A 72,089-nucleotide genomic window follows, 5' to 3' on the forward strand; every position below is an offset into this window, starting at 1 on the left:
CCAGCAAACGAGAAGCCCCTGTCGGGTTATCACTCCGAGTGTCTTGACTCCAAGTTCACGCTTCCTGATAAGATGACTGTCGCTGAACGCAAGAGGCTGCTTCCATCCATCAGAAGGATCAACGCTCTGTTGGGGAAAGGGTTAACCAGAGTTGATCTGACCCGCTGTTGGATCTCATGGCGGGTCATCCCTTTGAGCCGCCGGTCGAAGTTGATGTATGAGTATGGTGGAGGCCCTGATGACTCCCTTCGTCACAGCCCCGTTCAATTGACAGAAGAAGATATTGTCTGAATGTCAACTCTTCTGGTGAACGGGAAGTATGAAGATTGCAGTGTCGTCGGGTTAAACCCCTTTTGCCAGCTTAACCCGGTTCCAGAAGTAAGGATGTCATTATTTGTCCCCTTAGTATTTTTCCAGCCGTATTGTTTTAATACTTGTCTGACTTTTACCTTGTTTTTACCTGTTTGCAGGCCAATTCTGACTTCTGGAAAGTTAAGTACGACCACGAGGCGGCCAAGAAAGCAAAAGCCGCCGCCATGAATGCCAATAAAACGACCCGGAAGTCCAAAAAGAAGAAAAAGAGCACGGCTGAAGATCTAATGAAGCTTGATGATACATCTGACTCGAAGGTAGCCCTTGATTCCCTTGGCCAATTTTTTAACAATCTTATTGACACTAATCATTACCAGGATGACACTAGGGCTAGTCAGGCCAGAGAAGCAGAGGTAACTATCATTTCCTCTGACTCAGAGCCCTTACCAAGACACAAAGTTCGACTAGTGATCCGTAAAGTAAGGTTTTCTAACCCTTTAGCTCACTTGGATCCCAACTTTTGTTTGAAAAGGCTGCAACATGAAAGCCGCCGTCAAGCTGGGATTGAAGATGAACCGGCTGTCGTTCTTCAACAAACTCCTCGGAAATGTCCGAATGAGGTTTACTTATTTCTGTCTTTAACTGTGTTTAATGGATCCTTCTCCTTGTATTTCTTTTAACTCTATTTTATCCTTTCAGGAGGTGTCTCGCTCTTCTGGCGACTCATCGCAGACACAATTCCCGGCTTTCAAGACTGCTCCCGGGTAATCAGAAATCCTCTTTTCCTGCAGGTTGCTCAATTGTATCCTTATACTGACAATCCTGCAACATTTTTCCTTAGTGGCCAAGCTAAATCCAAGAAAGCGAAGGCAGCTAAGCCAGCGGAAGACCCGCCGGTGCTGGCATCTGACCCGGCCAGGCCATCTTCTCCATTAACAGACGCTCCAGAAGAGTTGACACCGAAGCAAATCCTCCTGAGTCGTCATTTGATGAGACCACTGTGAACCCTTCCACAATCGGACCGTCAAGCTCAGCCAACCCGCCATCTCCGTCTGCACAAGATGTTCAGATTACTGGGAGTCGCTTTATTGAACCGGGGAACCCAACTATGCTGGCTCGATGTACAGCAAAACAAGAGGCTTTGGAGAAGCAGAAAGTTCGCTTTGATGTTGCAAGCTATGACCATCTAAATGCCAATGACATTTTATCCGGCTATCTCAGTCATGTACACTCCAGTCGCGATTCTGAGATTGAGATGGTCAAGCAGCTGCAGTTAAAATATGAGGTATGTTTTTCTGGCTTATCTGTATTCCTTCAGCCCCCAAGTCTTCAGATTATGAGAGAACCGGAATAACCTGTAGACTTTAAAATATAGGCCGAGACCTTTACCTTTGAATATTTTCTTGACTTTAATAGAACAAAGCTTCACCTGTAGTCCCCAAGGATCGGCTCATTTTGATCATAAATGAACCGGTACTTTAAATTGTTTTGAGACCGTATTCAAAATACTTAAGACTCCGGCTTAACCTTGATAATCTTGCTAAACTGCATACATTAGCCCCCAAGTGCCAAGTATTGTTACTTTGTAAGGTACTTGGGACTTAAATATGCCTATAGAGTCGTAGAAATTTGATTTGGCATACATTAGCCCCCAAGTGTCAAGTAGTTTTTGTAAAGTACTTGAGACTTGAATCTTGATTTTTGAACTTGAAACCAAATCTTGACTCATCTGAATGTTTTGCAGAATGCCTTATCTGAACTGAACTCTCAACTGATTGACTCGAAGACCCGGCTAGCGAGTCAGGAGACAGAAATCAAATCCGCTAACTCCAAACTGCAAATAAGTCTTTCTGCAACGGAAAATTTAAAGACCAGCTTCGCTGCCAAGAAGAAAACTTGGGAAGAGGGAAAAACGCTTCTGACCCAACGTGCTGAGACGGACGAGACAGCTCTGAAAGAGATTTCAACAGAGTTGAACGGGTTAAAGGGCCGGGTATCTCAAATGGTAGCTGCCATCTTTGGTAAGCCGTCTGATTTTAACTTTTGTTTGCTTTTTGCCGATCCGGAGTATAATCCGCCAACTGACTTTGCGTATAAAATTTATGCAGGCCCTCGAAGCAAAAATATGAGCCAAGACCCGTTGATTAAACTGAAGGCAGTATATACTTTGGTTGAACAATTGTATATTGGCGCACAGCGGGCTCTGGCCGCCATCTCTCCTGCTAATCAAGGACCCAACTGGCTTAGCAACGTCCTGAAGAAATTGTCCATCCTTCCTGCCAGGTTTCAAGAAGTAAAACGCTCCTGCGCGTGAGCCGGAGCTTTGACTGCCCTAAGCCGCTCCAAGGCTTGGGTGCCAGACCTAGACCCGGCAGACGTGGCAAGAGGCTACCCCACCGTGAAGGAAGACGGGTCTCCCTTTGATCAGGATGACTTCATGGCTTGCGTGCGCGGAGTCCGGCCTCAGGCAACTAGCCTTGGAGATGACACCAATGTTGATAAATACCAGCCGAGTTTTGATAGTGAGAATAAGAAGATGGCCACTCCCTCATACAAAGTAACAGATTTGATCCCACTAGTGAGAGAAAACACATTTGCTCCAGAAGTTGACCTGGTCGGCCTGATCGATGACGAAGCCGAATTTGTCGCCGTGAATGGTTTTGATTGGTCAAAACCCAACTTACAGCCAACAGAAGGTGGTGAACCGGCGAGGGAGGAACAATGATCATCTCCATGGGCTTATAAAGCCTTGTAATAACTTAGTTGTGAGAATACTGCATGCTTTGCTTATGCCATCGCGCATAAAAGACTTTTATGTGAGTCTGTGTTTCCTGATGCCAATGTATGCATCGTATTTAATGTTTGTTTCTGAAATGTTTGAATTCTGTTCCTGTAAATACAAAGAAAAGACTGGCTTGGCGGCTTAGAACCAAACGGGTTAAAACACCCGATTTATAGCCAATATGTTTACCACAGTAAGAACCAGAGACAGATATAAATGAAGGACAAGGGCTGAAATTAACTCTTTAGTTAATGCAGCAGGTAAGTGCGTATAAGTAATAACCATACCTTGTCCCTTTTGATCCTTAGACCGCCGGTTTAAATAACCCGGGTGATGAATTTGATAATTCAATCTTTATGAGAAGCCAATGTTTTTTTAATACTCAATGATTACTATACCTTGGTAGGTTGCACCTTTTGATCTGTAAGTCGCCGTGTGAATGACCCGGGCGGCTGTGTTGTCAAATAGTCGAGCCGGTGAAGAAGACCAGGCTAATTGTTTGTAATATTGAAACAACAAAAAACTAAAAGGCAAGCAATAGATAATAAGCATAATTTAATCCTGTATTCAAAAGGTGGAGGTTTCTGATTCGAATACGATCAGTAAACCGGACCAAAGGGGTTAAGCTAAGGTTCGAATACGACCATATAGCCCCCAGTGGCTTTGGCGTTGCGCCGATCAAGAGGGTACCGACAGCTATGTTCTCTTTGGTTTGAATACAACCTATGTTTGAACAGGAAGCCCCCAAATGACCTTGAGAGGTTTTTAACGGCCCTAATTTGAATACGATCCAAGTCGGACTCAAAAGGGGTTAAGCTATGATTCGGATACGATCAAGAAGCCCCCAAGTGAGTTTGGCCTTGAGACGATCAAGAGGGTTACAACAGCTATGTTCTCCTTGGTTTGAATACGACCTATGTTTGAACAGGAAGCCCCCAAGTGACCATGAGATGTGCAGCTAGATTCGGATACGATCATAAGCTGGACCAAGAAGGTTAAACTTGATTCAAATATGATCAGCTCCTTAATAGTCATTTGAAAATAAGAAATAACAAAGATGCATAGTCTTTGAAAAGAAAAGAGACCGATGGTCTTACTTTATTGCTTATCGTGGTATACACAATGTTAACGTACGTACATAATGAGAGCCGGTGGCTCAGGTGTAGTATGGCCGAAGTTGAGCAATGTTCCACGGCCGGCGGGTCTCCTCCTCCGACTTACGTGAGTCTTTGTGCTCTCGAACGTCAATGGGGTAATATGACCCGTTGTTTAAGTTCTTACTGACCACAAAGGGTCCTTCCCAAGGTGGGGATAACTTGTGTGCATCTGACAGATCCTGTATGAGCCGGAGCACCAAGTCGCCTTCCTGAAAAGTCCTGGACTTAACCCGGCGGCTGTGATAACGGCGCAGGTCCTGTTGATAAATTGCTGACCAGGCCGCTGCTAAGTCTCTTTCTTCATCCAACAAGTCAAGCGCATCCTATCTGGCTTGTTCATTATTAGCTTCAACATAAGCCACCACACGGGGCGAGTCATTACGGATGTCACTAGGCAACACCGCTTCTGCTCCATAAACCATGAAGAAAGGTGTGTAACCTATAGACCTGTTGGGTGTGGTGTTGATACTACACAACACCGAAGGTAATTCCTCTACCCAACAACCTGGCGTTCGCTATAACTGAACCATGAGCCGGGGTTTGAGCCCTTTCAAAATTTCCTGATTGGCTCTCTCAACTTGACCATTGGATTGAGGATGAGCTACAGAAGAAACATCAAGCCGGATGTGCTCTCGTTGACAAAACTCCTCCATAGCCCCTTGGGACAGATTAGTGCCATTGTTGGTGATAATACTGTGTGGAAAACCAAAACGGAAGATCACCTTTTTCATGAACTGAACCGCTGTGGCTGCGTCACACTTACTCACAGGCTCCGCCTCAACCCACTTGGTGAATTTATCAACTGCCACAAAGAGATGTGTCTTTTTATCCTTAGACCTTTTGAAAGGTCCCACCATGTCAAGCCCCCAGACCGCAAATGGCCAAGTGATTGGAATCATCCGGAGCTCTTGAGCCGGCACATGCGCTCATCGTGCAAACTTTTGACATCCATCACATCTACTGACCAGATCTTCTGCATCAGCGTGAGCCGTCAACCAGTAAAAACCCTGACGAAACGCCTTGGCCACCAAAGATTTTAACCCAGCGTGATGACCACAATCGCCTTCATGGATCTCACGAAGGATTTCTTGACCTTCTTCGGGGGAAACACACCACTGAAACGCTCCGAAAACACTGCGATGATATAACTCTCCATCCGAAATCGTCATTGACTTAGACCACTGGGTTATCTGTCGAGCCAGGGTCTCATCCGCTGGCAACTCTCCCTGGGTCATGTAAGCCAAGAACGGTACTGTCCAATCTGGGATGACATGAAGAGCCGCCACCAACTGCGCCTCCGGGTCAGGAACAGCTAAATCTTCTTCTGTGGGCAACTTGACAGAGGGGTTATGCAAAACATCCAAAAAGGTGTTAGGTGGTACCGGCTTACGCTGAGACCCCAACCGGCTTAAGGCAGCAGCTGCTTCATTCTTTCGACGGTCAATGTGCTCCACCTAATAACCTTTAAAATGCCCTACAACGGCATCAACCTCCCGACGATAAGCTGCCATGAGAGGGTCCTTGGAATCCCACTTGCCAGATACCTGTTGAGCCACTAGATCTGAGTCGCCAAGACATCTGACCCGGCTCAAACTCATCTCTTTCGCCATTCGAAGACCATGGAGCAAGGCTTCATACTCTGCTGCGTTGTTAGTGCAAGGGAACATCAACCGTAACACATAACAAAATTTGTCACCTCCTGGAGAAGTTAACACAACTCCAGCCCCTGAGCCTTCCAACTGTCTGGACCCATCAAAGTGAATAGTCAAATACGTGTTGTCTGGTTTCTCTTCCGGCATCTGCATCTCTGTCCAGTCATTAATGAAGTCAACCAGTGCTTGAGATTTGATTGCAGTACGTGGCACATACTTCAACCCATGAGACCCAAGCTCAATTGCCCACTTAGCGACTCGCCCAGTGGCTTCTCTGTTTTGAATGATGTCTCCCAAAGGAGCAGAGCTAACCACAGTGATTGGATGTCCCTGAAAATAATGCTTAAGCTTCCGGCTTGCCATGAACACCCCATATACAAGCTTCTGCCAATGTGGATATCGTTGCTTAGATTCAATTAGCACTTCACTGACGTAATAAACCGGCTGTTGAACCGGATGCTCTTTGCCAGCCTCCTTGCGCTCTACCACAATAGCCACACTAACAGCTCGTGAGTTGGCAGCCACATATAACAATAGCGGCTCTTTCTCAATTGGAGCAGCCAGGACCGGCGGCTCAGCAAGTTGTGTCTTCAAATCCTCAAATGCAGCGTTCGCAGCATCGCTCCAAACAAAAGCATATGTTTTCTTCATCATCTGATACAGAGGCATTGCCTTTTCCCCTAACCGGCTTATGAACCGGCTCAAAGCAGCAACACGACCCGCCAGCCGCTGAATGTCATTGATGCATGTTGGTTTGGCTAGGGATGTAATTGCCTTGATTTTCTCCGGGTTAGCTTCAATACCTCGGTTGGACACCAAAAAACCCAAGAGCTTGCCGGCTGGGACTCCAAAAACACACTTGGCCAGGTTAAGCATCATTTTGTAGACCCGGAGATTATCAAAAGTCTCTTTCAGATATGCGACCAAGGTTTCCTCTTTCCTGGATTTTACTACTATATCATCCACATAAGCATGAACATTACGCCCAATTTGATCGTGAAGACAATTCTGCACACACCGCTAGTAAGTCGCCTGGGCACTCTTAAGCCCAAAAGGCATAGACACATAGCAGAAAGCTCCAAAAGGAGTAATAAAAGCTATCTTCTCCTGATCCTTGACCGCCATCTTAATCTGATGATAACCGGAATAAGCATCCAAGAAACTCAAACATGCGCAACCCGCCGTAGCATCAATGATCTGATCAATACGGGGGAGAGCAAAAGGATCAGCCGGACAAGCCTTGTTCAGATTGGTGTAATCCACACACATACGCCAGGTGCCATTCTTTTTTAGTACAAGCACCGGGTTAGCTAACCATTCAGGGTGAAAGACCTCCACAATGAACCTGGCTGCCAAGAGCTGGGCCACCTCTTCTCCAATGGCCTTGCGCCTTTCTTCATTGAACCGTCGGAGAAACTGTCTGACAGGTTTGAACTTTGGATCAATATTAAGAGTGTGCTCAGCGAGTTCCCTCGGGACACCCGGCATGTCTGAAGGTTTCCATGCAAAGATGTCCCGGTTCTCACGGATGAACTCGATGAGCGCGCTTTCCTATTTAGGATCCAAGTTTGCGCTGATGATGAACTGTTTGGATGAGTCGCCGGGCACAAAGTCAGCCATCTTAGTGTCATCAGCTGATTTGAATTTCAACTCCGGCTCATGCTCTATTGTTTGTTTCTTTAATGACGTCATGTCTGCCGGGTCAACATGATCCTTGTAAAAATTTAACTCCTCTGTTGCACAAACAGATTTAGCATAGGCAGCATCACCTTCTTCACACTCCAAGGCTATCTTCCGGCTCCCATGTACTGTAATGGTGCCCTTATGACCCGGCATCTTGAGCTGCAAATACACGTAACACGGCCGAGCCATGAACTTGGCATAAGCCGGCCGCCCAAACAGAGCATGATATGGGCTCTTGATCTTAACCACCTCAAAGGTTAATTTTTCCGCTCTGGAGTCATACTCATCCCCAAAGGCTACTTCTAGCTCAATCTTACCAACTGGGTATGCCGACTTACCAGGTACCACACCGTGAAAAACAGTGTTGGATTGTTTAAGATTTTTATCAGTCAATCCCATCCGGCGGAACGTCTCATAGTAGAGGATGTTGATGCTGCTGCCTCCATCCATGAGTACCTTAGTAAACTTGTATCCAGCAACTTGAGGTGCCACTAACAAAGCCAAGTGACCCGGAATATCAACCCGGGGCGGGTGATCCTCTATGCTCCACACAATAGGCTGCTCTGACCAACGTAGATAACGTGGAATCGCCGGCTCAACGGCATTGACGGCCCTCTTGTGAAGTTTCTGGTCCCTCTTACATAAACTGGTGGTAAATACATGATATTGCCCACTACTCAGCTGCTTCGGGTTGCTCTGATAACCGGATTGCTGCTGCTGATTACCTTGGCCGGTTTGCTAATTATATCCTCCTTGGTGACCAGGATAACCCTGACCGTGAAAACCTCCTCCACCTGAACCGGCGCCCGGGCCGTGGAAACCGCCTCCACCTGAACCGCCACCTGGGCCGTGACCTCCATCAAACGCATTTGAGTTTTTAAACACCTTCATGATCGTACAATCTTTCCATAGGTGGGTGGTTGGCTTCTCCCGGGTGTCATGCTTTGGACAAGGTTCATTTAACAACTGCTCAAGGGTGGGACCTGACCCGCCCGACCAAGGGGGCTGTATGCCCTTGCGCCATTGATTACCACCCTGTGCATTAATGTTAGCAACAAACTCATCAGCCTTACGTTTATTACCTTCCTGATTTGCCGGGTTATGCTGGTGACCCTTGCCATTGCCGTTCTTCTTCCCCTTCGTTGCCTTTTCTTTGTTAGACACTGGGTCCTTGGTAGTATCAGAATCAGCATACTTGACGAGAGCCACCATCAACGTTCCCATGTCATTACAGTCACGCTTGAGCCGCCCCAGCTTCTGCTTCAGAGGTTGAAAACAGCAATTTTTCTCCAACATTAAAACTGCTGAGCCGGCATCCATCTTATCAGATGAATGTATTATCTCTTTGACCCGGCGCACCCAATGGGTTGTGGATTCACCATCCTCTTGCTTGCAATTGGTCAGGTCCACAATCGACATAGGCTGCTTACATGTGTCCCTAAAGTTCTGGATGAACCGGGCTTTCAACTCCGCCCATGAGCCAATAGAATTGGGTGGCAATCCCTTCAACCAAGTACGAGCTGTTCCATCTAACACCATGGTGAAATACTTGGCCATTGCAGCATCGCTGACCTCCAATAATTCCATAGCCATCTCGTAACTCTTAATCCAAGCCCCCGACTGTAGGTCAGTCATGTAATTAGGCACTTTATGAGGCCCCTTGAAGTCCTTTGGCAAATGATCATTGCGTATGGCCGGCACCAAGCAAGGCACGCCTCCGGTTCTTGTGGCCACTCCTGCCTCAACCGAGGTCGCTGGATAAGCCGGAAAGGTTTGATGAGCCGCCTGATCTGCTGCCATTTGAGCTGCCCGTTCCGCCTCTTGACGAATCCTCTCTTGATCTGCCAAGTTAAGGGCTCCAGCCCGCACCGGCTCATGCCTGTATGGCCGGTTGTGGCGTTGAGCATTGCTTGACATATCTGCGGACTCCATATTCCTACTGTAACTCGGGCTCCGGCTTGGGCGAGGAGTTGAATGGATCCTGTCCCGACTGTAGGAGTACGCATCCTATTGCGCCAGAGCCGTTTGAAGAAGTTCTCTTACCCTCCGTGTTTCAATTGTTGCTGGCGAGTCACCTTCCACTGGGAGAGCCGCCAAATGAGTCAACGCTGCTATGAGGTTTTCCAAGGGATTGGAGAAGTGAACCGGCGGTGTTGGCACGTAATGAGGTGGAGCGGTGAGTATACGAGGTGGCTCCATGGCACGTGGATGAACCGGTGCGCCGGGCGTCGTGATCCGGTTTGCCTCCGGCAGGTTGCTCCCCCCAGCCCCGGGTGTATGGAACAGGTTCCTCGGATCAAGCGTTAGAGGTAGACGAGATTGAGTTTTCTGATGCCTCCTCCTCATGACCTCATTTGATGCGTTAAGGTCCACCGAGAGCCGGAAAGTCTCTGCTTGAAGTTGTTGAGCACGAGCATCCAAAGCCGCTCGCTCTGCTGCCATCCGGGTTTCCTCTGCGGCTAGATTTTCCTTAGCTTGCACCATCTCCTCACGTACGCGTGCCACCTTTGCGTCGTGTTGGGCTTTATCCGCCGGCTCTACCATGGCGGTTAACAGAGTTGTCAGTTTATCCATGAGGTCCATTAGAATATGAGCCGGGGGCGCGCGGGGTCTCCTGACCCGGCTGCAGCCAACCCGGTAGCTGCTGCTACCGCTGCGGTAGAGTTCTGCCCGGGCTGTGTCCCTGCCATGAAGACTCCGGCCCAATTCGGCGGCACAAGGAGGTCCGGAATACTGCTGCCATCGGAACAGCCCCCGAGCATGCCGTCTTGTAGCTGGTACAAAGAGTCTGTCTCGCCCATTGATGATGCAGTGTCAGAACAGACGGCCGTCTCACCGCCCTCCACCGATCCTTCGGAGTATTCACCGCCGTGGATGCAGCCTACGAAAGCATGCTTCATGACAGATTGAACATGGGGTGGTCCTTGCGCGCTGAGCCGTTTTGATGAGGTTGTTGTGGACGTCCGGCTCAGGGCCCGACTCGCCGATCTGGCCGATGAAGACGTGAATTCCGCCAAAGAGGACCCGGTACCCATACTTGATTGAGCCGGCCTCGGGGCCCCAGCCTTCGTCGTCGATGTAGAGCTTGTCGCGACGGCTCTTGGTCATCCGGCCCACAGCGTATCCCTTGAGCCCTTCAAAGTTGCCCTTCAAGAACTCAAATCCACCGTGCGCTGGCCCCACGGTGGGCGCCAACTGTCATGGAATTGTCACGGCGGATGTCCTAGAGCAAGGACTTAGTCATAGGGCCATCGCACTAGGAAGCTTAAAGGGGTTAATCGGGACAAAGGACACGAGAGAGTTTTATACTAGTTCGGCCCCTTACGATGAAGGTAAAATCCTACGTCTAGTTGGGATTGGTATTGTTGGGGTTACGATCTCCAAGAGGCTCAACTCGCCGGCTTGGTTATCGATTTGTTGTTTCTTGCCCTAAGCCGCCACCAGGTCGTCCCCTTATATACATGGGTTGACGCCTGGTGGCCTACAAAGTCCTGGCCGGCTCATAATCGTGTCCGGCTCGGTGACTTTCTTTACATGCCTTTCTTTACAAGTCTTTCTTTGCATATGGCAGTTCATAATATCAGGCTTAAACCGCCTTCAGGCCCTTGGGCCTTCTATAATACTTAATAAACTACAATCTTGGATGTTTACTGGCTTCTTGCGTAATCCGCCATTGGGGTTGTCCTGGCCCCTCCTGGGCGGGTCTCAACTGATAGTAATATCCCCAATACAAGGACTCAGCAATCTCACACCCGCGAGCTCAAGACTATTTAAGCTTAAGGGTAGGAAAGGGTAGTGAGGTGGAGCTACAGCAAGCACTAGCTTATATGGTGGCTAACATACGCAAAAGAGAGCGAGAAGAGAAGCAACGCACGGTCGAGAAGCTATAAGTGATCAAGAAGTGATCCTGAAGCTACTTACGTTCAAGCATAACACAAGACCGTGTTCTCTTCCCGGACTCCGCCGAAAAGAGACCATCATGGCTACACACGTGGTTAATTCATTTTAATTAAGTTAAGTGTCAAGTTCTCTACAACTGGATATTAACAAATTCCCATCTACCCATAACCGCGGGAACGGATTTCGAAAGTTCAAACCCTGCAGGGGTGTCCCAACTTAGCCCATCACAAGCTCTCACGGTCAACGAAGGATATTCCTGTCGAATTTCGGGTTCCGGCAGACCCTTGAGGTTCGAACACTAGGGTGCGCGCGGAGATCTCTCCCCTACCGGTCTACGTCCAATCTCCTCGCGTGATCTAAGCTAGAAACAATGAAAAACACAGGGGACACGAGATTTATACTGGTTTGGGCCACCGTTGTGGTGTAATACCCTACTCCAGTGTGTGGCGTGGTGGATTGCCTCAGGGGCTGATGATGAACAGTAGAAAGGGAGAACAGCCTCGCGAGAGGTGTTCTTGAGCTGGTGCGATGAACTGCTAGGGTGAGTTCAGTCGCCTCTCTCTCTCTCTGCTAGGGTTCTATCAGATTTCTAGCTGTCCCTCTACTTTGTGGTGGCTAGCTCTATTTATAGAGGCCCTGGGCCTCTCCCCAAATAATGAGCGGGAAGGGCGCCAACAATTGGACATTTTGAAGGGGAACATTTGGTACAAGTTATCCTGACCAAAGGTGGTCTTCGGCTGCCAAAAGTACTGGCGATGACGCCGTCTTGGGCTCCAAGGTGACCTCCGTCCTGCCGCTCTGCTGGTCTTGGTCTCGTTGCACTGGAATGGCAACCTTTGCTTGATGCCTTTGCCTGTGCTTGCCCCCTTTGCACCAAAGAGGAAACAAGGACACTGCGCAGGCCGGCGCCCGCCTGGCACCTGCCTGGCCTCGATCGTCATGGCTTGCGTCACGGGTTCCTCACGAGGTATCCCCGCCTTGATCTCTCCGCCTCCTCGCGAGCCTTCCTGAAGAGGTTGTCTTTGAGAAAGCTTTTGGTCATCCGCCCCGCGAGGCTTGGCCCCACGCGAGTGTAACACCCTCGATGCGGCTATAGCTCCTACGTGTCGAAGCACGACTTAGAGGCATAACCGCATTGAAAGCAATGTCGGAAGTAAGGCAATCTTCACAACATCCCATGTAATATAGATAATAAAAGGGGAAGGTACATAGTTGGCTTACACTCGCCACGTCAAACAAAGTACATAAATAGCATTACATCATTCAAACACTCATGGCCCGACTACGGCGCCAAAATAAAAGATCAACCCAACATGCGACACGGTCCCGATCGCCCCAACTGGGCACCACTACTGATCATCAGGGAAAGACACATAGTAACGGCGTGAGTCCTCGTCGAACTCCCACTTGAGCTCAAGCGCGTCATCTGGAACGGAGTCATCAGGCCCTGCATCTGGTTTGGAAGTAAACTGTGAGCCACAGGGACTCAGCAATCTCGCACCCTCGCGATCAAGACTATTTAAGCTTATAGGTAAGGCAAGGTAATATGCGGAGCTGCACCAAGCGACTAGCATATATGGTGGCTAACCTGTTCGCAAAAGAGAGCGAGAAGAGAAGGCAAAGCGCGATCGAATAACTAGAGAACAACCTGCGGCAAGCATTACTCCAACACCGTGTTCACGTCCCGGACTCCGCCGAGAAGAGACCATCACGGTAACTCACACAGTTGATTCATTTTAATTAGGTTAAAGTTCAAGTTATCTACAACCGGACATTAACAAATTCCCATCTGCCCATAACCACGGGCACGGCTTTCGAAAGTTCAAATCCTTGCAGGGGAGTCCCAACTTAGCCCATGACAAGCTCTCACGGTCAACGAAGGAATAGACCTTCTCCCGAGACATTCCAATCAGACTCGGCATCCCGGTTCTACAAGACAACTCCGACAATGGTAAAACAAGTCCAGCAACACCACCCGCTGTGCCGACAAATCCTGATAGGAGCTGCACATATCTCGTTCTCAGGGCACACTGGATAAGCTAAGCGTACGGGAGCCAACGTAACCCAAGTTGCCAAGGGACGGCCCCGCACGGTGCTCTAGGTTGGACCAACGCTTAGAGAAGCACTGGCCCGGGGGTTTAAAATAAGATGACCCTTGAGTCCGCAAAACCCAAGGGAAAATACTAGGTGGCAAAAGGTAAAACCAAGGTTGGGCGTTGCTGGAGGAGTTTTATTCAAGGCGGACTGTCAAGGGGTTCCCATTATCACCCAACCGCGTAAGGAACGCAAAATCCAGGAACATAACACCGATATGACGGAAAACTAGGCGGCAAGAGTGGAACAAAACACTAGGCGAGAGGCCAAGCCTTCCACCCTTTACCAAGTATATAAATGCATTAAGATAACAAGATAATATAATGATATCCCAACAAGTAAACAATGTTCCAACAAGGAACGATCTCCAATCTTCACCTGCAACTAGCAACGCTATAAGAGGGGCTGAGCAAAGCGGTAACATAGCCATTCAACGGTTTGCTAGGACATGATGGGTTAGAGGTTTGACATGGCAATTTGGGAGGCATGATAAGCAAGTGGTAGGCATCGTAGCATAGGCATAGCAAAAGAGCGAGCATCTAGCAAAGCAAAGATAGTAGTGATTTCGAGGGTATGATCATCTTGCCTGCAAAGTTGTCAGAGTTGACTGGATCCTCGAAAGCAAACTCAACGGGCTCCTCGTTAGCGAAATCGTCTCGTGGCTCTACCCAAACAAGACAAACAAGAAAACGGAACACAAATCAACCACGTGCAAAGCTCAAACAACATGATGCAAACATGGTATGCTATGCGGGATGCGATATGTGATGCATATGTAAGATTTGACAAGGAATGAATGAACCTGGCCTCAACCTGGAAATCCAAGTGTACCACTGGAAAGGTGGGATGATTTTTCTTGAAAACGATATAAAGATCATCGGAATCGGAGTCACGGTTTGGAAATGGCAAGCAATTCAAATATGGCACCGGTCTGCGATATACAGCAAGTAGCCATCTAAATGCAACAAGTTAAACATGCTATAGCACTCAATCATGGCACAAAATACATGGCAGGGATCCATTCATGATTCTTAACAAAAGGTGAACACTGAGCTACGGCCAATTCATCCATTAACAGGTTCAAACAAGCATGGCAAAAATGCATTTGGCAAACAGATTTCAGACTTTGTGAAATTAACACTTGTCTGGAATTTCAGATCAGGTAGCACACTTCGGAGCATGAAAACTATATGCTGCAGGTACTGAACATGGCAAAGTAAAGCATGGCATGGAGCTACTCAAAGAGCTTAACAAAAGTTCCTTAGTGACCTTGAGCCAAAAGGGATCAGAAATTACAATTGCAAGCATGTGAACATGGCAAAAACATAATCAGTTCACAGACTTAGTGAAAACTGGAGCATGCAAAATCAGATTTCAAGTAGGCATGTTTACGAGCTCGACGCACTCACTACAGAGCAAGTCATGACAATCTAAGCTTACACCCATCAATAATACACATTATACAAGCTAGAAATGGCAAGAACAATAACATAGCATGCACGGATCAACTACAAGATCCTCGGCAAAATCGCTAACAAGTAGACAATCTGCCCAGATTCACAAAATAGCAAAAGTAGAGCTCGATTGACTCAAGCTAGGCTGCTCCATAATTGCAAGCAAAGACATGGGTGGATAGAGCACTACAAGAATAACAAAACATCCTTACTGATCATCCTCAAAAGAGGCACGGATCACTAGGAAACAACATGAACATATGGCATATTGATATAAACAGATCAAGGACTTAGTGGAATTGCTAAGTCCCTGAAATCAGCATTAACGAATGCTCCACTTTGCAAGCTTGTGCTAGTCCCCACACACATCACAAAAATACATGGGTTGCACCTCTGGAAACATGGCAAAGCATATAACAAAACTCATGAAGAGCTAAGGGGCATATCATGCACACATTAATAATGGCAAAAATGACAAATAGCTATTTGGAGCAGCAGATCTGACAATTATCTCAAATAGCACTCTTCCAACAGCATTTCGGGCATCAAGATTAACTCAAATGAAAATGATGCAATGAGATGAAATGATGTACTCTCTGAGGCGAACACTTTGATATGTTATACGCCCAAAATGGAGCTACGGATGCCGAGATACAACGTGATGAAAAACGCAAAATAGTTAGGGTTTCAGGAGGAAAGTCAACCGAGATATTTTCAGATCTGAGATTTGCACGCAATCCGAGGTTCGACGGGGTTCCTGTTCGCCGGAGTGGACGAAGCTCGCCGGAGAGAGGGGGTCGGAGCAAGGGGGTCGTCGCCGGACTTGGGCGGCGGCGCGGACGACGAGGGGGCGGCGGACGGCGGCGGTGGGCGGCGCCGGAGCGAGGCGGTCGGCCGCCGGAGCGGTGAGGCGCGGCGGGGTCGCCGGCGAGGTGGCGGTGACCGGTGCGGGCTCCGGGCCCCGGCGTCGAAGGAGAAAGGCGGCGGGGCGACCCGGGTGGGCGGCGGCGGCACGCGGGCCTCGGGGGCCCTCCCCGGGCCGAGCGGGCCGGCGGCGGGAGCGGCGATGTGGGGCGCGCGGGTGCCACGTGGTGGCCTGCGGTTCATCGCGGGCGGCGGCGGACGTGTCCGGCCGCGCGGAGAGAGGTGGATCTAGGGTTTCGGACGAGGGGAACCGCGAATTTCGAGAGGGTGGTGTATTTATAGGCATAGAGGGAGCTAGGAGTGTCCAAATAAGGTGCGGTTTTCGGCCACGCGATCGTGATCGAACGCTCTAGATGATGGAGAGGGTTTTGGGCCAAATTGGAAGGGTGTTGGGCTGCAACACACACGAGGCCTTTTTGGTCCCTCGGTTAACCGTTGGAGCATCAAACGAAGTCCAAATGGTACGAAACTTGATAGGCGGTCTACCGGTAGTAACCCAAGGCCGCATGACAAGTCTCGGTCCAATCTGGAAATGTTTAATCCCCACACACGAAAGAAAGGTAGAAATGACCACCGGAGGAGAACGGAGCGCCGGAATGCAAAACGGACAACGGGGAAAATGCTCAGATGCATGAGACGAACACGTATGCAAATGCAATGCACATGATGACATGATATGAGATGCATGACAACGACAACAACACATGGAGACAAAAACCCGAACCCGAGAAAATAAAATAACTTAACGCCGGAAACGGCAAGAGTTGGAGTACATATTAGGTAAATCATATCTGGGGTGTTACAGCAAGGGTCTTGAGCTTGAGTTGATGAAGATGGGTCGCGCTGGGCCCCCACTTGAGCCACACCGCAGGCCGCAGGTAGGCAAGTCTGGGGACCCTCGTTCCCAAAACGCCGACAGTAGCCCCCGGGCCCAAGGCGCGCGCGGGCTTGGTTTAGCAGGGAAGCGAAGGGGCAAGCGCGAAGCGCCATGGGCCCCAACAGCCTGCGGCCTTTGCTGGTGGTGCACCTTGTACTTCAAGTTTGATGGCGACGCCACCCTCTATGTGAGGGTGTTCGGGGAAGATGGTCGTCGTGCCGGGTGCTGCCCCGAAGACGATGAACGCGGCAGCCTGCCCAGCCCCGGCACTGACCAGGACGAGGATGGTGACTGGCGTGCAGGTGGCGGTGCTCAAGGTTCGCCGAGCTTCGACGACCCCCTCTCAGGCAGCAGCTCCTCCAGCGGCGGCCGCGACCAGCCCCCATGCCGCCGCGCCCGCCTGGGTGAAGGTAGTGGGTCAGCCCGCCGTCGCGCCCCGGTGAAGCGAGAGAAGGGATCCGTCTGAGCCTCAGGAGCTGCTCGAGCCTCCGCCATAGGTCGGCGTAGGATGGATCGCGCCCGTTTTGTTTTCTTTCTTTTCCTGCGCAGAAGTAGAAAGTAATGTAGGGCCCCGCGGGGGCGTGTTAAAACTACTGTTGTTTAACCATTGTGTTATTTCCGTTATTTATGAGTTGTGTTTCCGCGCCGTGCACCCATGTGCGGGGACTATTTTAGCTCGGTGGGGCTTGGCGCGGTCCTCACCTCCTAAGGTCATGGCCTCGTCGTGCGCTTCGTGCCCTGCAAGGATTAGTAGGAGGGGTAACTTACGGTCTCGGTTGTGGGGGCGATCGGCCCAGGTCTTGCGCTCGTGTCGCGATGCCCGTGGGGCACGGACCGGGAGGGGTGCTCCCCTAGAGGAATCGGGCAGGAAAGTTCCAAACGATCGGGGCAGAAAACACTCGCGAGGGCGCCTGTGAACCTCCCTCACGAGACTTGCGTGAGAGAAAAAAAAGGCAAGCGAGCGAGAAAGACAAAGAGTCACAAGCCTGGAACGTCAGCAACTCCAACAAAACTTTAAACGAGAATAAACAAGCCAACTGCAGAAAGCAAATGGGAAAGCCGTGTCCGGCACCTATTCTAGTCTTCGACGTCTTCTCACCAGCGTGGAGCTAAGTGCTGCCACTGGGCGTGGGCGGGAGCCCCCGAGGCCCGAGGGCGGCACTCTGGAGACTCCGGGGCGTGTATAGCCCCACTCATTATTACGTGAGAGTATCACGGGCGGCGAGCTTCACAGGCATTGGCCTTCTTCACAGGCACCGGGCCTTTTCCAAAACGCGGCAGCTTCACAGGCATTCGCCTTCTTCACATGCACCGGGCCTTTTCCAAAACACGACAGCTTCACAGGCATTCGCCTTCTTCACAGGCACCGGGCCTTTTCCAAAACGCAGCAGCTTCATAGGCATTCGCCTTCTTCACAGGCATCGGGCCTTTTCCAAAACGTAGCAGCTTCACAGGCATTCGCCTTCTTCACAGGCACCGGGCCTTTTCCAGGCGCTAGGCCTCGCTCAGGGATAGAACCTCCGGAGATGCTGAATGTTCCACACATTCTGGATGGGTACCCCTTCCGCGGTCTCCAAGCGTGCGGAGCCAGGCCTAGAGACATGAACAACCTTGAGCGGGCCCTCCCACATGGGAGAGAGCTTGTGCAGCCCCTCCCTGGAGAGAACCCGTCTGAGTACGAGATCCCCTACCTCAAGAGTTCTGGGGCGGATGTTGCGGCAGTGGTATCGTCGCAGCGCATGTTGATACCTTGCCGCTCACAGCGCGGCTTCTCGACGGTGTTCCTCCCCCAACATGAGATCCATCTCCCGCAGGGCGTCCTGCTGCGTCTCGCCGAATGCCATAACCCACGCAGAGCGACGCCTGACCTCGTGAGGGAGGACAGCCTCCGCTCCGTAGACGAGGAAGAACGGGGTCTCGCCAGTTGGCTTGGTCGCAGTTGTGCGGATTGACCACAGCACAGACTGGAGCTCGTCGTACCATCCCCTGCCGCAGGCTTCCAGCTTCTTCTTGAAGGTCCTGGCTTTGAGGCCCCTCAGGACCTCCGTGTTGGCCCGCTCGGCCTGGCCGTTGCTCCGGGGGTGTGCTACCGAAGCGTAGCATATCTGCGTTCCAAGGTTAGCACAGTACATTTTGAAGAGATTACTGGTGAATTGCAAACCGTTGTCGGTGATGATGCGGTTGGGCACCCCAAATCGACTCACGAGGCCCTTGATGAATTTGACCGTTGAGCCTGCCGGGATTGTGCGGACGGCTTCCACTTCAGCCCACTTGGTGAATTTGTCCATGGCGACGTAGAGGTAGCGATAGCCCCCTGGCGCCCGAGGAAACGGGCCTAGAATGTCCAGCCCCCAAACTGCGAACGGCCATGAGAGGGGTATGGTCTATAGACCCCCCGCAGGCTGATGGATCTGCTTAGCGTGGAACTGACAGGCCTCGCAAGCCTTCACAAGCTCAACGGCGTCGTTGAGCGCTGTGGGCCAATAGAACCCACTACGGAATGCCTTGCCGACGAGGGTCCGTGACGACGAATGGTGCCCGCAGTCTCCGCCGTGTATGTCCACCAGCAGCTCCTTCCCTTGCTCTCGGGAAATGCAACGTAGGGACACGTCATTTGGTCGCTTCCTGTAGAGCTCTCCATCCTTGATGCAATAAGCTGCGGCCTGTCCGCGCCACACGCTCCGCTTCCTCCTCAATCTCCGGCAGAGTCCCTTGCATCAGGTAGTTCTTGAGCTCCGGGATCCAACACCCTTCCTGGGGCTCTAACGCCAGGAGCAAGCGTGCCCCTGAGGCCGGGCCGCAGACCGGGGCTCCTGAGGCAGGCGGCTGAGGGAGCTCCTCCCTTGGTTGCTCCGTGCTCGACAGTGACAGCACCGCTGAGGGTTTGAAGAGCCGCTCCTCGAAGACGCCAGGCTCCTGAGGCAGCCGCCTAGATGCCCTCTTGGCAATGTCATCAGCCTCCTGATTGGTGCCACGAGGCACATGCTGCAACTCCAGCCCCCAGAACTGTTTCTCCATCTTGCGAACCTCAGCGAGGTAGGCTTCCATGTGCTCGTCCTTTGGCTCGTATATCTTGTTGGAGAAGTTGACGAGGAGCTGCGAATCGCCCTTGATGATGAGACGCTTCACCCCTAAGGCAATGGCGGCCTTCAAGCCTGCTATTAGGCCTTCATACTCCACTATGTTGTTGGAGACCTTCTCTCCGTGCTGGAAGCAAAGTTGTATGGTGTAGTAGAGTTTGTCCTGGGTAGGGGATACGAGCACTGCGCCAGCTCCCGCACCATGTCGGGAGAACACCCCATCAAAGTACATGACCCAGCCCTCCGGTGCTTCACTTCCTGGGGAAAGTGATCGGTCTTTGGCTGCCTCGAGACCCGGCGCTTCTGTCCATTCTGCCACGAAATCCACAAGTGCGGCTCCTTTGATGACTCTGGTTGTACTGAATTCTAGCTGAAATGCCTGTAGCTCAATGTTCCATTCAGCAACCCTTCCAGCTGAGTTGGGGCTCCTGAGCACTCTTTCCAAGGGGTATGCTGAGACAACTTTGATGGGATGCCCTTGGAAGTAGTGGCGCAGCTTGCGTGAGGCCACTAGTAGCGCGAGAAGGAGTTTTTGGGGCATGGGATACCATGCCCTTGCGTCCCGTAGCACCGTGCTTACGACGTACACGGGATGCTCGACGAGGTTAAGGGTGCTGGCGCATCTCGCGTCCTCCAGAGGTCGGGGCGTCTCTTGAGACGATGGAGCCCCAGTGCTTGGACGCCTGGAGAGGCTCTCCTGCTCCGGGTGCATTCTCCTGCTGCGGCTGTTCCTTTCCGGCTGCGGTCGCGGCCTTCGTGAGGCCCTCCTGGCTCTGCTTTGCCTCAGTTCGGACGGCCGATGCGGCCTTGGCACAGCGCTCCTCCCTGACCGCCACCAGGGCTACGCTAGCGGAGTAGGGGGTGGCCGCAAGGTAGAGCACCAGGGGCTCCCGAGGACGCGGAGCTACCATCACTAGTGGACTGGTAAGGTACCTCTTGAGGTCTTGGAATGCCTTGTCGGCCTCTCCAGTCCATTCGAAGGGGCCCTTTTTCTTCATCAGCTTGAAGAAGGGCAACGCTCGTTCCCCCAGCTTGGAGATGAAGCGCCCGAGCGCAGTTACACGCCCGGTGAGCTTCTGCATTTCTCTAAGGGTCCTCGGCGGGCTCATGTCTTCGACTGCCTTGACCTTCTCCGGGTTGGCCTCGATGCCCCTGTGGGATACGAGGAAGCCTAGGAGCTTGCCCGAGGGGACCCCAAACACGCACTTCTCTGGGTTGAGCCATAGGTCCACTTCGTTGAGGCTTGCAATGGTTTCTTCCAGGTCCTGTATCAGGGTTCTTGCCTCACGAGACTTCACCAAAATGTCATCGATGTAAGCTTCAGCATTCCTCCTGAGCTGCTGGCCTAAGGCGATGTGCATCAGCCGCTGAAAGGTCGCGCCCGCGTTGCACAACCCAAACGGCATGCACGTATAGCAGTACACTCCACACGGGGTCAAGAAGGCCATCTTCTCCACGTCTTCTACCGCCATCTTGATCTGATGATAGCCCGAAAAGGCGTCTAGGAAGCACAATAGGTCACACTCCGCGGTGGAGTCGACTATCTGGTCAATGCGGGGGAGCAGAAATGGATCCTACGGGCAGGCCTTGTTGAGGTTAGTGAAGTCGACACACATGCAGTCCTTTCCTCCCTTTTTTGGCACAACGACCAGGTTAGCCAGCCAATCAGGGTAACGGACCTCGTGGATAACTCATGCCGCTTCTAGTTTCCATGTCACTTGAACGATGAAAGCATGTTTCTCTGTAGACTGCCGTCTTGCCTTCTGCTTCACGGGGCGCGCATTGGGGCACACGTTGAGGTGATGCTCAATCACTTCCCTTGGGACCCCTGCTAACTGATCATGTTCCCACGCGAACACCTCCTTGTTCGCATGCAGGAACCTGATCAGGGCCTTCTCCTGCTCGGGCTCAAGGTTGGCCCCTATGGTGAAGGTGGCTCTAGCGGACCCATCCTCGACGACTGGTACATGCTTGGTTTCCGCCTTGTCTTGGGTGAACAGCTGCTTCTTTTTAGCCGGCGCGGCCCCCTTGGGCTCAGGGGCGTCGGTGCTAGTGGGCTGCGCCACCGCGGCCGCCCTGAAAACAAGCCGGAGCACCTGCAGTGCATCCCTTGTGTCTCCCGACACGGTGAGGACGCTGCTGCTCCCAGGCATCTTCATGAGGTTGTAAGTCAGGTGAGTTGCTGCCATGAACCGAGCCAAGGCCAGATAGCCGAGGATGGCGTTGTAGGGAAGGCCAATGGGGGCGACGTCGAAGTCGATCATCTCCATGCGGAAATTGTCGTAGGTGCCGAAGGTCACTGGGAGGCGGATCTGTCCCAAGGAGGTGGTGGAACCGGCTCCGACGCCCGAGAAAGGCCTGCTGGGTTGGAGCCGCTCCAGCGGCACGTGGAGGAGGCTGAAGGCCTCCACCGAGAGCATGTTGAGGCTGGCACCACCGTCGATGAGGGTCCTGGTGACGGCCACTTGGCAGATGGTGGGGGTGCACAGCATCGGGAGCGTGCCCGAGCCGACGGGATTGAAGGGGTGATCCTCCGAGTCGAAGGTCAGATCGGCTTCGGGTGCCACCCAGCCCGAGGGGCTTCTCGGCGCTTGGAGGCGGTGCTGATCCGGCGGGCGAATGGCTTGACGTGATGGCTTGAGGGTGGTGCCTGGGAGCCACCCAGGAGAGCTGCGACGACGGGCGGCGCTGGTGCGGCGAAACGGGCGAGGAAGAGGTCGCGCAGCTCCTCGCGGGAGGTGACGAAGGTCGTCGGCAGGTGGAGGAGCCATGCACGCGGGACGCCGGTGAGGGCCATGGGTAGCCAGTTGGCCATCACCCGGTCGTCGCCCCCGACTCTGAGGACGGCCTCCTCATACGCCAGCAGGAAAATCGTCGGGTCCATCATGTCGTCGTAGCGCGGCGGTGTCTCGGGTCTGAACTTGAGTGGCCATTACACCCGTCGCAAGGCGGGGCCCAAGGCCCGGAGCCCCCTGGCCCCAGCGTCGGCAACCGTTGTTGGAGCGGGCGGCGCGTTGTCCGCCATGAGGGCGGGCTGCGACGTCGGGGGAGAGCGGGCCGTCAGGAGGGAGGACTCCGGCGCACCCCTACCTGGCGCGCCAAATGTCGGATTTCGGGTTCCGGCAGACCCTTGAGGTTCGAACACTGGGGTGCGCGCGGAGATCTCTCCCCTACCGATCTACGTCCAATCTCCTCGCGTGATCTAAGCTAGAAACAATGAACAACATAGAGGACACGAGATTTATACTGGTTCGGGCCACCATTGTGGTGTAATACCCTACTCCAGTGTGTGGCGTGGTGGATTACCTCAGGGGCTGATGATGAATAGTACAAAGGGAGAATAGCCTCGCGAGAGGTGTTCTTGAGCTGGTGCGATGAACTGCTAGGGTGAGTTCAGTCGCCTCTCTCTCTGCTAGGGTTCTATCAGATTTCTATTTGTCCCTCTACTTTGTGGTGGCTAGCTCTATTTATAGAGGCCCTGGGCCTCTCCCCAAATAATGAGCGGGAAGGGCGCCAAAAATTGGCCATTTTGAAGGGGAACATCTGGTACAAGTTATCCTGACCAAAGGTGGTCTTCGGCTGCCAAAAGTACTGGCGATGACGCCGTCTTGGGCTCCACGGTGACCTCCGTCCTGCCGCTCTGCTGGTCTTGGTCTCGTTGCACCGGAATGGCAACCTTTGCTTGATGCCTTTGCATGTGCTTGCCCCCTTTGCACCAAAGAGGAAACAAGGACACTGCGCAGGCCGGCACCCGCCTGGCCTCGATCGTCATGGCTTGCGTCACGGGTTCCTCGCGAGGTATCCCCGCCTTGATCTCTCCGCCTCCTCGCGAGCCTTCCTGAAGAGGTTGTCTTTGAGGAAGCTTCCGGTCGTCCGCCCCGCGAGGCTTGGCCCCTCGCGAGGTTCTTGAGCTTGAGTTGATGAAGATGGGTCGCACTGGGCCCCCACTTGAGCCACGCCGCAGGCCGCAGGCAGGCAAGTCTGGGGACCCCCGTTCCCAGAACGCCGACAATTCCTTCTCCTAGGAAGACCCGGTTAGACTCGGAATCCCGGTTACAAGACATTTCGACAATGGTAAAACAAGACCAGCAAAGCGTCCCGATGTGCCGACAAATCCCTATAGGAGTCGCACGTATTTTGTTCTCAGGGCACACCGGATGGGCCAGACGTCGGGTTGGCACAGACCCTGGTTGCCCAGGGGGCGCCAGACATCGCCCAAATTGGACCAACACTCAGAGAGCACTGGGTCGGGGGTTTAAAATAAAGATGACCCTTGAGTCCGCAGAACCCAAGGGAAAAGGCTTAGCTGGAAAATGGTAAAAACCAAGGTTGGGACTTGCTGGAGGAGTTTTATTCAAAGTGAACTATCAAGGGGTTCCCATAACACCCAACCGCGTAAGGAATGCAAAATCAAGGAACATAACACCGGTATGACGGAAACTAGGGCAGCAAGAGTCGAACAAAACACCAGGCATAAGGCCGAGCCTTCCACCCTTTACCAAGTATATAGATGCATTAAAGTAAATAAGAGATAAAAATGATATCCCAACAATATCCATGTTCCAACATGGAACAAACTTCATCTTCACCTGCAACTAGCAACGCTATAAGAGGGGCTAAGCAAAAGCGGTAAGATAGCCAAACAACGGTTTGCTAGGAAAGGTGGGTTAGAGGCTTGACATGGCAATGTGGGAGGCATGATATGGCAAGTGGTAGGTAGCACGGCATAGCAATAGAGCGAACAACTTGCAAGCAAAGATAGAAGTGATTTCGAGGGTATGGTCATCTTGCCTGCAAATTTCTCAGAGTTGTCGAAAGCTTGATCCTCGTAAGCGTTCTCAACAGGTTCCTCGGTCACGTACTCGTCTCCCGGCTCTACCCAAAGCAAGAACACAAGCAAAGGAACAACAATCAACCACGGTGCAATGCACAAACAACATGATGCAAAACATGGCATGATATGCGAGATGTGATATGCAATGCATATGCGTGCTCCGGAAGGAAAAGGATGATCAAGGCGTCAACTTGGCAAACCAAGTGTGCCGCTGGAAAGATGAGATGATTTCGGTTGAAATCGATATAAGGATCACCGGAAACGGATGCACGGTTTGCAAATGGCAAGTAAAACAAGAATGGCACAATTCTGCGATTAACAGCACGATGCCACATAGAATCAGGCCCGGCCCTGAGGGGGGGCGAACGGGGCGACCGCCCCGGGCCCCCAGCGTCAAAGGGGACCCCTCTTGGGCCCCGATTAGCGCACAACTAGGCATTGATCTAGGGTTCACTAAAAAAGGTTTGCCCAGGCTACGCGTATGTCGTTCGGCGGCGTTCGCCATGCGAGATCCCCTCCTGGTTTGACGCTTGAAATTGATCTCAAGGATATCCTATGATGTTCATGGCGCCACCATCTCCTGCCAAGATTTCCCCATCGTTGCCCCGCATGGCGCTCCTCAAGCCCTCCACCTTCTCTTGCTACTTTAACCAATCGCCATTCAATTGAGCTCCGTGCAACACGTATATAACACCCACGATGCGGCTATATCTCCCACGTGTCGGAGCACGACTTAGAGGCATAACCGCATTGTAGGCAATGTCGCAAGAGGGGTAATCTTTACACATCCCATGTACTGAATAAGAGAAGAGGTACATAGTTGGCTTACAATCGCCACGTCACACAATAACATAAATATAGCATTACAAACATCCAGATACAATCAAGGTTCGACTACAGAACCAAAATAAAGACAACCCCAAATGCATAAGATCCCCGATCGCCCCAACTGGGCTCCACTACTGATCGTTTGGAAAGGAAACGTAGTATCATCCTGAATCCTCATCGAACTCCCACTTGAGTTCAATAGCATCTCTTGGAATGGTATCATCAGCACTTGCATCTAGTTTATGAAGTAATCTGTGAGTCACGGGGACTCAGCAATCTCACACCCTCGCGATCAAGACTATTTAAGCTTATAGGTAGGGAAAAGGTATGAGGTGGAGCTGCAGCAAGCACTAGCATATATGGTGGCTACCTTACGCAAAAGAGAGCGAGAAGAGAAAGGCAAAGCACGTTCGAGAATCTATGATCAAGAAGTGATCCTGGAAATACTTACGTTCAAGCATAACCCGAGATCGTGTTCTCTTCCCGGACTCCGCAGAGAAGAGACCATCACGGCTACACATGCTGTTGATCCATTTTAATTAAGTTAAGTTTCAGATTTTCTACAACTGGACATTAACAAATTCCCATATGCCCATAACCGCGGGCACGGCTTTCGAAAGTTCAAATCCCTGCAGGGGTGTCCCAACTTAGCCCATCACAAGCTCTCACGGTCAACGAAGGATATCCCAGGCCGACCCGGTCAGACTCGAAATCCCGGTTACAAGACATCTCAACAATGGTAAAACAAGACCAGCAAGACCACCCACTGTGCCGACAAATCCCGATAGGAGCTGCACATATCTCGTTCTCAGGGCACACCGGATAAGCTAAGCGTACGGGAGCCAACGTAACCCAAGTTGCCAAGGGACGGCCTCGCACGGTGGTCTAGGTTGGACCAACACTTAGAGAAGCACTGGCCCGGGGGTTTAAAATAAAGATGACCCTTGAGTCCACGAAACCCAAGGGAAAAGGCTAGGTGGCAAAAGGTAAAACCAAGGTTGGGCCTCGCTGGAGGAGTTTTATTCAAGGCGAACTGTCAAGGGGTTCCCATTATAACCCAACCGTGTAAGGAACGCAAAATCAAGGAACATAACACCGGTATGACGGAAACTAGGGCGGCAAGAGTGGAACAAAACACCAGGCATAAGGCCGAGCCTTCCACCCTTTACCAAGTGTATAGATGCATTAAAGTAGACAAGATATAATAGTGATATCCCAAAATAAACATGTTCCAACAAGGAACAAACTCCAATCTTCACCTGCAACTAGCAACGCTATAAGAGGGGCTGAGCAAAGCGGTAACATAGCCAAACAACGGTTTGCTAGGACAAGGTGGGTTAGAGGTTTGACATGGCAATATGGGAGGCATGATAAAGCATGTGGTAGGTATCATAGCATAGTCATAGCAATAGAGCGAGCATATAGCAAGCAAAGATAGAAGTGATTTCTAGGGTATGGTCATCTTGCCTGCAAAGTTCTCCGAGTTGACATAAACTTGATCCTCGTAAGCATACTCAATGGGTTCCTCGATCACGTACTCGTCTCCCGGCTCTACCCAAGGCAAGAACACAAGCAATGGGAACCACGATCAACCACAGTGCAATGCGCAAGCAACATGATGCAAAACATGGCATGATATGCGGGATGTGATATGCAATGCATATGCATGCTCCGGAAGGAAAAGATTGAATCAGGCCTCAACTTGGAAAACCAAGAGTGCCGCTGGAAAGATGAGTTGATTTCAGTTGAAATCTATATAAAGATCACCGGAATCGGATGCACGGTTTGCAAAAGGCAAGCAAAACAATAATGGCACAAAGCTGCGATTAACAGCACGATGCCATCTAAATGCATTAAGAAAAATAAGCTACTGCACTCTAACATATCAACAAAGCAAATGGATCCACTCAAGATGCTTGACAAACGATGAGCACTGAGCTATGGCTAATTCACTCAATAGCAGGTTCAAACAAGCATGGCAAAAGTGCAAAAGATATCAGGTTCACAGACTTGGTGAAAATAACATGTCAGGATTTAACATCAGGAAGCAATGTTTAGAGCAAGATAACAACATGCTACAGGAACATATCATGGCAAATCAATGCATGGCATGAAACTACACAAATCATATAACAAAAGTCCCTTACTGACCATAAGCCAAAACGGATCAGAAAATACAATGGCAACCATGTGAACATAGCAAGTTTCGTTAACAGATTCAGACTTAGCAGAAAACTGGATCATGGCAAAACGGAGTTGCATAGGCATGTTTGCGAGCTCGATGCACTCACCACAAGGAATTGCATGACAAACTAAGCATACACCCAGCAAGAAGACATGATAAATAAGCTAACCATGGCAAGAACAAACTCATAGCATGCATGGATCAACTACAACAACCTCGGCAAAATTGCTTAACATGTAAACAATCTGCCAGGAACATTTTATAGCAAACATAGAGCAAGATTGAGTCATGCTAGGGTGCTCCATAATTGCAAACAAAGACATGGATGGATAAAGCATAACAATATCTCAAAATCATCCTTACTGAACATGCTCAAAAGAGGCATGGATCACTCTGTAGCAACATGAATACATGGCATAAAAATATCATCAGGGAAATGACTTAGAAGAATTCTAAGTCCCTGAAATCAGCAACATCACGAGAGCTACTTTGCATGCTTGTGCTAGTCACCACAATGATCACAAAAATACATGGCATACCCCTGTAAAGATGGCATGGCATAGCCCAAAACACATGTAGGGCTCAAGTTCATAGGAGGCACACATTAAACATGGCAAAAATGACAAATGTCCATAATCTGTTAAGAAACAGACACTAACATTACATAGCACTCTTGCAACAGCATTTAGGGCATCAAGATGAACTCAAATGAACATGGTGCAATGGAATGAAATGAAGTGCACATCCAGACGAACAATTTGATATGCTACACGCCCAAAACGGAGCTATGGGAGCAGAGTTATGATGTGATGAACAATGCTAAAAAATATTGCAAACTTAGGGCAAAACAAGGTCAACCCTAATTTCGGATCTGGATCTGGGGCGCGCTTCCCGAGCTTCGACGCCGTCCTCGCCGGAGTTGAGCGTGGAGGAGGAAGGAGAAGGCCGGAGTGGAGATCCGGCGTCGCGGAGCTCGCATGTGGGGGGGCGGCGCCGGTGAGGGCGGCGGAGGAGGTCTCCGGGCGGCGGGGCGGCGAGGCACTCGACGGGCGGCGGCCGGAGTGCTGGGCGGCACTGGCGCAGGTCGCCGGAGATGGTGGAGAGCGGCGCGGCCGGTGAGGTAGCGGATCGGCGGCGGGGCGAAGAAGCGAGGCGGCGGAGCGGATGGACTTCGCACGGGCCGGAAGGGCCTCCCGCGGGCTCGGGCGGGCCGGCGGCAATGTGGGTGCGGCTTGCCCACGTGGCAGCTCCTGGTTGGTCGGGCGGCGGAGCGGACTCGTCCGGCCGTCTCGGACGTGTCCGGCGGCGGCGGGGGAAAGAGGAGCTAGGGTTAGGGGTGGATTGATCCGAGATTTTTGGGGGAGATGCCTATTTATACATAGAAGGAGCCAGGAGGCTCCAAATTGAGCACGGTTTTCGGCCACGCGATCGTGATCGAACGACCGAGATGATGGAGGGGGTTTAGCTGGGTGTTGGGCCACTTTGGAGAGGTGTTGGGCTGCAACACACACGAGGCCTTTTCGGCTCCTCGGTTAACCGTTGGAGTATCAAACGAAGTCCAAATGGTACGAAACTTGACAGGCTGTCTACCGGTGGTATACCAAGGCCGCTTGGCAAGTCTTGGTCCAGTCCGAGAACGTTTAACACCTGCACATGAAAAGAGGCAAAAGGGGACACCGGAGGACATAGGAGTGCCGGATGCAAAACGCACAACGGGGAAAATGCTCGGATGCATGAGACGAACACGTATGCAATGCGATGCACATGATGACATGATATGAGATGCATGACAAAGGCAAAAACAAAACAAAGACGAAACCGAACAACGAGGAATCTCATAACTTAGTGCCGAAAATGGCAAGAGTTGGAATACAAATATGGCAAATTACATATGGGGTGTTACAACGTACCTACTTAACAGCTTGAGGATTCAGACTATAGCCCAACCCCAACGTACTCAGTCCAGAAAGATATGGTATTGGGATTTAAAATTTCTGAGTCCACCATGATGAACTCATGATAGGTAAGATCTGATTGAATTGATGATTTAATACCTTTGTAACTTCATGTTAGTTTTCAGATACTGAATTTCTTCTTATTTAAATTTTAGCATTGCATGCCATCTAAATTGGATGTGCCCGACTTTGGTGCGTAGTACGAGCACTTGAAGAAATACAGGTGTGACATTTGTTTAGGGGACAACTAGGCTCTGCTTGGCATCTGTGTATCTTTATATGCTCGTATTTATTTTACAGGTGTATATCATTGGGCACCCAACAGAAGGAGGTGTAAAATCACACGGGTATAGCGTTGTGAAACGACAATCCAATGAGGGCCCTAGTGTTAATCCAGAAGACAAGGGCAATCAAAAGATGATAACAATGTAAGTGATTATGAGCAAATAATTAATTCATCTTCTATTGAATATCTATTATCCAAAAAATTGGGATGTGTTAATAATAGACAAAGAAATGGAAATAATAATGAAGAGGGGGGAGGCTATAGAAGATATTATGTAGAAATTGTTCCTGTGTTTATTAGTAACTATATCATGGGGCCCCATATTATAGTTTCGCCCAGGGCCCCCAAAATCTCAGGACCGGCCCTGCATAGAATGCAACAAGAAACTAAGCTACTGCACTCCAACATAGCAACAAAGCACATGGCAGTGATGTACACAAGATGCTTGACAAAACATGAACATTGAGCTACGACTAAATCACACAAGAGCTGGTTCAAACAAGCATGGCAAAAGTGCAAAAGATATCAGCTTCACAGACTTAGTGAAAATACTAACATGTCAGGAATAACATCATGAAGCCATGTTTAGAGCAAGCAAACAACATCCTACAGGAATATATCATAGCAATACAAGGCATGGCACGATTCTACTAAATGCATAGATCAAAAGTCTCTTACTAAACATGAGCCAAAAAGGCACAGAAGATATGATGGCACCCATGTAAACATAGCAAGTTTTATTAACAGTTTCAGACTTGGCAGAAAAACAGAGCATGGCATAAACAGAATTATGAAGGCATCTTTGCGAGCTCAAACCACTCATCAAAAAGCCTTGCATGGCAAAAAAAGCATACTAACAGCAAGATGACATGTTCATGAAGCTAACCATGGCAAGATCAAGTTCATAGGATGAATGGATCATTAGCAACAACCATGGCAAAATTGATTAACATGTTAACATTCTGCCAGGAACATTTTATAGCAAACGTAGAGCAAGAACAAGACATGCTAGGGCACTCCATAATTGCAAACAGGGGCATGGATGGATAGAGCATAACCATATGTTCAAAACATCTTTACTGAAGTAACTCAAAACAAGCATGGATATCACTGTAGCATCATGTTTACATGGCATCAAAATAACAGCAGGAAAATGACTTGGCAAAATCCTAAGTCCCTGAAAACAGCAATATCATGAAGCCTAGTTTGCATGCTTGTGCTAGTCACCACATTGATCACAAAAATGCAAGACAAACTCCACTGTATATATGGCATGTTTTAGTTCAAAACACATGTATAGCTCATGATCATATGAAGCACACATCAAATGTGACAAAAATGACAAAACATCATAATCTGATAAGTAACAGCAGGAAACATTTTATAGCACTCTTGCATCAATGATTAGGGCATCACGATGAACTCAAACAAGCATGCCACAATGGAATGAAATGAAGAGCATCTCACAATGAACAGTTTGATATATCATATGCAGGAAACGGAGCTACGGTCACGGAGATATGAGGTAAATAACAGGGGCATAAAATGTTAGGGGAAAAGAACTTAGACGAAAATATACCCTCCGGATCTCAGATCTAGGGTTCGCACGTGGTTCGAGGATCGTCGGAGATGCGCCAGAGTTGGGGCCGGAGACGGAGAAGGAGACGGCCGAAGTTGGATGGAGAGGTCGCCGGAGCCGTGGAGAGGCCGGATCCGGCCGGAGACGAAGACGAGGGGCGGCGGGGACGACCGGGCGCGGCGGCGCGGGACGCCGGAGTTGTGCGGCGGGCGGCGGAGATCCGGGTCGGCTGGCCGCGGCGCTAGGTCTCCGGGGCGGCCAAACGGCAAAGAGGATGGGCGTCGGCGGAGGGCGCGCTCGGGCGCGATCACCCGCGGGCGACGGCGGCGGAGATCCAGGTCGCGGGGGGCTGGCCTCGGGCATGGGCAGGCCGGTGGCGCGGGAGGCGGCGGGCGCGGACGTGGCAGGATGGGATTGGTCTGGGCGGCGGCGGCGCAGGTGTCCGGCACGGACGGACACGTCCGGTGGTGGAGTGGGCAATTTTAGGGTTTCGTTTGCGCGAAATTTCGAGGAGGGGCACCTATTTATAGGTAGGAGGAGGTAGGAGTGTCCAAATGAGGTGTAGTTTTCGCCCACACGATCGTGATCTGATGACGAGGACATGGAAGTGGTTTGGATGGGTTATTGGGCCGTTTTGGAGGGGTGTTGGGCTACAACACACGAGAGGCCTTCGCGGTTACCTGGTTAACCGTTGGAGTATCAAACGGAATCCAAATTGAACGAAATTTGACAGGCGGTCTACCGGTGGTGTACCAATGCCACTTGGCAAATCTCGGCCATTCCGAGAACGTTTAACACCCACTCACGAAAAGAGACAAGAGGGGTGCGCCGGTGCACGTGGGAGTGTCGGATTGCAAAACGGACAACGGGGAAAATGCTCGGATGCATGAGACGAACACGTATGCAAATGCGATGCACATGATGACATGATATGAAATGCATGACATGAACAAAATGCAAAACGAAGATAAAACCCAACCACGAAGGGAAATCTCATAACTTAAAGCCGAAAATGGCAAGAGTCGGAGTTACAAATATGGCAAGTTACATCCGGGGTGTTACAGTTAGCTTAGCACGATGATCGTTTAGTTTGTTGCTATTGCTTTCTCCATAAGTTATATATGTTCCTATGACTATGAGATTATGCAACTCCCGAATACCGGAGGAACACTTAGTGTGCTATCAAACGTCATAACGTAACTGGGTGACTATAAAGATGCTCTATAGGTGTCTCCAATGGTGTTTGTTGAGTTGGCATAGATCGAGATTAGGATTTGTCACTCTGTATATCGGAGAGGTATCTCTGGGCCCTCTCGGTAATGCACATCACTATAAGCCTTGCAAGCAATGTGACTAATGAGTTAGTTACGGGATGTTGCACGGAACGAGTAAAGAGACTTGCCGGTAACGAGATTGAACTAGGTATTGAGATACCGACAACTGAATCTCGGTCAAGTAACATACCGATGACAAAGGGAACAACGTATGTTGTTATGCGGTTTGACCGATAAAGATCTTCGTAGAATATGTAGGAACTAATATGAGCATACAGGTTCCGCTATTGGCTATTGACCGGAGATGAGTCTTGGGCATGTCTACATAGTTCTCGAACCCGTAGGGTCCGCACGCTTAATGTTCGATGACGATCGGTATTATGTGTTTATGTGTTTTGATGTACCGAAGGTAGTTCGGAGTCCCGGATATGATCATGGACATGACGAGGAGTCTCGGAATGGTCGAGACATAAAGATCGATATATTGAAAGGCTATGTTTGGACATCAGAATGGTTTCGGGTGAGTTCGGGCATTTACCGGAGTACCGGGGGGTTACAAGAACCCCCCGGGGAGTATATGGGCCTTATTGGACCTTAATGAAAGAGAGGAGAGGAAGGCTAAGGTGGAGGGCGCCCCCCCCCCTAGCCCAATCCGAATTGGGTGGGGCGCCCCCCCCCCCCTTCCTTCCCTCTCTCTCCCCCTTCCTTCTCTCCTACTCCAACTAGGGAAAGGGGGAATCCTACTCCCGGTGGGAGTAGGACTCCCCCTAGGGCGCACCATAGAGAGGACCGGCCCTCCACTCCTTTATATACGGGGGAGGGGGCACCCCATAGACACACAAGTTGATCTCTTAGCCATGTGCGGTGCCCCCCTCCACAGATTTCCACCTCGATCATATTGTTGTAGGGCTTAGGCGAAGCCCTGCGTCGGTAACTTCATCATCACCATCATCACGCCGTCGTGCTGACGAAGCTCTCCCTCGACACTCAACTGGATCTAGAGTTCGTGGGACGTCACCGAGCCGAACGTGTGCAGATCGCAGAGGTGCCATATCTTCGGTGCTAGGATCGGTCGGATCATGAAGACGTACGACTACATCAATCGTGTTGTCATAACGCTTCCGCTTTCGGTCTACGAGGGTACGTGGACAACACTCTCCCCTCTCGTTGCTATGCATCACCTAGATGGATCTTGCGTGTGTGTAGGAATTTTTTTGAAATTACTACGTTCCCCAACAACAATAAGTGCAGTAAGGTAGCTCAATCCTTTTTGTAGCAAAGGACATGTCAGAACAATCTCTTACAATAAGTAAAACGTTCTCGAGGACACATGGGAATTTCATCTAGTCACTTTCATTATGTTGGTTTGATTCGCGTTCGCTACTTTCATAATTTGATATGTGGGTGGACCAGTGCTTGGGTTATGTTCTTACTTGAACAAGCCTCCCACTTATGATTAACCCCTCTCGCAAGCATCCGCAACTGCGAAAGAAGAATTAAGATAACATCTAACCATAGCATTAAACATATGGATCCAAATCAGCCCCTTACGGAATAGCGCATAAACTAGGGTTTAAGCTTCTGTCACTCTAGCAACCCAGCATCTAATAACTACTCCACAACGCATTCCCTTAGGCCCAAAGATGGTGAAGTGTCATGTAATCGACGTTCACATAACACCATTAAAGGAATCGCAACATACACATCATCAAAATATCAAACCAATACCAAATTCACATGAGTACTTATGACAAGACTTCTCCCATGTCCTCAAGAAGAAAAGCAACTACTCACAAATAATATTCATGCTCAAGATCAGAGGGATAATAAATAGCATAATAGATCTGAACATATAGTTTTACACCAAATAAACCAACCAGCATCAACTACAAGATGTAATCAACACTACTAGCAACCCATAGGTACCAATCTGAGGTTTTGATACAAAGATTGAATACAAAAGATGAACTAGGGTTTGAGATGAGATGGTCTTTGGTGAAGATGTTGATGAAAATTGGTCCTCCCACGATGAGAGGGTTGTTGGTGATGATGATGGCTTCTATTTCCCCCTCTCAGAGGGAATTATCCCCCAGCGGAATCGCTCCGTCGAAGAGCAAAAGTGCTCCCGCCCAAGTTCCGCCTCAAGACGGCGGCGCTCTGTCCCGAAAGTCCTCTCCTGATTTTTTTTTCTAGGGAAAATGGGCTTATGTACCAGAAGATGGGCACCGGAGGCTGGCTAGGGGCCCCACAACCCACCAGGGCGCGCCAAGGGGCAGGCGCGCCCTGGTGCCTAGTGGGCACCTGGGTGGTCCCCTTTGGTATTTTTCTTTTCTTCAATAATGCTTATATATTCCAAAATAAATCTCCGTAAAATTTCAGCTCATTTGGAGATGTGCAAAATAGGTATCTCTGACATAGCTTTTCATGTCCAGAATTCCAGCTGCTGGTAATCTTCCTCTTTGTGTAAACCTTGCATATTATGAGAGAAAATGCATTAGAATTACTCCACAAAGTGTTATATTGAATGAAAACACTATAAATGACAATAGAAAAACATGATGCAAAATGGATGTATCAAAGCTGCAGCGATGAACACTCCGAGAAAAGCAACGGTGTCGCGTTGACGTCGACGATGAAGGACACTTGCCCGCCGGCGAGTGCGTGGGACTACGTTCCGAGCTGCTTTGAGGCGTAGTAGTACAGAGCCTTGTAATGCTTCTGCCATGGCGGTGTGTGCATGGTTGGCCACGGTAGCGGGGCCCCGCGTCCGCCACCTCCACCACGTCCACCACGACCGCCGCCTCCACATCCACCACCACGACCTCCACCTCCGCCTCCGCCGGCCTTTTGCTTCTTGAGCGGCGCAGCCTTTACCTTCACTTTGAGGCGGCGATTTTGCCGTGTCTCCGAGTTGATATTTCGAGCAAGCGTGATTGCCGGATCCTCCACCACTGTCGTCTCTGGCAGTTTCTCCTGCGGGTCCATGCGTTCGGGGCAACGAAAAAGGGCGGGAACTGGGTGAAGAGCGGCGGGATGAAAAAAGAAGAGTGGAGGATATTTTGCCACGGACAGTAACAAAAGCGCGGGTTCTGTCTTAGTTCTAGGTGAGCCGGGGGTGTCGAGTCCTACGTGAGTCGTGTCTGGACTCCCGCAATGCCCCCCTACCCTCCCCTCTACAGACCGATGGGAGTCGGTGTTGGATGGCGGACAGCCGTGTCCCGACGTATACGGGCGATTTGGGGGCGAGGGTAACCGTGGCCGTTTCCCTACATGCAATGCACACATTCAACTTGTTTTTTTTAACATAGTACAGACGCAAGATCTCATACATACGCGCGTACACTCACCCCTATGAACACACACACGCACACCCTACCCCTATGAGCAGTTCTGCCTATGAGCACCTTCGAGAGACTGGGCCGACCGTAGGCGCCTCGTCGTCGACGGGAACAACTCCTCCCCCTGAAAGCGCATCGCCAGAAATCCTGAAATAGAATTTGAACACTGATGGGCTGGGGATACTACAGTCTCTCTAATCATCCAATCACATATTGGTTCGCCACATTCAACTTGTTAGTCGTATGCACGTTGGTGTTGACGCAGGATGCAATAGTTTAGCGAGTCCCCGCAAGACGTGGGTAAAGTCAAGAGCCAAGGGTTAAGTTATACAGGCGCATCCATTTTGAGGAGACATATTTTTTCCTTTTGCAGAGAGAGGCTGAGCGGCTGAGTGTCAAGGATTGCTTGACCTTGAGCTGGCCGTGGAAAAAGTCCCATCCAGCTAGCGCTCGCCATGCTGCAGGTGCGCATTCCCAGGCAACGCGTCACAAATCGACCGTCTCATCGTGAATGTGATGCGTTGGCAGCTTATTCAGATGGTACAACGGCTCAAACTCATTTTGGAGTCTTCAGATTCTTTCTTAGCTGTTATTCCGGTCAAGTGATTGATTAGTTGTTGCCGAGTTGTTGGCAACGGCAAGATGACAACAATTTCATTGAATCCACAGGGAATCGAATGATGAAACTTCTCATTATCGAATCCATCTTCTATATTTCATTCACAAATTAAAAACAAGAACAAATTAATAATGGGAGTAGAGAAGAATGAAGAAGAAGAAGAAGAAGAAGAAGAACACACCAAGGATATTAACGGCATTGTTTCACCACAGCAAACTCGTATATGATCAGAATGTATGAAAAAAATCCCGAAAAGAATCAACTTCATGGCTGCCCGGCAGCCGGTGGAGGCGGCGACGAGTAGTCGTACGCCGGCAGCTTCCACGTCGTCGGTGGTGGCGGCGAGAGGTGCCGGTCCTCCGGTGACACCTCGTAGTTGGGCGGCGCTGGTAGGTCGTAGTGGGGCGGTGTTGTCGGCTCTTCGTACTCTGGAGGTGGCGGCGACAGGTACCGGTCCTCTGGTGACACCTTGTAGTAGGGCGGAGGTGGAGACTCTTGGTAAGCTGCGGGTGGCGGTGAGTGGTACCGGTCCTCCGGTGACACCTCGTAGTAGGGAGCTGGCACCTCGTAGTGGGGAGGCGTTGTCGGCTCTTGGTACGCTGGAGGTGGCGGCGAAAGGTACCGTTCCTCAGGTGAGACCTCGTAGTACGGAGGTGGGGGTGATGGAGACGGGGGTGGAGGTGAAGGTGGTGGAGGAGACGGGGTTGGTGGAGGAGGCGACGGCGGCGGTGGTGAAGGTGGCGGAGGAGACGGGGTTGGTGGCGGTGGTGAAGGCGGAGGAGGTGGCGGCGACGGCAGCACGAACTTCTTGCACCTGAAGGCGTCGCAGTTGACATGGTTGCTGTTGAAGAATTGGCACTGTTCGGTTGACCTCTGGTCAGGGCGGTTCGGGATGCAGTTCCGGCGATCGTCCAATGCCTTGACGTGCATGCACACCGGCGGCTCGCCGGTGATGTAGTTGTAGGAGTAGGTGAAGTTCTGGAGATGCGGCAGGTGGCAGATCCCCTCCGGCACGTCGCCGGTGAGGCGGTTGTGACCAAGGTCGAGCTGCTCGATGCTGTGGAGGTTGGCGAGCTCGGCGGGGATGGCGCCCATGAGCTGGTTGTGGCTGACGTCGAGCACGGTGAGGGCGGTGAGCATGCCGAGCTCCGGGGGGACGCAGGACTTGAGCCCGGTGTTCATGAGTATGATCTCATTGAGCGTGCCGGACATGTTGGCGACGGAGGCCGGGAGGCAGCCGCCGAAGTCGTTGTTGGCGAGCACGAGGACGGAGGCCGGCGAGTTGCCGACGTTGTCGGGGATCTGGAAGCGGAAGCGGTTGGAGTTGATGAAGATGGCGTCGAGCGGGAGGTCGAAGAGCTCTTTGGGCACGGGGCCCTCGAACTCGTTGTAGCGGAGGTCGAGGTACCTGAGGCTGCGCAGGCGGAGCACGACGTCGGGGAAGGCGCCGACGAGGCGGTTGTTGCTGAGGTCGAGCTCGTGGAGGAGGTGCATGGCGTGGAAGGAGGCCGGCACGAGGCCGCAGAAGCGGTTGGAGTTGACGTGGAAGACGGAGAGGTCGGCGAGCCTGCCGAGCGCCTCCGGGAGGTGGCCGGCGAGGTCGGCGTGGTTGAGGTCGACGGCGGCGACGACGGTGAGGTAGTGGTCCGCCTGGGACGGCGCGCAGAAGACGCCGTAGTAGGAGCAGACGTCGGGGCCGGACCAGGAGGCGGTGAGGTTGCGCGGGTCGGAGAGGATGGCGCGCTTCCAGGCCTGCAGCCCGACGTAGGCGTCGCGGAGGCGCGGGTTGGCGAAGGCGTAGGACGGGTCGACGAAGACGTCGCTGCCGTCGTCGGCGCCGTGGCTCTGGAGCAGCCGGCGCTGGTGGCCGGGCGTGGATGCTGCGGCGGCGAGGTGCGGGACGAGGAGCAGCGCGAGGAAGAGGAGGGTGGTCGGCATTGCCGTCTGTGTACGCATGGTAGCCCGCGGCGGGCTGTGTGTGGTGTGGCGTGGATGGATGCTCATGGGTTTGAGGGGGGGTGGGTTCATATGGGGGAGCAGGGGAGGCCAAATCGCGGCGCGGGAATAGAATAATGGCGCGGTGATTGGACCGGACGGCTGCGATCGCGGGCATGGCTTTGGTTGGTTGCGTGTGCGCGTGATGGACCAACGCTACGCTCCAGCCAACGGATCAACCGGCAGCTGGAAGAGGAGCTGCCTTCCACAACGTCGTCGGGTCGTTTGATCGCATTTTCTGATTTCTTTTTACGATTCTTCTTTTATTTTCTTTGGCGAGTCATCAATGAACGGTGTTTTCTTTTGCGCTCACCGAAAAAATGAAGGGAATAAATTATCAGGGTGAGGAGAAATTATCACCGGTAACAAAGAAAGCGATGCTAGCTGCGCTCCCTAGTAGAAAAAAAAAGGAAAATAGCTGCGCCGTGCTGTGCTGTTTGTGCTGTGTTGTGTTCAATGGCATGGTGTGGTAGTGAGGGCCCCGTCGCAACGTGCAGAGCATCCATGCCACTCCGACGAGACGACGACGACGCCGCCGACGCGCTTAGTGGGAATCCACACCTAGCCAAGCCAGCAGCTATGGCCCTTTGTTTTCTCCCTCCTCCGTAATACAACTAGAGTATTTCCGCGCGAATAAACCACCAGATAAATTATTTTGATTTTCGCCGACCGGCTAATCATGATTGATATACTAATATAATGTACGTATTGTTTATTTATTTTTTTGGTTCTGGTACACCTGCTGCTTTCAGACTGTTTTGCTGGTTTGTTTTCATCATGACGACATTAAGTAATGGAGCAGTAGTATAGCTATAGTCCTTGGAGGCGTTTGAGGGAGCCCACCATTTGAGGCTTGAAACACGGGAGACGCCTGTCATGTGACTATGTGAGTGACTAGCTCCTCATTCCTGACCACAATTAAGTAGGCGTAGTAGCATGCATCGGTAATGTCAGTAGGCTTCGTACGCTTGGCTGCATCGGTACGTAACCTGCACAGGATCATGCATCCGTCCAACTTGTCCATTACGGAACGTACGTGAGCACGCCATCGAGTAAACTTATTGTTTTTTCTTTTGCAAAAAACAAATTCAGATCTTCTATCATAAAATACGAAGCGTCTCAAACATAGTAAAAATTGAACCAGCGTCCACGAGCCGAAAAGTCGTGCCCCTAAGGACCAGCGTCCTAGAACCGTAGTTGTCGTCGTTAAACTCCTTAACAAGATCTGAAGTACCTGACATCAAATCTTGTCACATGACAAAAAATCATAATCTCACCGCTCCAAGGAGACGGCAGAAGTCTACGTCGTTAAACAACAATATGTTTGCCATGAATTGCCCCATGGGCTGCACCTCTATTTAATCTGATAGACCTTGTACAACAAGGATACAATCAATCTGATACTAATCAGATCGTAGACTATCATACACAGCAGATTACAATTGCTACATAATATCTCCATCATAATTACATGAGATATGACTGATACTATTCCATGTACGTTAACATTCCCCCTCAATCTCAACCGGCCACAAGGTTGAGATTGTGTCGTAATTTCTCCAGCATGATCTTTGTAGCAGGTTTAGTGAAGGCATCTGCTACTTGATCACCAGAAGACACAAAACGTACATTCAATGCTCCTTGTGCCACCTTTTCTCTCACGAAGTGGAAATCCACCTCAATATGCTTCGTCCTTGCATGGAACACTGGATTTGCAGTTAAGTATGTGGCACCTAAATTATCACACCATAAAACTGGTGGTCGCGGCAGAGGTACTCCCAGGTCTCTAAGCACAGACTGCACCCATGTGACTTCAGCTGCACCATTTGCAAGGGCCTTGTACTCCGCCTCGGTACTAGATCGTGACACTGTTGGCTGTTTTCTAGCACTCCAAGAAATCAGATTGGGTCCTAGGAAGACCACAAAACCACCTGTGGAGCGTCTGTCATCGGCACATCCCGCCCAGTCAGCATCAGTGAAAACACTCAGAAGTGTGGAGTGTGATTGACGAATCTGGAGACCAGTAGCCACAGTACCTTTAACATATCTTAGGATGCGCTTGACAGCCTCCCAATGCACATCAGTGGGTTTGGACAGATATTGGCACACTTTGTTTACAGCAAAAGAAATATCTGGGCGGGTAAGCGTGAGATACTGCAACCCTCCGACAATACTGCGATAGCTGAAGGCGTCATCACCATTGAGAGGAGTGCCAAGAGCTGCTGCCAACTTATCAGTGACGGACATGGGAGTAGAAACCGCCTTGCAATTCTCCATATGTGCACGGTGAAGTAGGTCATCGGCATACTTACGCTGAGAGAGCACCATTCCCCCTGAATTGTAGGTGGCTTCAATCCCAAGGAAGTAAGCGAGACGACCTAGATCCTTGATAGGAAAAGACCCGGCAAGAGTGCGAAGCAGTCGATCCACCGCTTTAGAACAGGAGCTAGCAATGACAATATCATCAACATAAACAAGCATGTAAATGACCACACGCCCTTTCCGAAAAATGAAGAGGGAAGTGTCAGCCTTAGAGGACTGAAAACCAAGTTGATGTAGTCGATCACTGAGGCGGGAATACCAAGCTCGGGGAGACTGTTTCAGCCCATAGATTGACTTCCGAAGCTTGCACACATGATGAGGGTAGCGAGGATCCTCAAAGCCCGGTGGCTGCTGCATATACACCTCCTCATCAAGAAGACCATGGAGGAATGCATTGCTCACATCAAGTTGTCGCAAACACCAACCCTGCGAAACAGCGAGTGAGAGCACAAGGCGAACAGTAGCTGGTTTGACAACTGGATAGTCAACACCATACTGCTGAGTGAACCCGCGAGCGACCAGGCGGGCTTTGTACTTGTCAAGAGAGCCATCAGAATGTTGCTTGACTTTGAAAATCCACTTACAGCTGACAATGTTGGTGCCGGAAGGACGTGGAACAAGCGACCACGTCGCGGTGTGCTGAAGGGCTGAAAACTCCTCTTGCATAGCGGCTTTCCATGCAGGATCAACGAGCGCCTGTCGGTACGTAGCTGGAGCGGCCACAACAGCACTGAAACCACGACGATACGGGTTGTACCGGACAGTGCCATCAGTGGGGATTTTCGGGCGTTGTATGTTGTTCTGAAGACGCGTGCGTGTCCGCTCAACGGGGGGAGTCGTAGACCGAGCCGGCTGCAAGGCAGGAGGTGATGGAGGAGCGGCCGCCGGAGAGACCGACGGCGAGGCCGGTGGTGATGCAGAGGCACTCGTCGGAGAAGCCGTTGGCGAGGCTGGTGGTGATGGAGGAGCGCCCGCTGAAGACGCCGGCGCGTCTGGTCCGGCATCGACGCGCGCAGAGGCGTCAAGTGCAGGCGATCTACGCGCTGATGGTGAGGCCGGCTCGTCTATCTGGTCAGTACATGGCGTAGACGTGGTAGAGGCCGGAGTCGGCCCACCTGATGGAGAAGCACCACAGCCGGGGCCTGCTGCTGGACGTGTGGCACATGATGGCTGGGTGCATGGCGTTGTAGCATGCACGTCGCTATGGCCCTGTACAGCGCTCGTAGATACATGTCGTTCCTCTGTATCTGCAGGACACAAGTCAGGAAACAAAAACGACAAGTTGTAGTTTCTCACATTAGCATCCTGAACTACTGGCTCATTGGAAGGAAAGGATACAGGAGGATTTAAGCGGGACAAGTCGGGACACGCACTAGTTGCAAAGGGAAAAACATTTTCATCAAAGACGACATCGCGGGAGATATAGATGCGACCAGTGGACTTGTCAAGACACTTATAACCTTTATGGAACGGACTATATCCGAGAAAAACGCACATCTTGGAGCGGAACTCAAGTTTTCGGGAGTTGTATTTACGAAGACTAGGCCAACATGCACATCCAAATACACGAAGAAAAGAGTAATCGGGCGTGATGTGAAGAAGACGTGTGAGTGGTGGCATATTTTGAAGGGTCCGGCTGGGCATGCGGTTAATCAAATAACATGCGGTAAGAAAAGCTTCATCCCAATAACGCAAAGGAAGATTGGAGTGAGCGAGGAGGGCAAGCCCGGTTTCAACCAAGTGCCGGTGCTTCCGTTCAGCTATACCATTTTGTTGGGATGTATGTGGACAGGATATGCGATGAGAAATACCGACACGCTGAAAAAAATTTATGCAAGCGGTGGTATTCACCCCCCCCCAATCAGATTGAACCGCACGGATTTTTGCATTGAGGAGTCTTTCGACATGGGCCTGAAAATTATAGAAAACTTGTTCGACATCAGATTTATGTTTAAGAAGATAAATCCACGTAAAACGGCTAAAGTCATCAACAAAGCTAACATAAAACTTAAAACCTCCAGAGGAGGCGAGGGCAGGACCCCACACATCGGTATGAATAAGCTCAAGTGGTTTCGAAGAAACACGGGATGAATTATTGTAAGGTAATTGATGACTTTTGGCGCGTTGACATGCGTCACAAACGAAAGTATCATGACTCGACGAACAAGGGAGTTTATTTGACCGAACGACAGACTCAACTACATTATTTGATGGGTGACCCAAACGATGATGCCACTGACTCGATGAAGAACGGACTCCGGAGAGAGCTCGACGTGATGATGACGACGACGACCGACTATATGGGATGGGGTAGAGGCCATTGCGACTTCTGCCGAGAAGAAGGACCCTCCTCGTGATTTTGTCCTTCACACAAAAGAAAAAACGGTGAAATTCCACAAACACTTGGTTATCCGAAACAAGACGATAAACAGAAAGAAGATGTTTGTGAATTTCAGGGACGTGCAGAACATTTTTAAGGTGGATGGGATCACTAGAGCCAGCAAGTTTAGTATGACCAATATGAGAAATTTCCAAACCTGCACCATTTGCAACTTGAACTTGATCCTTTCCACCATAGCGCTCGTGCACCGTCAAGCGGTCGAGGTCGCTGGTGAGGTGGTCAGTGGCACCTGTGTCGAGGTACCAATTGTTGTCGCGGTGGCCGTATGTAGCCATGTTGCCGCTGCGGTCGTTGTAGCGATCGCGACAATCGGTGGCGTAGTGCCCCTCCTCGCGGCATATTTGGCACCTTGGAGGACGACGGTTCCTGCCGCCGCCGCCGTTGTGACGGCCACCGTTGTTGCCACGGTTGCCATTGGAACCATAGCGGCCACCATTGCCACCACTCCTGTTTCCATGGCCACCATGGCCACCATTGCTGTTCCGGTTGCCGTCGCGGGAACCGGAGCCATTGTCGTGGCGCACGACGTTGTTGGCTGATGAAGAGAAGTCGCCGCTGTTCGCGGCATGCTGCTCCTGACGCGCCTCGAAGCTGAGAAGGTAGGCATAAAAATCGGAGAGGCTTACTTCTCCTGTGAAGATGGAGAGCACAGTCATGAGGGGGTCATATTCCTGACCCAGCCCACCGATTATGTGCCCGATGATCTCGTCATCGGACAGTACCTCGCCGACGGTGGCCAGTGCGTCGGCATAGCCTGTCATCTTGTGGAAGAATTCTGCCGCTGACATGTCCTTCTTCGTCTGCGACAGCTGCGTACGGAGTTGGCGCACACTGGCCCGATTCTGGGCAGCGAACATAGCGCCGAGGGCAGTCCAAACGGCCGTCGCGGAGGTCGCTCGCGTCATCTGGGCGAGCACTTCCTCCGTCATGGAGGACAGGAGCGCGCCGAGCACGGCCTGGTCGGTCCTCCTCCATGGCTCGTACTCAGGGTTGGGCACGGAGCGCGCAGCATCGCCGGTGCCCTCGGTGATCGTCTTCGGCGGTGCTGGAACGGAGCCGTCGAGGTAGCCGAACAGACCGGCGCCGGTGAGGTTTGGGACAACCTGCGCCTTCCATAGCAGGAAGTTGGCGCGGGTGAGCCGGACGGTGATGAGGCCGGCGAGCGACGGCATGGTAGCGGTGTGGCCGGAGACGAGCGGGCCGGCGGTGGTGGTGACGAGTGCGCCGGAGGTGGTGCCAGCCATGTCGTGGAGAGATGGGATCGAGACTCTGATACCACGTTAAACAACAATATGTTTGCCGTGAATTGTCCCATGGGCTGCACCTCTATTTAATCTGATAGACCTTGTACAACAAGGATACAATCAATCTGATACTAATCAGATCGTAGACTACCATACACAGCAGATTACAATTGCTATATAATATCTCCATCATAATTACATGAGATATGACTGATACTATTCCATATACGTTAACATACGTCTATGCTCCATCGACTACAACCAGCTGAATGAACTCAAGAAGGATTAAATCCCGAAAGACAAACTCGGATAAGAAGCCTCATCATCCGCCCGACGCCATTTATGCGAGGACATAAAAAGAAAAACCCTAATCTAAACCACTAACCGGATCAGAGGAGCCGAAACCAGACGATACATACATGTTGCCGTTAGTAACGGTGATGATTGCGGGCGGGAGAAGGATCGCGATTTGGTTTTTAAGGTTTCTGGTGGGCCTGCTATACGGTACACGTCAACAACAAGAAGAACAAGAAAAGAGCAAGAGTAGAGGTTTGGTTCGCTTGCATGTGAGCGGGCCCCACACGCTGTCACCGCCTAACGCTGCCACCACCACCATCAACAGCATCGTTTTATCATCATCATCAGTCGAATCAAGTATCAAACCATGCAAGCAAATATGTGGAAAAGGGGATTGGCTTAGCTTAGGTTAGGGATGGATTGGATGGCCATGGCCAACGCCTGGCTGTGTGAGCGCGACCAATCACAACCAACGCAGCATTCCCTTTCCCTGCGTCGTCTCGCTGGGCAGCCGCAGGCCTGGCTGGCAACATGATATCATCCATTCATTCATTCATGCTCAGGTGCCTGTGGGTTGCCCGCCCTGATTGTGTTCCACATCGGCGGAAAAAAAATTCCCTCAAACGTGTCACCTCTCTTTTTACTCCTGCCTACAGCGTGCTATGTGTCTGGGTCTGTGTCTGTGTTGCTATCCCTTTAAGGCGTTCTTTGGTTTGAAGAAATTTCATAGCAATTCTAGATGATAGGATTCTTATAGGATTTTTTCCTTTAGAGCTCTTTGATTAATAGGAATGAATTCCTATTCCTATATAGGATTGGTTCCTATCCTTCACATTTCATAGGAAAATAAAAATGAGGCTAGACTCAATGGAAAAATTCCTTTGATGTCAACCAAATGACATCTCGTTTTCTATTCCTAATTTGAGATACATGTCATCTTAGGCATTTTTTGGTTTGGAATATGAATCATATAGGAAATGAGATGACATGTATCTCAAATCCTATGAGTAGGAATAGGAAACAAGATGTCATTTGGTTGACATCAAAGAAATTTTTTCATTGAGTCTAGCTCTTTTTTATTTTCCTATGAAATATGAAGGATAGGAACCAATGCTATGTAGGAATAGGAATTCATTCCTATAAACCAAAGGGCTCCAAAGGAAAAAAAACCCTATAAAAATCCTATCCTCTAGAATTCCTTACAAAATTCCTATTCTTACGATAATCCTATCTTATAAACACGTTCCGCTCATGTTCTCTGCCTCAATACACCACCGTCAAGTCCGAAACCGGACCGGACGGGAGCATGTACGCGCCCTCCAACCAGGAGGAATCAAGTAAGGAGACCCCACCATCGTCAACGTCGCATCAGGCCACGGTTGCAAATCATCAATTTGCTTCAGTACAATGGATTACCATTGGCTGGTCACGCCCGTGAATACTGCTTGGCGGCTTGGCGCTCATGCCCTATTCAACTCTGGACTCTAGTGCCTTGTGAATATCTTACCCAAATCTCATCAATACAACACAACACTCTCAATCTCTCAAAGGCAAGGGGCTACCGCCCACGAACCGCCACAAATCTTGGGCCGCATTCTTCCAACGTGTCTTGTGCGTATCCCGGAGAAAACCTGCCTTGCCTTGGCAACCACTAGGCCAACACTGCATGACTTCCTGCCCCTAGTACATCAAACTGAATGCCCATGTCAAACCAATGCAATTACTCCTACCATTCTCTTATACAAGGCCATTTTATGTTTTTGTATCTAATTTGATCATTAATTTTGTCAACACAAAGTGAGTTATATACCACAAAAAGTATGTCACTGGATGCACATTTCAAAAAACTTTCCAATATGTTTTTTATGACATATAATCCATATTTTGTTGACCAAAATTTGACATGAAAAACAAAGTGGCCTTGTGTAAGGGAATATAGGAAGAGTATCTAATGGAGGCAAACTCGCCTTTCTCAACTTGATAATATCCTCGCTGAACAATATGCTACTCTTTCCATTCCAAAATAAATGTCATGATTTTAGTTTAAATTTATATTAAAACCACAACACCTATTTTGGATACGTGCAAACTACACCCTAGCCTACAAACTATTCGGCATAAGATGACACTTTCTATGTAGCAATACGGCCAATCTTGCAGAAAAATGCTCTTCTCTCGCCGTCTTATTAAGGGTTTGCAATATAAAGGGAAGATGGGCACTTGCCATCCTATATCTCGAACTTCAAAATAAAGGCCTTCTCCTCAAGCATTTGTAATCCGTTTGATTGGATAAATTAATTCGGAATTCTCGCGCATGCGTTGGATCATTCCTTTGCTTCATTCTGATGGTGGGATGCCCCAAAGTCTCCATTTTTACAACGGTTTTGCTGATCTTATTTGACCTACACTTAGTTAAGTCCCAGTCGATGACACGTGTCAGATTTCACAGAGATCCATAAGATTTTTCTTTTTAGTATTCTTTTCTCTTTCTTTGTATTCATTTGATTGATTTTATGTTTTAACTTTTTTTTGTGGGTTATTTTTTGTCTTTTTTTCCATGCCATGCGCAACTACAGCTCCGTAGATAAATAGTGTCCAATGCCATTGCATTTGTAAGGGTCGAAGTGCATATCAGTGGATATTCCTTAGCTTGTAAAAGAATAATCAATCATACTCTCTCCGTCCGGAAATACTTGTCAGAGAGATGGATAAAAATGGATGTATCTAACGACAAGTATTTATGGACAAAGAGAGTATGTTTCAGTTGTTTCACGGAAATCGAGTACTTGCCCTCTTGATATTGTGCACCATGAATTATCATCAGAGAATTGTTAGTCGGCAAGTGGCAACAGCTATGAGCGAGAGGCTGAGAGCTGGACGCCAGTACGCCACCCATTAACACCTCTCCAAGAAAGGTTAAAAAAACACCTCTCCAAGAAAAGAAAAATACATTGAAGAGCTTGAGTTCACATAGAATTGCAATTCCTGGTGTTCAAATCCAATTGAAACTCCTCTATGCCAAACACATACTAGCATTACTTCCTAAGAACTTAAAGAAGCGTTGTGAAGGAATATTGAATTTCTAAGCAGTCATGTGGGGTCAGACAGAAATCAGCTCTCACTTACTGAGAGATAATAAACTAGGTATAATATCTGCAATGTACAGCTTGCAAAAATCAAAATGTGCGAGAAAATTCGCATTATCAATCTCGCTAAAGAGCAATTTCAAGATATTGTTATCTAGTCATACAAATTGTCAAGCAGACACCTGTTTTCTATCACCATCCATAAGAGAGGAAGACTTGATACATGCCACAAAAAATGAGCTGACATCCCATTCCAATGGTGGTAGTTCAGAAGCCTCGCTCGCAATGTCATTTACCTATGGTGGTTCTACAGAGAGACCATGCATTACAACAGCAAAGATATTTGCAGGATTCAATAGTATTGGTTGTAAATCACACAACAAAGCATGCATCGCAGGTCTCTGTATTCCTAAGGGCAGATATTAACAAGCATCTCTTGGGGGGTAACAACAGTTGGAAACCACCTATACTCCTTTAGCCTCTGAGATTAAACACCTGAAGGAAGGATGAAATAATTAGAAGGCTGCTAAGTTGTGACTGGAGAAGATAGTTTTCAACAGAGGTAAACAGGGGGAAGTAACAGTGCACATGTACTGAGTTGAGTGGCGCCAAGTAAGAAAAGTTCGTTACTACTTAAGTTCTCAATGCCATTGTTCTCTTGTTCAAGAATCTAAACAGAGCTGACACCTTATTTATGATAATATTTGTCAAACAACAAAGAAGAAACGATCTTTTCACTCAAGGAAGTCAGTCATGCTGAAAAGGCTGGAAAACAATTAGATAAGCCAGGTCAAATAAAAAGTTTATTTTACATGGTCACATGTTCCTATACTATTTCAAATCATGAAAATGCTGTGAACCAGCAACGCATGCTTGTAGTTGTTTCCAATGGTTTTTGGCCTGGAAGCTTATGGACCCTAAACAGAGCTGAACTTGAATGGCCAGCAAGTAAGTTTATTAAACCATGAAAATCTAATTTTGAGCCCTCGAAATTTCCTGACTTCACATGCTGAGAAGTGAGAACAACTACATAGGTTTCGAGTACTCAGTGGGCCCAGCCCAACTTAATAGTTCTACCAGGTTTTTTCTGTTAGTCAAACACTATTGGTGCTCATTTGGCAAGATTTTAGTCAATCACTCGATCTATAAACGGGACTCAGTAGAAGCCTAATGCTCACTCATTCGGATCATATCATCAGCTGGACTAATAATGCAGTTTGGTCTGAACTTACGCTAGGCCATATGGTTTTCAACTTCTGTATGTAAGAAACCTTCTATGATAACAGCAGTTAAACTCACTAACACTACACTTTATAAGAAAGATGTGGATCATACAGTTCAGCAGACATGTTAGTAGAAAGAAGCAGTGGTCGATCACCATTTTAACGCTACTAAATTTCATGATTAGATGCCAGAACTGAATTAGCAAGATGCTGAAACCAGTGAGTGAATGAGAACTTGGTCCAAGTTGCAGCAAGCATTCTAACTATGCAAAGATTAAAATTCTGATGCATATCTCTGCTCCGAACTAAGTTTACCATCTGCTCAGATTGCATTGGGAAACATGAAATTTTTATAACTGGAACTACCATTAAATGTAGCCGTATGCCCGTATTTGCATAATTATTTTCATTTCTTTCATTTGTTTGCATACAGTTTGCTCAATATACAATTGCTTTCTTTCATTTTCTTTTAGTTAGCACCAATTGGCTTCGAGTTCAGTTTTTTTAGCCACGTCAAGTGTACGAGTTGTGACGCTCCAGCCCTGTCTGCCAAACAAAAAGGCACATTCCTGTGTGTCTATATGTGCTCAAACTTACTACAATCCTTATAAGTAGACAGCACAAGAACAGCAGAAAACTTTCAAAATATGAGAATCTGTGATGGCACAATATCTCAGTTGGTACTAACTATACTGAGCTTCAAGCCTAAAAAGGAATTAAGGACCACCAAAACTCAGTCACATATGGACACAGGTAGGTGCCAAGTGGCAACATAAGATTTAGGATATTACAGAATCACCAACTAATCCAAACAATTTAATGTGCCATCCATTGCTTCAAAGTTCATTAGCAGATGTATTAACAACTTAGTCACTCTAATATTCAAGCTTAAATGAGACTCTTCGCTAAGCATACTGTAAGAGGGCTACATAGATAAGCAACAAAATGTACAGGACTCCTTATTTAAAAAGAGAACAATCATCTAAGGAAAATTAAATAAGACAAATTCATTAGGACAGAGTTGCTTACTTGCACGAAGCCTTACTGGAATATCTTTTAGCTCTCGCCTGATGCATAGGTATTCACCGAGGAGTGACATGATTGCCAAACCAACAATATTAACCACCCACCATGTACCTGAAGCTGGCCATCCACCATAAATAATGCAAATAAACAGATGGATGATGTAGAGGGTGGCTGCGAAGTCCAGGCACTTCTTGGCTCTCTCAATCACATAAAACATGAATCCAGCACTGCCCAAGGAAAGCATGGAAGCAAAGTTAAAACCGAACCATTTCTTGCAGAAAACATAGAAGGAACAATTAGATAACTGAAAAGGCTAAAGCAATCAATGAAGCCCATTCTCTTCATAGCTAACAAAGACCGAGTTCTTAGTGAAGGCTTACCAAGTTATCATCGGTAGCATGGTTTTGGTTTCTGTAGTTATTGTTGACAAGTACAGTGTGGAAACTGAAGTCTAATCCTAAATGCTAGACACTAACCTACTACGATGTAGGGCATTCTGCCTATTTAGATGGTTGCTTGAGAATTCTTCTTTGTATGGTGTTGTTGTGTTTGCTGCTACCATGTGTACTCGGTTGTTTCGGTGGTTGGCATTATCTATAAAGTGGGGCAAAATCCTTTCTCGGTCGAAGGTTCAGCCTAAGTACAAGGATATAAAATACAGGAAAACACAGTATGTGTTAGCAGAAAATTTTCATTTCCAAAAGGCTTGAAGCAGCAAAACCTAATTCCTATATATTATTTCTGTGTAAGTTCAGATACTTTAGCAAGTGCTTTCCTCGCACTGCCCACAAAGGATATGTGAATGGGGTGGATTAATTCCCTTATCCATCTGCTATTAGAATATCTGGCTCCAGAATATTTTCTAGAGATCAAACTCTTCTTGGTTGATTTGGAAAATGAGGATGGAAAGTGCTCACGACATCTTTCTGATTTACAACTGGAATTCCACAAAATAATTTACTGGCCTATCTACTGATGAGATGGCCTTCCTTCCAGTCATAATTGGGCGCCTACACCCTATGCAATACTATATGGCAACAAGAACAAGGTTTCCATAGCAGCCATCAATGACACTCTACTGAAAATCTTCTGATGTATCTACTGGTAAGCCGATATCACAATGCATCTATGTTACATGGCAGATTTGGCTTTATATTTCAGATACTTCACAGCTCTAGCAAGTACAAGTATACGACCAGACCCCTCTCTAGGCTTAATACATACCAACAAACTCAAGAAGCTTAATTACTGGTTGAAGAAATGGCTGTTACATTCCGCAAATTTAGAAAAAGATGTGGAAAACTACACGCTGCTGACAGGCAATTTACAGTCGATGCTTTTGGAACTCGAAGCAATTAGCACCTACAGCCATAACCAGAAGCAGTTACCACCAAGTGCAGGGGTCCAGCCGACCTATTCCGGGTCTTGATTCCTACAGAGGAACCCCGCACTGCTAAATGTTGCACATGTAGAAGCAGGTCGTAGCTTGGAGGAACCAATGGCTGGCGTGCCGGCGGGAAGGAGGAACGGAAATGGGAATGAGCAGTGCTGTTACCGTACCCTGCGATGGCGGCGAGGAGGAAGGAGGCGATGGCGCACCAGCCGGTGGTTGTGCGCGGGGTGAGGGTGGCAAAGTCAAAGAGGTAGAGGAGCGTGAGGCGCGGGACGCGGGTGCCGACGAGGAGCGCCATGAAGAGGCCGAGCCCGAGGTAGTAGAGGCACTGCAGGCAGACGATCTGCGCCACGATCAGCCACGGATCCCACACCATCGCCCCATAGAACATCTTCGCCTCCAATCCCCGCTCTCCGCCTCCGACGTCGCCGCCGCCGCCGCAGACGAGATCTGAGGTCGCCGGGGAGGCGGGCGAGGAGCGGTGGTTGGGTTTGGGGATTCGGCGGGATCTCTCGCGCGCGGCCGGGCTGGATGTTAGGTTGCTTCTCTCTGCTGCTGGAACAGGCGGAATATGCTCTGTTTCCTTGTGTTTTCTTGGCTGGAAATTTCGGGACTGGTTCTCTCTCTGGAGCGTGGGTCCAGGCGGTCCGACGTGGACGGTTTCTTATCCTCCAAGTTAATGTGCTAAACATGATTAGTAAGATCGGTTAATGCAAAAGAGTAATGACACATGTGGTAAGCAATCCAAACAATTTTAAAAAAATGCAGCAGCGACGGCCACCACCGGTGCTCCTCTCGCTCCTCGCCCAACGCCGCTCGCTACTCCGGCGGCGGCGTCCACCTAGCTTCATACCGTCGGCCACTTCGGTCGCGGTGGCCACCCTCCCTTGTCGTCGGTCACTCCGACCCCGGCAGCCACACCCCTCCCCCCCACACACACCTCCCCCCGCAGCCCGACGCCCATGGATTTCAGTCCGCAATCGGTCACCTCCGGCTACCGTCACGTTGATGAGCGCCCGGTGGTCTCGGGGCTGGGGCTCTCCTCGAGCTCGGAGGCGCACGGCCCGGCACTGCACCCCTCCCCGGCGCCTCCTCGAAGGGTCAGTGTCAAAAATGCTTTTTTAGCACTCTAGAGATGCCCTAAGCGCCCCGATGTAGTTTTTGTTTTGAGGGGTATCATAAGTTTTATTACTCAAAATCCACATGATGTCGGATACAAAAGGGATCATGGGGTTGGACCAGCCAGACGTGTCGCCGCTGATTGAGAGAATGTGATAACTTGGCTAACCTATCGGCATCGCTATTAGCAGCTCGACCTTCAAAGGAAAAAAGTACAATTAAACATTTGAGACCTCCTATTAATCTCATTAATGATGTTCCCATATACTTTGTGGCTTCCTTTCTCTATATTCTTCACAATTTTCTTAAGCATAACATACTCTGCGAGAGATATAGCCTCTCGATAAGCAATAGCTTCCAATGTAAATGCATCATTTATGTCATGAATTACAAATGAGGAACTACCCATATAGTTTCCCTCTATACCTCGGCATACAGCCGCCACTGAGGCCCTCGCCTGACTCCTTATCGTGGCTGCGTTCACATGTATTTTCATGAAACTTGGTGGAGGTGCCTTCGGCCTCCCCATTGCTTTGCCCGTTACCACATTGATTCAGGGCTAATTTTTTTTAAATAATACATTTTTTATTAATTTTCAAAAATATTATGCCAATTTATTTTTTTAAAAATACATAGTTAGCCCTCAGGAGGCTGACTGGCCCTTGTCCACCAGTCGTTGGCCGGTTGCACCTCGTCGGCGAATCGATGGCTGACAGCTGGCCTATTGGCCACGTGTCGGCCGACGAGTGGCCAGGCCACATCGCGCGGGTAGTGATGAAGCTATGTATCTAGGGTAGGGTCATGGACCTGTCCTAACCGCCCTACCCAAGGACATCTCTAGAAGAAATCACCTTTCAATCGACTTGGGGGTGTTCCACTCGACAGACTCGAAGACACTCGACCAAGAAGCAATCACTCGACCAAGATCCAACCACTCGACGGCCAGGAGGCCTAAAGTCACTCCGCACGCTAACGGTCGGTCATTAAGTAGCTTTTATGGTCATCATGGCACTGGGGCGTTACCAGTAACGCCCGACCTTAATGTATTTGAAACCCTGCATAACTGAGGGCCGAAGGGGTCTGGCGAACTCTATATAAGCCACCCCCCTCCTCAGTGTAAAGGGTTCGCACCCCTGTAATTCATACACACATAATCCAGTCGACCGCCTCCGGGCTCCGAGACGTAGAGCTATTACTTCCTCCGAGAAGGGCCTGAACTCGTAAACCTCGTGTGCTTACAACTACTCCATAGCTAAAATCTTGCCTCTCCATACCTACCCCCCTACATTACTGTCAGACTTAGAACCACGATAGTTGGCGCCCACCATGGGGCAGGTGTCTTAGCGATTTGTTGGAGGAGTTGCGATCTTTTCCGATTCAAATCATCATGGTTTCTGGCGGAGTTTTGGTGGAGGGCCGCGAGATCCGTCTCGGCGCGCTCACGTTCATCGCCGACGACTCCGCTTGGCTTCAGGAGGCTCCGCTCGACGTCGACGCACTCCCTGTCCGCGGGCAACGCACTTTTGCGCGTGCGTTCGCGGCGTCCTCTTGCGGCAACCGTCAACCCATTATCGGTCGGCCCCTGTGTTGTCCTCCCTCCCTGTTTCCCGCCGACGCAAGCGCTCCGGTCGGTCGAGACTTCAGCGGTGGGTGAGACACGCGGTGGCACGCCAGTCGGTCACCTCTCAAGTCGCGGCGATCGAGCCCGACGAATCCCTCTACGGCCTGTTCGACTGGCTCCGCAGAGACCGCATCCGAGTGCGACAGCAGTGATCCGGCGGCGGAGGTTCTGATGGTCGATCGACCACGCAGTCCTCCCGGTTTTCCCCGCACCGACGGAGGCGTAGGTGGAGGCGACCCGTCGCATCCCCATGAGGAATATCTCCCCGAACCTCTCACGTCGCTGCAGAGAGAAGAACTTCGTCGCCGGAACATGGATGCACTGCACACTCCTATCGTTGGAGAAACCCCCGAGGCTCGTGCCTTGGAGGACGCGCGCCTGGCAAACTTGGCTGAGCGCACTCGACTGTAGAACCTCCAGCGAGCACTCGACGAGCGTGCGCGACAACGGGTTCCAGAATCCAGTCGACGTCAGCTCTTTCCGCCCCGCAGGTATATCGAACTTCGATTCAGAATTTAGCAGCTGCAGCCCGTATAGCAGAGTCGATCCAGCCTTCCAAATCAGAGGCTGGCAGAGGCTTGCTGCAGATCAGAGCGTTACTCCGGGCAGCAGGAGACCAGAATTCCGCTATTTCTCAGTCGCGGAACAGGATTCATAGCAGATCCATTGCTGCAGACACAGTCCAGTCGGCTCATAGTCCAAGATCGCCCCCGAGGCGTGAGGGACGTGGAGACCGGCATGATCAGTATGGAAACCGTGAGCAGTATGATCACCGATTCGATCGTGACGATCGACGTCGAGTGCCCACCCCTCCCCCGAGGAGTGGATCGTATGTGCCTCGACAGCAGGATGACAGGCGCCCTCATAGTGTTGGGCAAAGGATTCCAGTCGACCCCAGGGAAACAGGCTTTGATGCGAGATCCATTCTCGCTCAAGGTTTGGTCGACAGGAACAGAGCTCACCGAGAAGGTGAAAGTGCTAGTGATCGACTAGAGGGGGGTGAATAGGCGATTTTTAAGGAAGTCTTCAAAACATGGAAGTTTCGAGGACAAATGATAGAAGTAAACCTATTACCACGCAGCGGAAGGTAGACTACACTAGGCAACCTTAGTCAAGTAACCAAAGAAGTGAAAGCACAATGACTAATAGCAGCTAGGCAGTAAGGATCAGGTAGGAAGATATTGTGAAGCCAATCAGAACAAGCAATCACTCAATGAAGACAAAAGATAATGCAATCATGCAATGACTTCACGAGGACCAACAGTAAGTAAAGGGAAGGGAAGGATGAAACAAGTGACTCGTTGAAGACAATGATTTGTTGGACCAGTTCCAGTTGCTGTGACAACTGTACATCTGGTTAGGGCGGCTAGGTATTTAAACCTGAGGACACACAGTCCCGGACACCCAGTCCTGAACACGCAGCTCAGAACCCTTAGTCCTCACCGTATTCCCCTTGAGCTAAGGTCACGCAGACCTCGCCCAATCACTCTGGTAAGTCTTCAAGGTAGACTCCCAAACCTTCACAGACTTCGTTCACCGGCGATCCACAATGACTCTTGGATGCTCAGAATGCGACGCCTAACCGGCTGGAGGATTCACAGTCCTCAAGTGTAATAAGTCTTCAGATTACACAGACAGGACGACTTTTGTGATGCCTAACACTCTTTGGCTCTGGGTGGTTAGGACTTTATCCTCGCAAGAAATTCTCTCTCAAAGGCTTTGAGGTGGGTTGCTCTCAAATGACAATAGCCGTACTTTAACTCTGAGCAGCCAACCGTTTATGGTTGTAGGGGGTGGGCTATTTATAGCCACGCAAGCCGACCTGATTTGTCCGAAATGACCCTGAGTCACTAAGGAACTGACACGTGTTCCAATGATCAGATTTCAAACACACACGACAACTTTACTTGGGCTACAAGCAAAGCTGACTTGTCCAACTCTGGACAAGATTCGCTCTCATAGTCTTCACTAGAAGACATAGGATTTTGGTTAAGCATCACTTCAGTCATTCTGACTGGTTCTCTTGGACCCCACTTAACAGTACGGTGGTTCCTACGACTCAACAAATAAGAAAAAGAACTACGAAAGATCTAAGTCTTCGCGCTCCATAGTCTTCATGCGACGTCTTCTCTTGTCATAGTCTTCAATGTGAATGTCTTCACATACCACATTTGACTTCAATGTCTTCATACATTTTTAGGGGTCATCTCTGGTAGGAAAAGCGAATCAATGAGGGACTTCTACCTGTGTTATCCTGCAATTCTTACAAACACATTAGTCCCTCAACTAGGTTTGTCGTCAATGCTCCAAAACCAACTAGGGGTGGCACTACATGCACTTACAATCTCCCCCTTTTTGGTGATTGATGACAAACTAGTTGAAGTTTTCAACGGGGAATATAATATGTGAAATTGTAAAGGATAAGGAATTGTCTTCATAAGTTGCAAGGGCTCCCCCTAAAGATGTGCATATAAGTAATTTGCTTTTGGAATGCAAATGCACATGGCAGGTTGTACTTGTGGAGATCCTCTTCAACTTATGATGACAGTTCATCATGCATGAAAAGTATGTGAAGATAATGACATGCATAATGAAAAATGGACGTCTGCAAAATGATCTAAGTGCGGAATTTATCGTCGCACATGCGGAATTTATCATCGCATCACAAAATAGCAAATAAGTAGCAGACGACCATCGAGTTTAAGTGTTACAACTCAAAGAATCAAATGTATCAAAACGAGAGTTGTGAACACTAGGCAAAACATAAAGTAACCGCCCATATGGACCCGCTTGAAGACTATCAAACTCATATGCTTCTCCCCCTTTTGTCAGTAAGGACCAAAAAGGTTTGAAGACATAGAGCATCTACTCATTCCCATGAGGAGTAGGTGAAGTAGCAAGGTCGTCGGTGTTGTTATGCGGTGCAGACGAGCTCGGGGCAGTGTCGATGCGTGCTGAAGAAGGGGGCGGTGAAGTAGCATCGTCTTTGTCCTCGATCACTCTGGCATTCACAGTTGCCGCAGAGGAAGAGAACTCAGAGTCTTCAAGAGAGGGAGTTCGTCACAGCACAGCCCTTCGGGGAGGTGTGGAGTCAAACTTGAAACGTTCAGAGAAGCCATCCTCTTGAAGATCATCCTCAGAGCACATAAGCATCAGCCCTTTCCATGTATGCCGACAGGTTTCATGGGCAACAAAGGCATTCTTGGTGGCAAGATTGCGAATACGGTTAACATCCACCAAGAGGCTTTGCATTTGGCGCTTCAGCCAGTCATGATACCTATCATGTTTCTGATGAAGAGCAACCAGAAGCTCTCGGTCATTGAGAACACGAGATCGCTTCTTGGGCCGTTGGGCAATAGTGCTTTCAGTGGCTTCAGTGAGGGCACGATGAGGTGCACGTGTAGTACCAGCCAGAGGATAAACACGAGTGACTGCTTCAACTCCTTCAATGTTCTGAGAGAAACTTTGATGCTCCGATTTCTGAAGACTAAGAGGCTCCTTGGCAGGCTCTGGATAGATGGCTTCAACGGACATATCCACGTCAGGCAGGAAGATCCGATGATTGCGAGCAGAGGGATGATATGAGATCGCTGAGTGGAGTTTGATCAACCGCATTATCCATGGAGCGTAGAACTTCAAGCCAAAAAGATCAGATCCTGATGCAGCAAGTTGGCGGATGAAGAAGTCTTGCGCGTTGAAGCATTTGCCGTGAAGAATATAGAAGACCAAAGTCTTCATTGCACCTTCCAGCTGTGCATGTGGAGAGTGTCCTTTGATGGGCCAGAGAGTTCGCCTTATAATGTGATAGATAGTGCGTGGCAGATACTCAAGATCTTCAATAAGGAACTCCTTAGGATATGCAGCATCTGGAGGCAAAGACTTCATCATACTAAGCATCTGACTCATGTTCAGTTCAGGCTTCTGAAAGACGCTCTCCATAGCTTCACTGTGCAACTGACAGACAGGTTCATAGAGATCTCCAGGAGTGGGCAGACCAGTGAGCTCAATGATATCAAAGGCTTTGGCTTCATGATGAACATTTCCTGTCATCCACTCAAGGACCCAAGTCTTCGGATCTCTGTTGTAACCACGTATGTGAAGAGTGGCATAAAATTGGAGCAGCAACTCTTCGTTCCAGTGCTCTTGGTCGGTGATGAAAGGCAACAATCCAACCTCTTTGAAGCAATCCAGAGCTTCTTCCAAGCAAGGCAGACCAGCTATTGCTTCGGTGTCAAGACGCATATGTGGGAAGATGCGACCTTGATTGTACAGAATGCAGGAGTAATAGCTTCGCTGCGGATAGCTCCAAAACCGACCAGAAGATATTCGTTCCCTTGAGTAGGGGTTCTTGGAGCTATTGAAGAAGGTGTCGTCTGCTTTGAAGCCGTTGACATTGAAGGATCCAGGTGCTGATGCAGGACCTGGAAACCTGGGCAACCTTGGCATTGGCTTCTGTACCTGAGGCCTACACTCAATATGATAGTCAAACTAAGGACCAGCAGCAGGCGCAAGAACAGGAGCAGTAGCATCATTGGCTTCGCTGACTTCTGGTTCATGGGTCGGTGTAGGCTCCACATTTGCTTCAGCCATGACAACGTCGGTGGCTTCATTCGTGTTGGTGGTGGCAGCCTCAAGATTTTCTACCTCCACTTGATGAGCTGGAGGGTCGGGCACAAACACGTTCTCCTCAAGAACAGCTTCTTCAGTAGTTGGGGGAGTAGGGACACGTTCTTCTTCTTGGGTGTCATCGGCTGATGCAGCCGGAATGTCTTCAGCAGTTTTAGCCTCAGACTCGGAGACTTGAGACCTTGGTCCTTTGCGAAGCCTGCATAACGCTGGCGACGCCTTTGGAGATGGAGTTGGCTGGGCCTCAAAGTCATCTTCTTCTTCTTGTCAGGGTGGTGTGACTTTGTTGTTGTGGGTGATTAGCCCATGATGCATCCGGAGCGATTGGCGTCAGAGGACGACCAATGCAGATGAGTTTGCTATGCGTAAGCACAGGCGATGGTACCTGTTGGTGCTCGATCTGAGGAAGAACTACATCATCTTCAACATTGTCATGGTGACCAATGTCTTCAGCAGCGGTGGGATCAACTGCTGGAATGTCTTTAGTTGTATGAGCCTCTATGGAAGCAGGCTCATGGACAATCAGTTGGCGCTCTTGGTGTGTAGATGCAGGGCGAACCATTGAGATAGGTTCAACAGCCAGGGGCTCTATGGGAGCAGCCCGTTCCTTCTTGGTCTTCTGCTTCTTCTTGGAGGGAGAAACATCAAAGGCTTCAGAATGTTTCCTCTTTCTGGCTTCAGCCTCAGCAGTCCTCGTCTTCTTCAGTTCTGAAGCGGTTGACCTGGCCTTTGGCTTTGAGCCAGTCATGCTGTCTGGGAAGACAATGGGATGTGCTTCCTGCCTTGGTGCGTCGGGTGCGGCCACAGCTGTCTTCTTCTTCTACTTTGCAGCCATCCTGGGGTCGATGCCAGGACGACCAAGGGCCTTGCGCTTCTCAGCCTCATTGTAGGCTTGCACACTCTTGTCAGCCAGGATCTTCATGCGCTCACGAGAACCTTGAGCTTCTGCATGTTTCTTGAGAAAGGCTTCTTTGAGCTCGTGCAACATAGTTTTGAAGTTTTTCACCTCTTGCACGCTGAGCTTGGCCATGTGCTTCTTGAACTGAGTTTTCTCAAAGTCAATCTTTTGCTTCAGTTCGACGATGCGCTGAGCTAGAGCTAGCTCTGAAGCAATGGCGCCATGGAAGGCGACACTGAGGCCAATTGGAAGTTGTAGATCTTCAAAGCTGAGGTTGGGCGTGTCAAACCACTCATCAATAAAGTTGTGGATGATTGCCACGTCAAAGAGAGCCAGATCATTGAAGATTTCTGCTTCTTCTTTGCTCTTGATCAGTTGCTCAAGAGCGTCATCTGCAAGATCTTCATCGCTGGACAGATCAATAGCGTCGTTGCACAGAATAGCAGCAGCAGTCAGTTCTTGGCTGGTGTGTTGCAAAGGCATCTTGACTTTCGAGGGCTTGGAGATGCGTGACAAATCTTCAGACTGCACACTGTCTTCAGGAGGTGCAGTAGCCAGTGGCTTCGCCCGTGAGATTTTTGGTGCTGAGGCAGGCTTTGAAGCTTTAGGCTGCTTCAGTTTCTTTGGCTTCGGCGCTGCAGGCGCTTCATCAGATTCAGCGTCATCTGCAGGCTCATCCACGGCTGTCCCTTGAACCACGATATGAGTGATGAGACCTTCCAGGTTGTAGAAGGGCCCAACAAGATTGGGTTCAGCTTCGCGGGTGCCATTGGCACGGGGAGCAGAGGGACCAGGGTTGAAGTCTAGTCCCAATGACTTCTTGTTCTGCTTCGCCGAATTCTGGGCAAACTGGAAGTTGCGGTTGAACAGATTGTCATCACGACACCATAGCAGTGACGATGGGTCAGCATCCGCAGGCTGTGGTCCACGGACCATGCAGGGATAGAAGCCTTGTTCAATGGCTTCATCTCTGGACCTGGGTTGAAGATTTCTGTATAGGATGTCTTCCCATGGTCGCTTGATGGCATTCTTCTCAGCATATTCTTTTGTCACAAACCTGTACTTGAACCACTGTTCTGCCCAATATCGTCGAATCCATTGGATTCGTGTCTTGCGCTGATTGTAATCCTCTTCAGGATCTGTCTTGTACAGCTCTGAGAGGTCATCGGGCAGATCTCTTGATGTTTCTCCTCGACGCTTTCTGCCACCCTTCCTTGCTAATTTCTCTGCAGCCATGAACTTTAAACTGAAGGGCTTCAATACGTTCAAAGGCTTCAAAGGCTTTCGCTTGCTGGACAAACAGGAACTGGCTTCGGGAGAATTTATATGATGTTGTAAGAATTCTGCAAATGAATGCAGACTATGAGAACCAAGGGATTCTCCCACGGACATGTACCTGTGACAGCATTAAGGTGTGAGGGAAGGGGAAGAGGTCATATGCATTCTCAGAAGATTTTGAAGATAAATCGGTTTAGAAGACATTGACCTCATCGTGCGAAGACATTCACTCATAGATAAGGAGTTGGTTCTAGATTTGTACGAATCCACGGATCAATACAAGTGAGGAATCTAACTACTTTGTGAAGCATAAGTGAACATACTAGGCATATTATGAGATGCAGTATGAAATAGATCCAACTTGTGTGAACAAAAACTGCTTGTGGTAGAAAATGACGAATCTATAGGATCAAAGTGGCCGTAAAAAGGAAGTTTTATTTACCACACGAAAAACTGCTAGACGGAGTGGAAGAGGAGGCCGAGCAGTTCGATCGCCCGTGCCCTAACTTGGCGACGGAGGACACCTACGGCGACGGCGGAGAAGACGATGTCCGCGGTCGGCGTGAAGACGACGTCGGAGAGGTCGCAGCAGCTAAGCGCTTCATCGCCAGCGTCGTCGAGGGCTAGCGGTGGCGCTAGGGTTCGTGCGAGAGTGGAAGAAAGGATAATGACTGTGGTGAGGCGTGTATTTATAGGGACAGGGACGGCACGGTGTTATTACACAGGTGCCCCTGGCGATTCACATCTGAAGGACACGTGGCCATCATGCAACATATTGAAGGATGTTCCACGTTCCCACGCATGCCTGGATTGTCGGGTGGTCGTTCCCACTTCTTTGGGTTTCAGGTGAAGGAATTAGCATTGAAAGCGAACTTAATGTTTGTCTCTGTATCTTTTGCTGACAAGGACGCAGAGAAGACATTTGACAGTTTCAAGAGAATGCATATGATTTGGAGAGATAGAGTTTGAGATAGAAAGCATAGAGAGGTTAGGGTCCGATCACATTCACTTAGTTCAAAAGATTCAACAAGAAGACATAGCTATAAGTGAATGCTGTAGAGGACAGTACACTAGTATATATATATAATCAGCATAGTGAAGATAATCATGAAGACATGTTGAGATTGAAGCCAAACCAAAGGTGAAGACATATCGAATGTAACGCCATGGGTAAAACACTTCAAACAGAAGAATTTGGTGGTGGCGTTACCCACCGTATAGGAAGTATTAGACCCAGACATGACGCACAATTATCGTGGCGCTCCGAAGTCAAATTCCACATTAATGTATTCACACTTAGAGTGTATGTCTTCATTGATTGAAGATATACTTCACTTCGTGTGTTGCACATCTAAGTCATCAATATGCATAAGTGTTAGGATGTGTGCCTGATCACAGGACATTTGAGGATCCCAAGATATTTAGCTCACACCGTAACTTGCAAAATCTCTTCTCATCCAAGGTCTTGGTGAAGATTTCTGCCAATTGCTCTTCAGTGTTGACGTGTATGATATCAATATCTTCCTTCACAACATGATCTCTGAGAAAGTGATGACGAATTTCAATGTGCTTTGTCTTCGAGTGCTGAACTGGGTTGTTGGCAATCTTGATGGCGCTTTCGTTGTCGCAGTAGAGTGACACTTGCTTCAGATGAATGCCATAGTCTTTCAGTGTTTGCTTCATCCGCAAAAGCTGAGCGCGGCAAGATCCAGCAGCAATGTATTCAGATTCAGCAGTGGAGAGAGATACACAGTTCTGCTTCTTTGAAGACCAACATACAAGTGATCGTCCCAGAAAATGACATGTGCCTGATGTAGACTTGCGATCCACCTTGTCACCAGCATAATCAGCATCCGAGAATCCAATCAGATCAAACTCTGAGCCCTTTGGATACCATAATTCTAGGGTTGGGGTGTAAGCCAAATATCGAAGAATTCGCTTCACGGCTAAGTGATGCGATTCCTTTGGTGCCGCTTGGAATCGAGCACACATGCAAACACTAAGCATAATATCTGGCCTAGATGCACATAGATAAAGTAAAGAACCAATCATGGAGCGGTATACCTTTTGATCGAACTCTTTACCATTGTCATCGGGACCCAGATGATGTTTGGCTGGCATTCGCGTCGTGAAGCCTTTGCAGTCTTGCATACCAAACTTCTTCAGGCAATCTTTGAGATACTTCTCTTGAGATATAAAGATGCCGTTGCGTTGCTGACGTATTTGAAGACTGTCGTGGAATTGTCACGGCAGATGTCCTTAGTGTCAGGACTTAGTCACGAGGCCAACGCATCTATGTGGTAGCTTGAGAGGGGTTGAGCGGGACGAGAGATGCGAGGTTTTACCCAGGTTCGGCCCCTCGCGGTGGAGGTAAAAGCCTACATCCTGCTTCATTGATATTGATGATGATGATCACGGTTACAAGAGTGCTCTATCTCGAGAGCTATTGTCCAATCCTAACTTGTCCGACTTGTGGAACTTGTGAATCTTCCCCCCCTTTGAGGAGCCCTGCCCCTCCTTATATATGTTGAAGGGGCGGTTTACATGTGGAGTCCTATTAGGATTAGGACTAGTGTATCTCTAATACAAACTGGATACAAGTCCAGGTCTTAACTCCTTGTAAGATAAACGTTCCTCATGCCTTTCTTATTAAACCGGCCCACCATTAAACGTGAACCGGCCTTCTAGGCCTTGGGCCTTGTCATCCGTCTGTCCCACACGTTGGATCACCAGTGAGTCATAATGACCAGGTGGGTTGCTTGTAAACCGCCAGGTCAGGGCGGGTCGCCAGTAACTCGCCAAGTGTCAGCGGGGTCTTTAGATAAACCGCCAAGTCCTGGCCGGGTTAACTTGCGGCCGGTTTACGCCATGGGGTATATCCCCGACATTAGCCCCCAAGTTTAGCTTGGATTTATTCATGGTAAACTTATGCTGCAAAATAAACACAAGACCAGCTTCATAATCAATTTGCCGACCTTGGTTTGTCACCGAGAAATGTCGTGAAGAATAACTCCTTTGACTCAGCTCCCAAAGCGCCGGTTTAAGAAACATGGATCTGAAAATACTTATCTGATATTCAACCGGTTTGAAGATGTAAAACTTGCCGGTTTAATATTACCAAAATAGCCGGTTTATAAATATTGATGGCGCCGGGTCATAATTGTTGTCGACACCGGGTCATGTAATTGATCTTCCTGATTTACTCAAAACTGATAAAATGAAGATGTTCCTCCTTTATATGCATAATACCTGTAGCCCCCAAGTCTTAAGAGGAGAACATAGTGATAACTTAAGACTTGCTCCAATAAGTGTTTCAACCTTGAAGAAATCCGGTTTGTTCATCTCAATCATATAAACTGAATGCTCCATATATGTAGCCCCCAAGTGCCGGGTTGTCATGCTTGCAGCAATCTGGGACTTGTAATTGCTTATATAAACTTCAATCAGTGTAGCCCCCAAGGGCCGGTTCAGTAAGATAATATTGAGCTGGGACTTTATATATACTTCATTGAAAATAACATCATATGATGTAACTCCCATCATGGGGCTTGAACCCACGTCCACAAGGTTAAGAGCTTTGTGCTTTACCAACTGAGGAGTGGACCCTTCAATATAATGGATAAAAACTTGTGTACCTTGAATTGTTGATAGGAGCAATTGGTAGCCCCCAAGGGCCGGCTCATTATAATATGATGAGTCGGGTCTTGAATAAGACTAAAAATGACTTGGCATTAGCCCCAAGTGTCATGATGCATGCTTGCAGCGACATGAGACTTGCATGTAATCTCGATTTGAATAATGTAGCCCCCAAGTGTCGGGTTGTAAGCCTGCAGCGACTCGGGACTATTCCTTCCATTGTAGAATAAATCATATCCTTTGATAAAATAGTAGACATTGCGCTATAGCGACTTTGAAAACTCAATAATACCGGTTATTAATAACCATAAAAATCTAGCCATGTTGGCTATTCAAGATAATATAATCAGGTGAAAACCTTATTCATTCAATATCACAATGAAAATTCAGCCAAGTTTGGCTATTTGAATAATATAACCCAATGATTTATAAGCACATAATTCCGATGGCGCAATCCAAATATATATATATATATACTGGCGACTTATAGTCCAAAAACCAGGCCGGTTTAACAAACACCGGATAATTTCTCATCATACCGGCGACTTATAGTCAAAAGCCAGGCCGGTTTAACAAACCTGTTTCTGCATACAACAAGTTTAAAGTGTCCTGGCGGTTTACCGCCGGACGGGTCATAATGCCCAACATATAACCCGGGTTTATAACCAAGGCTGCACTTAAAAACATGAAATATATCATACCTGTGACATTGAATCACATCGTTGGCTTACCAACTTTTTGTAGTAAGAGTGATAACCCCAATCTTTGAGTAATGATAACTCCTTTCATATTGTACTGGTTTATGATAAAACCGTACCGGGTTTGTGATAAACCCCAGATTAACCATATATAATACTGGTGACTTGTAGTCAAACCAGACCGGGCTGATAGTCTCCGGATTATAACTTGATCATGTACTGACAACTTGTAGTTGAAAGCCGAGCCGGGTTGATAAACACCGGTTTACTCCATAATAGGATGGTAACAGAAAATCAAACCGGGCAGATAGCCTCCGGATTAAAATGGACCGTGTTCCGTCAATTGACAGTTTGAACCAGCTTAAAACTTTGTCGGTTTAAAAAAACGCAATAAAAAGAAAGAAATATCTTTCAAAGAAAAGTGTGAAGCAAAGGCAATGACAAAACCGTTTGCAAAAAAAGGTTTATTTGAGCTGATCAGATGGCGTTACCATGGCCGAACACGACCAAGCTCCCGATAGGTGTAACTATGGTTCTAGTCATCCAGGTCCCCAAATGAAACCGTGGCATTTATGCCGATCAAGTGGCATGGCAATGGTTCGGGTTCGACCAAGCCCCCAAGTGATTCCGTGGCCTTAGGCCAATCAAGAGGCATGACTGGTTCAGACGTGACCAAGTCCCCAAGTGATCTGGTGGCTCTCGCCTATCAAGAGGTATTGTATTGGTTCGGACACGACCAAACCCCCAAGTGATATGATGCTTTTGAAAAGCTAACTCAAGGGGTAAACCGGAGGCCGCTTTAGAACAACTCTGTGTAACCACACATGATGTAAAAGAACAGAGACCCCGCTTTATGAAGCAGAGGCCCCCATGTGATCAATAATATGTCAGGCCAGTAAGGCGGGATACCCATGCTTGAACCGGGATCTTGAACCGGATATTAAGAGCTTCAAAGCTTTGTGGGAAACATCTTTCCCTTGAACCAGATTTTAAACCGGAATCTTCATTTTCAGCTGGAAAATTTTCTGACGACCTTTAAACTCGAACTTGCGAGAAGTTAATTCCTTTTTGAACCGGAAATTCTTAAACCGGATTTGAGAGCTTCAGAGCTTTGTCGGGGAACAAATTTCCCTTGTACCGGATTGTAAACCGGAATCCTTTTCTGATGACCCGAAACTTCTTCATTGAGCCGGGATTTTGTAACTGTCATATACTTTCTAATCCGGAAATCTTCTGACAGCACGATGTGAATTCGGGACCGGGTTATCTTTCCCTCCAATGTATTGGGGTTCTTGACTTCACTGAAAACCGGCAACGTTTGCTAAGTCATATCATTATAGCCCCCAAGTCTCAAGGTGACTCGAGGAGTTGGCTTGAGATTCTCCATATTTGACCGTGATATAAACCGGCATAGCTTGTATATCATTGGTGTTGATAGCACGATGTGAATCCATAGAAGGTTGAGGTGACTGCGGCGGGTTGTAAATGATCCCGTATGAGCCGTGTCACTAACTCGGCCAATGGTTCCTTCCAATTGGTGATTTGAAGTTAACTAAACTGTAGTGGCGGCGATTTGTGCGCCTGCCCATTAAACTATCCAGTGCAGACGGTGACTGAATGATAATTTGCCTTCAATTTATTGAAAGAAATCCAGGCTACGCAAGTAGTGACTTGCTCATACTTAATAAACAGCTCATGCAGACAGGTGCGGTCCGGTATGTTGATGTAGACCGGGCCGCGAGAGACGGACGACAAAAACGACCGCAACATCAGAGGCAGCTCGGATAGATGAATCTGCCGCAGCATTGTACGCCGATGCAGACGGGAGAATTGGCCGCAGCATTGTACGCCGGTGCAGACGGGAGAATCGGCCGCATCATTGTAAACCGGCGTGCATGCGTGAACCGGCCACGAGAGCGGACGGGTGAATCGTTCGTGGAGTTGTAAGCTGGTGCAGACGCGTGAGTCAATCACAGGCGCAGTCCCGGCTAATTGACGTAGACCGGGCTGTACGGGCGGCAGCTTGTACGCGTCCATTCACCGTGTAGTGTGGCATGGATGTGTTGGAAATATGCCCTAGAGGCAATAATAAAAGCATTATTATTATATTTCCTTGTTCATGATAATTGTCTTTATTCATGCTATAATTGTGTTATCCGGAAATCGTAATACATGTGTGAATAATAGACACCAACATGTCCCTAGTAAGCATCTAGTTGACTAGTTCGTTGATCAATAGATAGTCATGGTTTCCTGACTATGGACATTAGATGTCATTGATAACGAGATCACATCATTAGGAGAATGATGTGATGGACAAGACCCAATCCTAAACATAGCATAAGATCGTATAGTTCGTTTGCTAGAGTTTTCCAATGTCAAGTATCCTTTCCTTAGACCATGAGATCGTGTAACTCCCAGATACCGTAGGAGTGCTTTGGGTGTACCAAACGTCACAACGTAACTGGGTGACTATAAAGGTATACTACGGGTATCTCCGAAAGTGTCTGTTGGGTTGACATGGATCAAGACTGGGATTTGTCACTCCGTATGACAGAGAGGTATCACCGGGCCCACTCGGTAATGCATCATCATAATGAGCTCAAAGTGACCAAGTGTTTGGTCACGGGATCATGCATTACAGTACGAGTAAAGTGATTTGCCGGTAACGAGATTGAACGAGGTATTGGGATACCGACGATCGAATCTCGGGCAAGTAACATACCGATTGACAAAGGGAATTGTATACGGGGTTGCTTGAATCCTTGACATCGTGGTTCATCCGATGAGATCATCGAGGAGCATGTGGGAGCCAACATGGGTATCCAGATCCCGCTGTTGGTTATTGACCGGAGAGTCATCTCGGTCATGTCTACATGTCTCCCGAACCCGTAGGGTCTACACACTTAAGGTTCGGTGACGCTAGGGTTGTAGGGATATGTATATGCAGTAACCCGAATGTTGTTCGGAGTCTCGGATGAGATCCCGGATGTCACGAGGAGTTCCGGAATGGTCCGGAGGTAAAGAATTATATATAGGAAGTGCTATTTCGGGCATCGGGACAAGTTTCGGGGTCACCGGTATTGTACCGGGACCACCGGAAGGGTCCCGGGGGTCCACCGAGTGGGGCCACCTGCCCTGGGGGCCACATGGGCTGTAGGGGGTGCGCCTTGGCCTATATGGGCCAAGGGCACCATCCCCAAGAGGCCCATGCGCCTAGGGTTCAAGGAAGGGAAGAGTCCCAAAGGGGGAAGGCACCTCCTAGGTGCCTTGGGGAGGAGGGATTCCTCCCTTGACCGCACCCCCCTAGGAGATTGGATCTCCTAGGCCCCCCCCTTGGACTCCCTCTATATATAGTGGGGAAGGAGGGCCTCTCATCCCACATCTTTGGTGCCTCCCTCTCCCTCTCCAACACATCCTCCTCCTCCATAGTGCTTGGCGAAGCCCTGCCGGAGTACTGCAGCTCCATCACCACCACGCCGTCATGCTGCTGCTGGAGCCATCTCCCTCAACCTCTCCTTCCCCCTTGCTGGATCAAGAAGGAGGAGACGTTACGCTAACCGTACGTGTGTTGAACGCGGAGGTGCCGTCCGTTCGGCGCTAGGATCTCCGGTGATTTGGATCACGTCGAGTACGCCTTCCTCATCCCCGTTCTTTGAACGCTTGCACGCGTGATCTACAAAGGTATGTAGATACAATCCGATCACTCGTTGCTAGATGAACTCCTAGATGGATCTTGGTGAAATCGGAGGAAAATTTTTGTTTTCTGCAACGTTCCCCAACAGGATGACCACCGGGCAGGACGTTGCCAGCGCGTACTCCGTACCCATGGCATAAACCATGTTTTATAATGAATAATTGTCATGCATATCATAATATCTAGTCCAAAGTAATTGTTCCCTTGATAAAAACAATATATACCAAGAAACTAGATTTAGATGGATATCACCTGATGTTTTTTGTTCGGACAACGGCTGATCTGTTCGACGCGGCCATGTCAGCGGCTTGAAGGCAAGGCAGGACCGGTAAAATAACGCTCCAGCGGATCAAGGGGTGCCTCTGCATCGACGCCGGGTTGAAGAGGGTTGGTGTGGTGGCCCTGGTAGCTCTGCCGCGGTGAAGACCCGGCAGCCGTGGCCGATTCATTGCGGTCGGCACGGATGGGAACCCGCAAAGCGAGCCAACATACAGCAGTGGTTTGAAGCGGAGGCGCCTCGGGGCCGGAAATAGCAGGAGCGATGGCGAGGCCAGCTCGTGGTGGTGGAGGTAACTCGGCGAAGCAGCGAGTCCGGGTGGCTGTTTTTGACGAATCCGGTTTACGATGACTTGAAGGCACAGTTGGCCGCGGCGAAAACAGCACGGGGCGGCTCGGAGTCAAGCAAGACCGCAGCAGTTCGGCAGCGAGGACGCTCGGCGTCATGGTCCGCACAGGTTGCAGCAGAGGCGGACGGTAGAAATAATAGCTCAGGCGCAGGCTTGGTGCTAGAGAGAAGCTCGGGCATGGGGAAACGCTGCGGCGGGTTACCGAGGCTGTGGACGGTTCGGAGTTGCGGCAGCTCACAATCCGGCCATAGCAGAGGCGGACTCGGTCAGACGGCGACGGCGGCTCAGAGGCGGGAGGCAGTGGCTCGATGAGGCCGGCTACGGCAAGAGCGGCAGCGAGGCCAGCTCACGGCAGTGGAGGTGCCCCGGCGAAGCGGCTCAGCGAGACGAGGCTGCAGACGCGCGAGTCGCCAGATGGGTCAACGGTAGTTTTTGCGTTTGCTTTAGGTGCTCTGCTTCATACTAGGAGCAAGGGGACGTCCGGAACAAGGACGCTGTAGGTTGCCTCAAGGACCAGTCCAACGTGGCCATTTTTTTTCTCAACTCTGGAATTCATCTCCTCGTAGCTTCCTTGTAGCAATCAGAGTTGTCAAAGGAAAGACTAACTTGGCCTCTAATGATGTACGAACTCAAAGCGTACTCTCCTTGTCTTCCAGGGGAGTACTAGTACTTGAAAACATCAGGCTGATGCTTAAAGCGACGTAAGTAATGCACGTGTCTGCACTCTTTGATTTAATCAGAAGTAACAAGTCGGTGACTCTAACAAAACATCTGCAACTTGATGGTCTTCGGCGGTCAAACATCTGCAGCCATCGTGATGAATCCTAGTGTTTTCCAGATGGCTTGGAAAATGCATGACTTGACGGTGGTTCACCAAAAAATTATATCTGCCTTCCGGGTTGTGTGCGGCTGCACGTACGAAACCCTAACTTCTCAAACTTAAAACTTGCATCGATAACTCTTCCTCATCGGATGATCTCACAAGCTCCTCCATCCCTGAGAGAGATCCCTTCAAGAACTCAACACCACCGTGCGCAGGCCCCACGGTGGACGCCAACTGTCGTGGAATTGTCACGGCAGATGTCCTTAGTGTTAGGACTTAGTCGCGAGGCCAACGCATCTATGTGGTAGCTTGAGAGGGGTTGAGCGGGACGAGAGACGCGAGGTTTTACCCAGGTTCGGCCCCTCACGGTGGAGGTAAAAGCCTACATCCTAATTCATTGATATTGATGATGATGATCACGGTTACAAGAGTGCTCTATCTCGAGAGCTATTGTCTAAACCTAACTTGTCCAACTTGTGGAACTTGTGAATCTCCCCCCCCCTTTGAGGAGCCCTGCCCCTCCTTATATATGTTGAAGGGGCGGTTTACATGTGGAGTCCTATTAGGATTAGGACTAGTCTATCTCTAATACAAACCGGATACAAGTCCAGGTCTTAACTCCTTGTAAGATAAACGTTCCTCATGCCTTTCTTATTAAACCGGCCCACCATTAAACGTGAACCGGCCTTCTGGGCCTTGGGCCTTGTCATCCGTCTGTCCCGCACGCTGGATCACCAGTGAGTCATAATGACCAGGTGGGTTGCTTGTAAACCGCCAGGTCAGGGCGGGTCGCCAGTAACTCGCCAAGTGTCAGCGGGGCCTTCAGATAAACCGCCAAGTCCTGGCCGGGTTAACTTGCGGCCGATTTACGCCATGGGGTATATCCCCGACAAAGACCAAGGAGGAACTTCAGCTCACCCATCATGGACATCTGATATTGCTCTTGCATCATATATCCAAACTCTTCACTGTATTTCTGATTGGTGCAGCCGAAGATAATGTCATCCACATATATTTGGCACACAAATAGTTCGCCATCATATGTCTTCATGAAGAGAGTGGGGTCGAGGGAACCAGGTGTGAAGCCTTTGCTCTTCAGGAAGTATTTGAGTGTGTCATACCAAGCCCGAGGGGCTTGTTTGAGGCCATACAGTGCCTTGTTGAGCTTGTACACCATGTCAGGATGTTTTGGATCTTCAAAACCAGGCGGTTGTGCAACATACACCTCTTCTTCAATCCTGCCATTGAGAAAGGCACTCTTCACATC

The 72,089-nt window shown here is 49.4% G+C and overlaps 2 protein-coding genes across 2 annotated transcripts; both read right to left on the reverse strand.

Annotated features, from left to right (window-relative positions):
* Positions 1–36,887: 36,887 nt before the first annotated feature.
* LOC125544085 (leucine-rich repeat extensin-like protein 6) lies at positions 36,888–38,823 on the reverse strand. The gene has a single exon (XM_048707645.1). It carries the CDS (start codon positions 38,815–38,817, stop codon positions 37,078–37,080), a length of 1,740 nt encoding a protein of 579 aa, XP_048563602.1. The 5' UTR covers positions 38,818–38,823; the 3' UTR covers positions 36,888–37,077.
* A 9,420-nt stretch (positions 38,824–48,243) lies between these two features.
* On the reverse strand, positions 48,244–52,372 carry LOC125544086 (protein SYS1 homolog). Its single transcript, XM_048707646.1, has 3 exons — positions 51,968–52,372; positions 50,411–50,634; positions 48,244–48,653 (listed from the first exon to the last, which is right to left on the reverse strand). The coding sequence occupies exons 1-3, from the start codon at positions 52,189–52,191 to the stop codon at positions 48,646–48,648; spliced, it is 456 nt and encodes a 151-aa protein (XP_048563603.1). The 5' UTR covers positions 52,192–52,372; the 3' UTR covers positions 48,244–48,645.
* Positions 52,373–72,089: the final 19,717 nt, after the last annotated feature.

The sequence above is a fragment of the Triticum urartu genome, chromosome 3 (assembly GCF_003073215.2).
Source record: "Triticum urartu cultivar G1812 chromosome 3, Tu2.1, whole genome shotgun sequence".
In the NCBI taxonomy this organism is placed as follows: domain Eukaryota; kingdom Viridiplantae; phylum Streptophyta; class Magnoliopsida; order Poales; family Poaceae; genus Triticum; species Triticum urartu.

What these genes read in the sequence shown, in the direction of transcription:
- LOC125544085 (XM_048707645.1), bottom strand. Translation starts at nt 38,817, where the DNA reads ATGAGCATCCATCCACGCCACACCACACACAGCCCGCCGCGGGCTACC.
- LOC125544086 (XM_048707646.1), bottom strand. Translation starts at nt 52,191, where the DNA reads ATGTTCTATGGGGCGATGGTGTGGGATCCGTGGCTGATCGTGGCGCAG. An exon ending in CTCCTCGCCGCCATCGCAGG is followed by an intron (nt 50,635 to 51,967) that starts GTACGGTAACAG and finishes TTCCTTGGGCAG; the next exon opens with TGCTGGATTCATGTTTTATG.